Source organism: Hordeum vulgare, chromosome 2H (genome assembly GCF_904849725.1).
Source record: "Hordeum vulgare subsp. vulgare chromosome 2H, MorexV3_pseudomolecules_assembly, whole genome shotgun sequence".
In the NCBI taxonomy this organism is placed as follows: Eukaryota; Viridiplantae; Streptophyta; class Magnoliopsida; order Poales; family Poaceae; genus Hordeum; species Hordeum vulgare.
The window spans coordinates 386,848,892-386,920,980 of record NC_058519.1 but is presented as its reverse complement, the minus strand read 5'-3'; the positions used below and the strand labels follow the sequence as shown (position 1 = coordinate 386,920,980).

Below are 72,089 nucleotides of genomic sequence, written 5' to 3'. Positions count from 1 at the left end.
TCTGTAAATTGTGATGAATATTTGTCTCTCATAATTGGTGTGGTTAGAAAACAATTATTGTGGAAGAAAGAAAACAAAAAACACTATTCCCCGAGAAAAACACATCTCGTGTGATGAATAAAAATATAGATTCAGGTGATAATACAGATAGATTGAAGATGAAAGAGGGGATGCCTTCGAGGGCATACCCAAGCCTAGATGCTTGGATCTTACTTGAATATTACCTTGGGGTGCCTTGGGCATCCCCAAGATTGGGTTCTTGCCGCTCCGTATTCTTTCCTCCATCGTGATCTCACCCAAAACTTGAAAGCTCCAACCACACAAAACTTAACAAAAACTCACGAGATCCATTAGTATAATAAAATAAATCATTAGCTTGGGTACTTGCAAATAAAGATTCATAATTATTCTTACATAATACCTATTGTATTCTATAATATCCATGACTTATACCCCCTGATACAATTCAAATAAACTCCAAAATAAGCACTCTATGCAATAAAAATAAAAATCTATCTGAGACTTACCTAATTTAGTTTCTTTGCACTCATTAATCACTTGTATTAGATGATCCACCTTTTCTTGGTAATTTTTATTTTCCCTCCAGTGTATCATACTTCTTATTTTGAGTGACAACATTGCTATTAAATTTATTGCTAAGATTGCACAACCCCTTAAAGTTTGCATCCATACTAGTTTTAGTTTCCTTTAGAAGTTTAGTTTGTACATGAATTACTAGAATGGAGGGTTCAATAATTTCCATCCTTGGTTTCCCTAGAAATTTTTCAATTTTTCAAATGAGTCAAAGACATTATTAATAATAAAATCTCCTAAAAACAAAGTCTATAATATGCCTATGACGAGAGGACAACCCAACATAAAAGCTTTTGAGCAAAACTCTGATATGAAATTTTGGGGTAGCTCTTTCGTGCATCTCTAGAATTCTATGCGAAGGTCGTGTGAAGGTTTCATCTTGTTATTGTTCAACATTTAGGACTTCAAAGCCCTCTATAAAAAATGGAGGAATATGAAGAGTAGTTTCAATGACAGTGATTCAAGAAAGGGTAGTAACACGGATATTTTTGGTATTTATGTTTTTGTAAATAATACAAATAAAAGCAAATGGCAAGGAAAGTAAAAAACAAGGAAATTTATAAATGTGTGCGAAGGCACCAAGATTGTATGGTGAAGTCTCCCAGGCAAGGGCGTTAGAAATCCTTCTGCTCCTTGTGGTAGATGTTGGGTTATCCCCAAAGAGGAAGGGTGGAGCAGTACAGTGGCGGATAGTATTTCCTTGAGTTAAGAACCAAGGTTATCAAACCAAAAGGAGATGGCACATAAACAACATCAAGAATACCTACACACACACAACACACATGCAAAGCAAATGCTTACACCCAACTAAGGCAAGAGGGTTGTCAATCCACTTGTTCTCGCCAATTGCAAGTATTAAATCTCGTAGTGATAGGTATATAAATAAAATAGAATAAAAGGTAAACAAAAACAACTAGCAATTTTAGGTTTTTTGTATTAATGGATAATGGACGAGGGGGCATAACGTTCACTAGAGGCATCTCACCAATAAGCATATCATCCGTAGGTACAAAAATTAATGTTGGGTAATTGATAGAAAAGCATATAGTTATGATGATTCTTCATGGCATAATTCATATATTGACATTATATCCATGACAAGTAGACTATCATCCAATTCCATCTACTACTACTACTACTACTACTACTCTCATACGTCCATTTTGCATCATGATTCTTTATTATATTTGTGTTATTCTTTTCCATTATTCCCTATTAACATACAATTATTATTCCCTTTGTCTCTGAATATGCAAGGTACATCACAAGGAGGGAAATATCCGAAAACTAGAATTCTCGACCGGGAAACCGAGAAAAAGGTAGAAAAATCAACAAACTCCAAATGATCTGAAACTTCATAGAGATGTTTTGGGAATATTTAAGAATTATTGGGCCAAAAATATACCACACGAGGGCCACGTGTTAGCCGCAAGCCAACAGGGCGAGCCCACCCCCTGGGCATGACGTGATGGCTTGTGGCCCCCCTACGGGCCCTCTGATGCCCTCTTCTCCTATATGTTGTGTCTTGACCTAGAAAAAATCATAATCAACCTCTCGGGATGAAGCGCCTCCGCCTCAAAGTGGAAACCTGGGCAGAGACCCTCTTGCTCTCCGGCAGAAAGATTCTACCGAGGGAATTCCCCTCCGGGAGGGGGAAATTGAAGCCATCGTCATCACCAACGCTTCCTACTTCATGGGAGGACCAATCTTCATCAACATCTTCACCAGCACCATCTCATCTCCAACCCTAGTTCATCTCTTGTATTCAATATTTGTCTCAGAACCTCAGATTGGTACATGTGGCTTACTAGTTGTGTTGATTACATCTTGTAGTTGATGCTTGTTGGATTACTTGGTGGAACATATTATGTTTAGATGCTTAATCATTATAAGTATACCTCTGATCTTGAGCATGTTGATGAGGTGTGAGTAGTTACTATTGTTCCCGAGGACATGAGAGAAGTCTTGTTATAAGTAATCATGTAAAGTTGGTATTCGTTCGATATTTCATGATATGTATGTTGTTACTTCTCTAAGTGGCGTCATGTGAATGTCGATTACATGACACTTCACCATTATATGGGGGAAGTCATCATGGAGTAACAAGTGATGATGGGTTGCGAGAGTGACACAAACTTAAACCCTAGTTTATGCATTGCTTCACGAGGGGCTGATTTGCATCCACACGTTTAATGCAATGGTTTGATTTATCTTAATTCTTATTTCGTAGTTGCGGATGCTTGTGAGAGAGGGTAATCATAAGTTGGTTGTTTTTTCAAGTAAGAACAGCACCTTAGCATCGGTCCACCCACATATCAAATTATCAAATAGTGAACGTGAATAAACTCAACATGATGAATATGACTAGATGGAAATTCCCATGTGTCCTCAGGAGTGCTTGCTTAATATAAGAGTACTATCAGGCATGTCCTTTGCTACCAAAAGGATTGGGCTACCTTGTTGCACATTTTCTACTATTTTTACTTGTCACTTGTTACAAATTATCTTTCTACAAAACTATCTATCACTTTTACTTACAACACTTGCGGATAATACCTTGCTGAAACCCGCTTGTCATTTCCTTCTGCTCTTCGTTGGGTTCGGCACTTGTGGTTCATCAAGTCTCTTTTCTAATGTCGTTGCTGGGGAGTGAAGCTCCTTTGGTAAGTGAAAATTGGTAAGGAAACATTTTCGGTACATGCTAAAATTTATTGTTGCTTCTCACTATGAACGGTCACCCTTTGAGTGGCTTGTTCGTGGCATCTTCGCCATGAACGGAAGTTGAGAAAATTGTACCTCAACCTAATGAACCTACTGAAAATATTTATTATGAAATTCCTTCAGGTATAGTAGAGAAACTATTGGCTAATCTTTATAATGGTGCAACTCATCCTGATTACCATTTGATATATGTCGATGAGATTTGTGAATTGTTTAAGATTCCAGGTCTACCCGGAGACAAAGTGAAGAAAAAAATTCCTTTATCTTTGGAGGCAAAAGCACTAATGCGTTACAAGCTATTGGATGATATTGGATCATGGGACTGGAATCGCTTGAAGCTGGAATTTCACCACAAGTTTTACCCTATGCATCTAATTCATTGTGATCGGAACTTCATTTATAATTGTTGGCCTCGTGAAGGAGAAAGTATCTATCAAGCTTGGGGAGGCTTAAATCCATGCTGCACACTTGCCCCAACCACGAGATCTTGAGAGAAATGATTATACAAAAAAATTATGCTCAACTTTCTCGTGATGATCAAGCATTACTCGATTCTTGTGCTACTGGTCCTATATGAAGGAGATTATTGAGTTTGATGGGATATTACGGAAAGTATTAAACGCAACTCTCAAGATTGGGAACTCGGCGAAGGTAAAGAGTCAGGTATAAAACTTAATTTTGATTGTGTTAAATCTTTTATGGAAACTGCTTCTTTCCAGGAGTTTAGCAATAAATATGGTCTTGACACTAAGATAGTAGCTACATTGTGTGAATCTTTTGCTACCCATGTTGATCTTCCCAAGGAGAAGTGGTTTAAATATCATCCTCCCATTGAAAAATTATCCGAGGAACCTGTTAAAATTAAGAAGGAAGAAATAATTGTTAGCCATGTTGATCCAATTGTTCCTACTGCCTACATTGAGAAACCTCCTTTTCTCGTTAGGATTAGAGGACATTCTAAGGCTACAATTGTGGCTAATAAAATTCATTTTAGGACACCAAAACCTTCTGAACAAATAAATGTCGAGCCCAATGTTGCTATAGTTAAGGATCTCCTAGTTGATAATATTAATGGGATAGTTATTTACCTCTATGATGAAGCTACTACAATTGCAAAACCTAATAGAAACAAGCGAGATGAGCTCGAAAAAAATAAACCAATTGTAGGTATGCCTCTCATTTCAGTTAAAATTAGAGATCATTGCTATCATGTATTTGTATGATATTGGTGCTAGTGTTAGTGCTATACCTTTTACATTATATCAAGAAACTATGCATGGCATAGCACCCTGTGAGATTGAAGATATTGATGTCACTATTAAACTTGCAAACTGTGATACTATTTCACCACTTGGGATTGTTAGAGATGTTGAAGTCTTGTGTGGAAAAGTCAAGTACCCCACTGATTTCTTAGTACTTGGTTCAGAACAAGATAACTTTTGTCCGATTATATTTGGTAGACCTTTCTTGAATATTGTTAATGCTGAAATTAATTGTGCAACTGAGAAGGTCAAAGTAAGCTTTGGTGATATGTCTCATGAATTTAATTTCTCCAAGTTTAGTAGACAACCACATGAAAAATAATTGCCTAATAAATATGAAACAATTGGTCTTGCTTCTACTGTCATACCTCCTACTGATCCGCTAGAACAATATTTTCTAGACCATGAAAATGATATGCATATGAATCAAAGGAATGAAATAGGTAACATGTTATTTGAGAAACAACCTATCCTTAAACACAACCTATGATTTGTATTTTAGGGTATCCTCCTCCACCCAAGGGAGATACCGTGTTTGAGCTTAAGACATTACCTGATACTTTGAAATATGCTTATATTGATGAAAAGAAGACATATCCTGTTATTATCAGTGCTAATCTTTCAGGACATGAAGAAAGGAGATTACTTAAAACTCCAAAGAAGCACATGGATGCTATTGGATATACTATTGATGATCTTAAGGGAATAAGCCTCACTCTCTGTCAGTACAAGATTAATATGGAACTAGATGCTAAACATGTCGTTGATCATCAACGATGTCTCAATCCTAAGATGAAAGAGGTGGTAAGAACTGAGATATTAAAACTTCTGGAAGCAAGTATAATTTATCCTATTGCTGACAGTAGATGGGTAAGTCATGTTCATTGTGTTCCTAAGAAACGTGGTATAACTGTTGTTCCTAATGATAAAAATGAACTTATTCCACAAAGAATAGTAACTGGTTATAGGATGGTAATTGATTTCAGGAAATTGAATAATGCTATTAGAAAAGATCATTGCCCCTTGCCTTTTATTGATCAAATGTAAGAAATATTATCTAAGCATGTACACTTTTGTTTTCTTGATTGATATACTAGGTTCTCTCAAATACCTCTATCAAAAGAGAACCAAGAAAAAACTACCTTTACTTGCCCTTTTGGAACTTATGCTTATAGGTGTATGCCTTTTGGTCTATGAAATGCACCCGCTACCTTTCAAAGATGTACTACTGTTATATTCTCTGACTTTTGTGAAAATACTATTGAGATTTTCATGGATGATTTTTTTCGTTTATGGGACTTATTTTGATGATTGCTTGAGCAACCTTGATCGAGTTTTGCAGAGATGTGAAGAAACTAATCTTGTCTTGAGTTGGGAGAAGTGCCACTTTATGGTGAATGAATGTATAGTACTTGGGCATAAAATTTCTGAATGAGATATTGAGGTGGATAAAGCCAAGGTTGGTGAGATAAAATGCCATGCCCAAAATATATTAAAGGTATAAGAAATTTGCTTGGTCATGTTGGTTTCTATAGGTGTTTCATTAAAGATTTCTCTAAGATTTCTAGTCCGTTAACTAATCTCCTTCAAAAAGATATTCCTTTTTTTATGATGATTGTGTAGAAGCCCTTGAAATACTTAAGAAAGCCTTAATTTCTGTACCTATTGTTCAACCACCTGATTGGAACTTACCATTTGAAATCATGTGTGATGCTAGTGATTATGCTATTGGTGTTGTTCTAGGGCAAAGAGTAGACAAGAAATTAAATGTTATTCATTATGCTAGTAATACCCTAGATATTTCCCAAAGAAATTATGCTACTACTGAAAAAGAATTTTTAGCAGTTGTGTTTGCATGTGATAAGTTTAGACCTTACATCGTTGATTCTGAAGTAACTAGTCACACCGATCATGCTGCTATTAAATACCTTATGAATAAGAAAGATGCTAAACCTAGACTTTTTAGGTGGGTGCTTTTACTCCAAGAATTTGACTTGCATATCATTGATAGGAAGGGAGCTGAAAGCCCCATAGCAGATAACTTGTCTAGGATGGAAAATGTTCTTGATGACCCACTACATATTGATGATAATTTTCCTGATGAGCAACTTGTTGTTATAAATACTTCACGTAGTACTCCTTGGTATGTGTATTACACTAATTACATTGTTGATAAATATATTCCGCCTAGCTTCACCTATCAACAAAAGAAAAAAAATCGTTTATGATTTGCAACATTACTTTTGGGATGACCCATATAAGGAGTAGATGGTGTTAGTAGATGTTGTATACTTGAGCATGAAGAGGAACAAATCCTAAGGAAGTGTCACTCCGAGGCCTACGTATGACACCATGCTGGTGACAGAACTGCACACAAGATATGACAATCCCGTTTCTATCGGCCTACTCTTTTTAAAGATGGTCGTAAATATGTCCTTTCAGGTGATGAATGTCAAAGAGTTGGTAACATTGGTAAACGTCGGAAAATGCCTATTTATTATTCACTTGCTATCAAACCATTTGATGCCCTAGGCTTTGATTTTATGGGACCTTTTCCTTCCTCTAATGGGTATACTCACATTTTAGTTGTTGTTGATTACGTTACAAAGTGGGTAGAGGTTATTCCAACTAGTAGTCACCTCTATTAAAATGCTTAAAGACATCATTTTCCTGAGGTTTGGAGTCCCTAGATATTTAATGACTGATGGTGGTTCACATTTTATTCATGGCGCTTTCCGTAAACTTCTAGCTAAATATGATGTTAACCATAGAATTGTATCACTTTATCATCATCAGTCTAGTGGCCAAGTTGAATTGATCAAATGAGAAATAAAATTTAATCTTGCAAAAGGTTGTCAACGGGTCTAGAAAGAATTGGTCTAAGAAACTAGATGATGCTTTATTGTCTTATAGAACTGCTTATAAAAATCCAATGGGGATGTCCCCATATAAAATGGTCTATAGGAAAGCTTGTCATTTACCTCTTGAGTTAGAACATAAAGCTTATTGGGCAATTAAATATCTGAATTACAACTTTTAAATTTGCCGGTGAAAAGAGGTTATTTGATATAAGCTCATTAGATGAATGGAGGACACAAACCTATGAAAATACCAAGTTATTTAAAGAAAAGGTTAAAAGACGGCATGATAAGAGAATCCAATAAAAATAATTCAATGTAGGAGATCTAGTGCTTTTGTATAGTTCTCATTTCAGATTCTTTGCACGTAAACTCCTCTCCAAATGGGAAGGCCCATATGTTGTCATGGAGGTCTATCGCTCCAGTTCTATAAAGATCAATAACTTCGAAGGCAAAAAACCAAGAGTGTTAAATGGGCAAAGGATTAAGCATTACATCTCAGGTACGCCCATTAATGTTGAAACTAATATTATTCAAATGATAACACCGGAGGAGCACATAAGAGAGACCTTCTGAAACGCTCGAGAAACGTGAAAAAGGAGTAGGCACGTGAAACGGTGAGAAAATCGACTCCAAAAATTCCAAAAAAATATGTTTTCTTGGTTTTGTTATCTTAGAAAAAATCCAAAAATAAAAAGGAGTCAGGGGGACCCACGAGGGAGGCACAAGCCAACAAGGCATGCCCACCTCCATGGGCGTGCCCTGATGGCTTGTGGGGCCCTCGTGTGCCTCTGGGACTCCTTTTTTTCCCGAGCATGTATTCTGACTTGGAAAAAACATTATATATACTACCAACTATTTTGACCACCGTATCACGAGTTTCTCTCGTGTTCTTGTTTAGGGATGCCTCTCTAACAGATCTAGATCACCATGACAACATCAATCTCGTCCAAGGACAAGTTCTTTGAGAAGGTAATCAACCATTACCTCCCGGAGGTGATGAAACACCCTCAGGCCATTAGATGCATGAGGGGGGTGCTTCACATCCATGACGTACAATGACCAAAGAAGGAGGGAAGCGAGAAGGCCATGCTCGCCGCGGTGGAGCAAGAGATCTTCAAGTGTTAATGGATGGCTGAATGTGGTTTGAGTGCTAATCACTCTATGATCATGGAATTCATCTGGGAGAACAAGCTGGACACTCGAAACATGGTATAGGCCCTCTTCAAGCTTCAAGAGCGAATTGAACATCTACAAGCTCAAATCTTTTGACCTGCAAAACCAAAATTGTGAGTATGAATCGAGGTTTAAGAGGATGACCATCGTTGTCGATTTCAGGATTCTGGTGACAAGATTCTCTTTCTATGATGGTGAGCCAATGCCTTGGAAGGCGGAAGACCAACCTGTCGCATCATCTCCACCATCACCCAGGAAGGAGGCCTGAGTACATGGGTATGGGCACCACCCTTAGCTTGTTCCAAGCTTGAGGGGGGGTGCCCGAGTATCATATCACTATCACTTCCATCATTACCATCTATCTGAGTTCGATCCTTAGCTATTTCGTGAACTAGAGAAATAAAACTTCATATTTGCTTTGCTTAGAATTTTTTATTTGAGTTCTACCTATCCTTGTAGTTGAGTCTCAGAGTTATATAATAAAGATTAATTGAGCTTGTGTGCACCCATTATCATATCATGGCAATAAAAGAAGAAAGATCGTATGCTTATCTCATGAGGAGTAATGACTTCACATAGAAAAAGATATAAGTGATAAAAGTTGTTGAGAATAAACAAACATAGTATTAGTCATTGTTACAATCTAAGCAAGATTATGATAGAGGAGAGGAGATTCTCATATAAATACACTATCTCGACATCTTTTATGATAGTGAGCCCTCACTAAATATTATATAATGATCAAGTGTTGATGCAAGACATGGAAGATAACGTAATGATCATGGTAATTTATATTCACATAGAAGTTATATGATCATGAATCCTTTAAGATGTGGTGCTTGCTTTAGATCCTTTTCTAGCCAAAAACTCGCACTAAGTAGAGATACTACTTGTGCATCCATAACCCTGAAACCTAGTTTCTTGCCATGAGAGTCCACCATACCTACCTATGGATTGAATAAGATCCTTCAAGTAAGTTTTCATCGATGCATCAAGAAATAAAAATTGCTCTTAAATAAGTTGTCATCGATGCATCATGTATTTTTTACGATCTTGTGAGGGCAAAGAAATAAAAGCGACAGAGTGCATAATAAGGTTTTCTATCATAAGGGGCACTATAAAGTGACGTTCCTTTGCATTAAGAGTTTGCACATCCAAAAACTTAAAAGCGCATGACAACCTATGCTTTCCCCTACAATGGACCTATATTTTATCTTCACGAGTTCACTCTTGTGTGTGCGTCACTAAAGTTTATTCCTCTTCCTACCTATTAACTCTATAGTGGAAAGCATCATGTGTTGAGGAAAGATCCATACTTATATATCCAAGTAGCTATAGATGATCATGAATTATTATTGTTGACATTATACGTGAGGTAATTGAGTTGGGTGGCACACCATTTAAGCCTCTATCTTCCTATGTGTCCCATGGAAACAAGAGCTCCAAAAATATGTGAAAGAATCGATATGGTTGACTAGAGGGGGTGAATAGGCAACTACCAATTTTTAGCTTGTCTTAACAAATTGACGTTAGCAGCAAAAGTTTCTCTATATGAACGACTAGGTGAGCAACCTATATGATGCTAACTACAACAATAATAAGTGCAAGTAAAGAATACACCGCAACTACAACAAGTACAAAGTAAAAGTAAGAGATAACCGCAAGTGGAACCAGTGGAGACGAGGATGTGTTACCGAAGTTCCTTCCCTTTGACACGAAGTATGTTTCCGTTAGAGCAGTGTGGAGGCACAATGCTCCCCAAGAATCCACTAGGGCCACCGTATTCTCCTCACGCCCTCACACAATGCGAGGTGTCGTGATTCCAGTATTGGTGCCCTTGAAGGCGGCGATCGGACCTTTACAAACAAGGTTGGGGCTATCTCCACACAAATCTTGGAGGCTCCCAACTAGACCGCAAAGCTTCACCACAATGGCATGTGGATCCGAGGTGACCTCAACCATCTAGGGTGCTCAAACACCCAAGAGTAACAAGATCCACAAGGGATTAGTGGGGGGAATCAAATATCTCTTGGTGGAAGTGTACATCAAGACCCTCTCAAGCAATCCCTAGAAAATCAACAAGTTTGAATGGCTAGAGAGAGAGGTCAGGCGAAAGTAAGCTTATGGAGAAACAATGGAGGTTGGAGAGGTTGAACGTGAGCTCCTCGAAGAAGAAGATACCTTTATATAGTGCTGGCCTCAGATCCAATCGTTACCCACCAACCACAACAATAGACAAGCGGTACTACCGCTCCTAAGAGCGATACTACCGCTCTGCACCTCACCAACCACAGTAGTAAAAAATACTACCGTGCCTACTACCGCGGGGGGAAAGTATGCGAAAAAGTCCGTTAGAGCGGTAGTAAAAAATTACTACCGCACTCAGGGCGGTAGTACCGCTCTTGGAGCAGTAGTAAAAAATTACTACCGCACTGAGGGCGATAGTACCGCTCTCGGAGCGGTAGTAAAAAATTACTACCGCTGTGCCAGCGGTACTACCGCTGGTCCTTTTGCATAGACAGTAAATATGAGTATGGAGCTCCATTGTGGCCAAAGAAAAGGTGGTGCACTAAGTGCACGTGATGATTCCACCCACACCTTTCTCATGCGGACCCCCTCTTAATAGTACGACTTTCCTATGACCCAAAACCACCAAAGAGAAACATAGAAAGTGACCGTCTTCGAGAGATTCCGAGGGGCATCGAATCGTCTTATGCCTAGATATGAATTATCTGAAATTCTCAATGCACACGATTAGTCTGCACATGCATTGTCATCAATCACTAAAACCACTTAAGGAGAAATATGCCCTAACAATCTCCCCCTTTTTGGTGGATTGATGAAAATACAAGATTTGCACATAAAGAATATAGAGGAGGCATATGCAAACCCCAAAATCTACAAACTAGGGACAAGCTCCCCCTGGGTGTGTGCATACCAACACACAACCAAGGAAAGAGCACTCGCCCTAGATTTTATAGACTAAGCAATCCTTGCTACATAAAAGATTAGATAGTTATAAATGGAAGCAAGGCATAGCATATGAGCATGAAGATAAGTCATGAGATAATAAGACTCACAAGCTATGAATAAAAATATAATAATGAGATAAAGGATAGGGAAGACATAGCATATGTCTCACACCATATGATAAAGTCTAACGTCTCATAGTCTCACCCATAAAGCAAAGACAAATAGCGAAAGCAACTAAAGTTCAACAAACCAAATAACCACGAAAGCGAGAAAAATGAGCAAATCCTACACTCTCTCCCCCATTGGCATTGGGACACCAAAAAGGCAGAGAGGACACCTACGACATAGGTGGTAGCTCAAACTAGAGAGGATACAACCATCAGTCTTTGGTCTCCTCCTGACCATACTCCTCATCTAAGTTATCGTCGGTCTCCTCCTCACACGCAGCCACTACAGCTGGTCCTTCTGCATCCACTCAGCCTCCGGGTGATCTCTCGCTCAGATCCAGTAGAGATGTGCATATCAAGCTTCCTCATGATCATCTTGTCACGCTGGTGACTCTCTTTCTGAGCGACATGGGTCTTGTCCTGTCCCTTGGCCTGCATGCACAACAAGGTCTTCATCCTATCGGTGAGCTTTTTTGCCCATGACGGCTAGACCGAGGAAGGCATATGGGACTCTGGAGCAACCTCATCCTCATCAGCAGCCACATCCTCATCTGAATCTCTAGCGGCATCAGGTGTAGTGGAGGTGTTTGCCCATTTGTCCTTCTGACGCAGTTCGATGGGCCCATGGCGAATGAAATTAGGGGTAGCAAACTCAAAATATGGAAATTTCTTGGCCCATGTCATCTTGATGAGATAGAACAGGTAAGGACCATAGATTGGGACCTTACGATGGAAGACCACGGAGTACAGCTCGCTCCATAGAACATAAGAGACATCTAGTGGTTCAGAGGGGCGAGACAGCCCCTTCTCACACATGAGCAGCATATCTACCAGGTATGAGTGGACCTGGTCCTTGTTGCCAACTCTAGGAAACAGGGTGTTGCGAAAAATGCGGTGCATCACATCCACAAAATAGTTCAGAACATAGGAGACGTCACCAGATGGGGTTTGCTTCACAATGTAGTATGGCATCAGCTTCTCCTTGGCAATAGCAGTAGGGTTGGCATGAGGGCGCAAGCCAACTGGGTGGTGAAGCCCCTCATCCCGGATATGCAGAAGATCCATGAAATCCTTCCACTTAGCAGTCAGCACTCCCCCATTCGTCAGCCAGGTCATGGTGCGGTCATCATCAGTGTGACAGTGAACAGTAGCGAAAAAGTGTGCCACTACCTCATAATCAAAGTATTGCTGAAAGGTGATGAACTCCTCAATCTGAAGTTGGTCCACAATGGATAGAGCCTCCCCAAAGTAAGAAAGGTCTTTCTTCAGATGATTGAGATCAATCCACTGCACAGGAACATACATATTCTTCTTCATTTTGATGACATCTTCAAAGATAAGAAACTGGTCTTTATTCTAGAACGTATCACCTCCAGGGAACTGTTCCCTATTGCTGTTGTAGGGATTGAGCTTGCGACGCAGCTGAAACTCAGGAAGTGGCGTGGTGTTCCAGTCAACTGTGTTCCTGGGCTTCTGAGCAGTCTTCTTGAAATTGCGCTTGGGTGCTTTAGAACCTTCGGGAACATCCGAGGAGGGACGCTTGGATCTGGCACCCCGAGGAGGGTTAGAGCGCCTGGAACCACCACCTATGATATGAAAAACGCAAACACAACACAAAGGACACAAAACGTCAAGGCAAAGATCAAGAATCAACAGAAAAAAATCAAAATGGAGAAGGTTTAATGTGTGTGCGCAAAGAAAGGCGGTAGTACCGCTGCTAGAACGGAAGTAAAATTTTACTACCGCTCTGGCAGCTGTAGTACCGGTGCTCGAGTGGTAGTACCGCTTTGACAGCGGTAGTACCGCTGCTCGAGCAATAGTACCGCACGGGGGGGAGAGTGCCAGATCTGGCAGAGGCATAACACCAAAAATCCCCAATCCTTTGAAAGGAAATCTAGATCTGGGACTACTGAGCACCCCTACACACAAGACACCCCCCTCCATGAAGGATATACTACCCTAAATCCTCAATCCCTCTAGGAAGAGGATAGGGTGCCACGAGGAAACGAAACGTAGACATGCCCCTAACCCTAGTTTTAATCAAAAACCAAGCAAATATAACAGGGAAGAGGGGCAGTACCGAGGTCCATGGAACATGGGAGAGAATCCCACCGATCGGAATCGGAGAAGGATGGCCGAAGATGGAGATCTGGCGATCCCCTTGGGAAGCACCTTGATAAAGAGAGAGAAAACGAAGAAGAACTCAGGGTGAATGGGCACAGGGGGAAAAACTGCCTCCCCCGCCCTTTAAATACCCCCGAGGTCATTGTGGCGTGGTAGTACCGCTGTCATCGCGGTAGTACCGCTTGGCCAGCGGTAGTAAAAATGTACTACCGTGCTGGGGGCGGTAGTACCGCTCTCCCAGCGATAGTAAAATTTTAGTGCCGTGTTGGGGGCGGTAGTACCGTGCACTTTTCGACAAAACAGCCTGCAAAATAGCTCTACTCACCTCGATAAAATAAAGAACTTGAACAAAGCCAGTGAATCAAGAAAATAACAAGAAGACCTCAACAAAAATAAGAAGCAACCCCGAATCGCATGATGGAGAGGGCGGTGGCCGAAGCCACCTATGTTTGAGACACATGGTATGACACCGCGAAGATTTATCCTTGGGTTCATGACTGTAGCTCGTCTTTGAAGCACAAGTGCCATCAACAATGGCTAATGTGAAAGATTTGATCAATTTGTGCATAATAGGGGGAGGAGAGGTTCATTGAGAGAACAACACTCCCCCTATGTCCATGCCTTCATCTAGAGCCAAATATAATGCTGAGTGAGGTGTGGTGTGCCTATTTTCAATCTACATTACTTGAATCACTAATATTTAGCTCATGCCTTAACTCGCGAAACCTTGCTTCATCTAGAGGTTTGGTGAAAATATCTGCAAGTTGCTCTTGAGTGTTGATGAAGAGGACCTCAATATCTCCTTGCTTGATATGATCTCGAATGAAATGATGACCTGTGTCAATATGCTTGGTCCTGCTATGTTGCACCGGATTAAGAGATATCTTGATAGCACTCTCATTGTCACCCAAAAGAGGCATTTTGTCACAAGTGACACCGTAATCCTTTAAAGTTTGCCTCATCCATAAAATTTGAGCACAACAACTTGCAGCAGCTACATACTCAGCTTCAGTGGAAGAAAGTGACACACAGTTTTGCTTCTTCGAACACCAACTTACCAAGGAACGACAAAGGAGTTGGCATCCTCCAGAGGTTGACTTCCTTCCAACACAGTCTCCAGCCCAATCTGAGTCAGAGTAACCTACTAAACTAAAGCTTGCTCCTTTTGGGTGCCATAAGCCAAAGTTTGGAATATGAGTCAAATATCGAAAGATTCGTTTGACTGCCGCATAGTGGCTTTTATTTGGTGCAGATTGAAACCGTGAATAGATTCCCAGACTCAACATGATATCGGGTCTAGATGCACAAAGGTAAAGCAACGATCCAATCATGGAGCGATATACCTTTTGATCCACGACTTTTCCATTGGGATCACTGTCAAGCTTGCATTTGGTTGGCATGGGAAATTTGACTGGCTTGACGTCCTCGAGCTCGAACCTCTTGAGCATGTCTTGAGTGTACTTTGCTTGTTTGATGAATGTTCCTTCTCTTCCTTGTTTCATTTCAAACCCGAGAAAGAACCTCAACTCTCCCATCATTGACATCTCAAACTTCTCGGTCATTAGTGCATCAAATTCTTCATTGAAAGATTTGTTAGGAGAACCAAATATAATATCATCAACATATAGTTGGCATATGAACAACTCCCCTTTGACCTTATTGGTAAAAAGAGTGGGATCAATTTTCCCAATCTCAAACCCACGGTCTTGCAACAACTTAGTAAGGTACTCATACCACGCACGTGGGGCTTGTTTAAGACCGTAGAGTGCCTTCCTGAGTTTGTATACATAAGTGGGAACTTGGGATTCTCAAATCCCGGGTGTTGTTTGACATATACCAACTCATTTAAAGGACCATTTAGAAAAATCACTATTCACATCCTTTTGTTGTAATTTAAAATCATGATGAGAAGCAAAAGCAAGTAACATGCAAATACATTCAAGACGAGCGACAGGAGCAAAGGTTTCACCGTAGTCGATACCCTCGACTTGGGAGTAGCCTTGCGCCACCAGTCTTGCTATGTTTCGAACGACCACACCATTTGGATCCTGCTTGTTCTTGAAGATCCATTTGGTTCCAATGACATTATGTTCCTCCATTGGTCTTGGCACTAATTCCCAAACTTGATTGCGCTCGAAGTTGTTAAGTTCATCATCCATAGCTTCAAGCCAATCCTCATCATCAAGCGCATCATCTACCTTTAGGGGTTCAACACACGAAACAAACGCGTGATGCATACAAAAGTTTGATAATTCTTGACGAGTGGTTACCCCTTTATTGAAGCTACCAAGCACATTCTTGAAGATGTGTTGTCGAACACGGAGTTTGTTGGCTATCTTAGCAGCACGACGCTTCATAATGTCCCTACTTGATAATGTAGGGGATTCTTCTTGAACGCTTTGAGCACCGTCTTGAGATTGCTCACTAGGTTGCCCTTGATCTTGTGATTGCGCTTGATCTTGTGCTGGCTCGGAATCTAGAGCATGATCTTGGACATCATTTGGTGTGGCACCATCTCCATGAGGTTGATCTTGTCCTTGATCAGGTTCATCGGGTTGAGGGTCTTCACTTTGTTCTTCGGAAGCATGTGGGTCTAGTGAGGGTGATGGCTCCACTTGAGTAGAGCATTGTCCTTCTCCTTCGGCCACAAGGGGTTCCTCAATGGGGAGCATTTGATCAATCCCCATTCTTCTTATGGCTTGAGAAGGAATTTCATCACCTACATGACAAAGACCACTTTGCTCCACTTGGGAGCCATTATTCTCATCAAACTCCATGTTACACGTCTCCTCAATGAGTCCAGTGGACTTGTTGAGAACACGGTAAGCATGGGAGTTTGTAGCATAACCAACAAATATGCCCTCTTGAGCTCTAGCTTCAAATTTAGACAAACGAACATTTTTCTTGAGTATGAAACACTTACAACCGAATACCCGGAAGTACTTGAGGTTGGGCTTGTTCCCTGTAAGGATCTCATACGAAGTCTTGTTCGGGCCTTTACGGAGGTAGAGCCGATTGATGCATGACACGCGGTGGTAATGGCTTCAGCCTAAAAGTTGTACGGAGATTTGAATTCTGCCATCATAGTTCTTGCCGCGTCCATCAAAGTCCGGTTCTTCCTTTCTACAACACCGTTCTGTTGAGGGGTATAAGGTGTTGAGTATTGATGCTTGATCCCCTCATCACTAAGGAACTCATTTAAGGTGTAGTTCTTGAACTCGGTGCCGTTGTCACTTCTAATCATCAAAATCTTTGCTTCATGTTGACGTTGAGCTTCATTAGCAAAGTTGATGATAGTTTGATGAGTCTCACTCTTCTTCTTAAAGAAATATACCCAAGTGTATCTTGAGTAGTCATCCACGATCACCAAGCAGTACTTTCTACCCCCAAGACTATCAAAAGAGGGATATCCAAAGAGATCCATATGAAGGAGCTCCAAAGGCCTTTTAGAGTATATGACAGTTGTGGGACGGTGAGCTGTTTCATGAAGCTTTCCTTCAATACAAGCACCGCAAGCACGGTCTCTGGCAAAACTCACATTTTTTAGTCCACGGACATGGTCCCCTTTGAGGAGACTTTGCAAAGATCTCATATTGACATGGGCTAGTCGGCGATGCCATAGCCAACCCACATCAACTTTAGCGATTAGACAAGTCATGGTCTTATTAGGTCGGCCGAAAAGTTTACTACATAGAGACCGTTCTCGACATATCCAACAAAGGCTACTTTAAGAGTCTTGCTCCACAAAAGGGCCACGGTATCAAGATTAAAGAATGTGGCAAAGCCCATAATTGCAAGTTGTCGAACGGAAAGCAAATTGTATGCAAGGGACTCAACAAGCATGACCTTCTCTATAGATAAATCTCGAGAGATGACCACCTTACCAAATCCCATTACCTTAGATGTTGAGGCATCAGCAAATTGGACATGGGTGGGCATAGATGGAATTGGATGCACATCCACCACCAAGTCGTTGCTCCCGGTCATATGATTTGTTGCTCCACTATCGAGCAACCATGACACCCCACCGGAAGCAAACTCCTGCACGAGATCAATGCTTGGATTTAGGTACCCATTTTTGAATGGGTCCTTTGATGTTAGGAACAAGGGTCTTAGGAACCCCAATATCCAACTCAATGTACTCATAATAAGAACCAACAAATTTGGCATAAACATGCCCATCACTAGCACGGCATAAAACATAAGAGGAGTTAAAATCGTCGGCGGTGTTGGTGGGAGTGGTTTTGCCCTTCTTTACATTGTCACCCGCTTCCTTGTTCTTCATCTTCTTATGAGTACTTTCACCCTATTTGACAAAGATGTCCTTAAGAGAGGAAGATGGCTTGGTCTTGTTTTTCCTTCTCTTTTTAGACTTGGTTTCAAACCCAAGTCCTTTCTTACCTGCGACTTCCTTTTGATTGGTCAAAAGATCATTTAGATTTTTCTCTCCTTGGATGCACATAACGGGGCCCTTCTCAAGCTGTTCTTTCGACTTGGCATTATCGTCCACAAGATGCACATGCTCACAACAAGGGTTAGTAGCACAAGCATTATCAATTAAAACAAAGGGATGACAAGTAGAAATATCCTTGGTTAGTTTTACTTGGAGTTGATCATCAGACTCCTTAAGGGAGAAGTGAGCACTTTTCAAGACCTTGTGGGCCTTGTCGAGTACATCAAAATCTTCCTTGAGTCTATCATGGCCAACCCCAAGTGCAACCTTCTCAGATTTAAGCACACGAGTAAGAACAATCGCATGATCAAGTTCTTTTCGTAATTTAGCATGATCAACATTGTGTGACTCCTTAAGAGCCAAATGAAGACCACACTCTTCTTCTAGAGCAATGGATAGTTCTGCTATCTCATCGACGTAATCACGACTATGTTCTTGCATCTTGGAGATAGTATCCTCATGAGTCTCAATGAGATCATTGGCTTCACCAAGTTGTTCCAAAAGAGCAACAAAGTGTCTTTTGGTTTCACCCTTGATCTTACACACGAATTTATCAAATTCATTTTCATCAAGTTCCACTACTTCACTATTATCAACATAGTCTAATAATGAAGGAGAGGTAGTGAGAGTGGTCTTGGTACTAGGATTTAGCTTATTTATACCTTTGGCCATGAGGCACTTGGCGATACGGTTCTCATTGGTGGCGCCGAAGAGAGATACCTTGGGAGAGGAAGTGGCAATGGCGACGGTGGCCATTGCCATCCCCTCGTGACTTGTATCATCTTCATCATCATCGGAGGTGTACTCTTCGTGGGCCACCAAGCCCCTTGGATGAGTCTTCTTGGTGAAGGTGTTCTTGTTGGGGAAGGACTTGGGCCTATCCTTGCGAATGAGCTTTCCACCGTTGTCCTCCCTCTTCTCATAGGGACAATCTGCAACAAAGTGACTCACATTGCCGCAGTTGTAGCATGTCCGTACTCGTTGTTTGTTCTTGGACCCACTTGAGTTGTCCTTGGAGAAGTTGGGTCTTGAGTTTCTTTTGTTTCCTCGAACTACCTTGAATCAAGAGCCATGTGCTCATGATAAGCGTATTTTGTGTCTTCGGGGCAGCCATCTTCTTCCTCTTCTTCTTCATCGACAATGGCCTTGGTCTTTAAGGCAATGTTGGGAGATGTTGTTTTTGACCGAACACGAGCAAGTGCATTTTCGGCGGTCTTGTTCATGATATCCATAGCAATGAACTCATCCAACACTTCGCCTGAGGACAAGGAGTGAAAATCTGGTCTTTGCCAAATGACGGAAGACATTGCTTTGTTGAAAGGCATGATCGCCTTGAGAAACTTGCGCTTGATCCATGTGTCAGCCGTATATTTGCTCCCATGGTCTTGGAGAGCAACAGCGAAGGCAGTCACCCTCCAATGGAGATCACACGGATCCTCATCTTCTAGCATTACAAACTCATCGCCTGATCGAGGACCACTTCAAAGTTTGACCATTGAATGCTTGAGCTTCCCTTGTACAGCACCATGATGGGCTCCCAACACTCCTTTGCATGAGTGAAGGGCCGCAGGTGTGGGAGATCTTCTGGTGGTACATCGGATTGAAGGATGAACAATGCGGAATGATTGTATTGGTTGTTCGCCTCTCCTCTTGGAGTAAGGTTCCTTGGATCATGAGGATAGTAACCTTGCTCGATGATTCTCCAAACACTTGTTGAGCTGTGGTTCAAATGAGACTTGATAGAAAAAACCCAATTAGAAAAATCACCTTTAACATGTTTTGGAGGAGGTCCTAGGTTATTAATATGCGGGGTAGGAACCGGTCCTCCATAGACCGGAGGAGGGGGAACTCAGGCAAAAGTCCTCGTCCCATTCTTATCATGAAGGGAGGAGGTTTGAGCACCTTTAGCCTCTTCCTTATCGGAATTGGCCTCCAACACCGATGTGGTGGTTTTAACCACAAGCAACGGGTCGGGAGAGTTTCTCATCCCCTCAAGTAATTCTTTAAGCATGGATTTGACTTCGGTAGTCATGGACGTCTTGAGTGAATCCATGGCCTCATTTAAGTCGTCTCGTGTGACCGAAACCACCTCCACGGTCTCCGACCCTTCGGGCCGATCCCCACCATCGTCAACCATACTCTTTGGGTGGTGAAACCCTTAATAAAGAGACGTAGCTCTGATACCAATTGAAAGGTTCGATATGGTTGACTAGAGGGGGGTGAATAGGCAAGTACCAATTTTTAGCTTGTCTTAACAAATTGACGTTAGCAACAAAAGGTTCTCTATATGAACGACTAGCTGAGCAACCTATATGATGCTAACTACAACGATAATAAGTGCATGCAAAGAATACACCACAACTACAACAAGTACAAAGTAAAGGTAAGAGATAACCGCAAGTGGAACCAGTGGAGACGAGGATGTGTTACCGAAGTTCCTTCCCTTTGACAAGAAGTACGTCTCCGTTGGAGCAGTGTGGAGGCACAATGCTCCCCAAGAAGCCACTAGGGCCACCGTATTCTCCTCACGCCCTCACACAATGTGAGGTGCCATGATTCCACTATTGGTGGCCTTGAAGGCGGCGACCGAACCTTTACAAACAAGGTTGGGGCTATCTCCACACAAAGCTTGGAGGCTCCCAACTAGACCACGAAGCTTCACCACAATGGCATGTGGTTCCGAGGTGACCTCAACCGTCTAGGGTGCTCAAACACCCAAGAGTAACAAGATCCGCAAGGCATTAGTGGGGGGATAAAATATCTCTTGGTGGAAGTGTAGATCAAGACCCTCTCAAGCAATCCCTAGAAAAGCAACAAGTTTGATTGGCTAGAGAGAGAAATCGGGCGAAAGTAAGCTTATGGAGCAACAATGGAGGTTGGAGAGGTTGAAGGTGAGCTCCTCCAAGAAGAAGATGCCTTTATATAGTGGTGGGCTCACATCCAACCGTTACCCACCAACCACAGCAATAGACAAGCGGTACTACCGCTCTGCACCTCACCAACCACGGTAGTAAAAAATTACTACCGTGCCTACTACTGCGGGGGAAAAGTATGCGAAAAAGTCCGTCAGAGAGGTAGTAAAAAATTACTACTGCAGTAAGGGCGGTAGTACCGCTCTTGGAGCGGTAGTAAAAAATTATTACCGCTCTGAGAGTGATACTACCACTGTGCCAACGGTACTACCACTGGCCCTTTTGCATAGACAGTAAATATGAGTATGGAGCTCCATTGTGGCCAAAGAAATGGTGGTGCACAAAGTGTACGTGATGATTCCACCCAGACCGTTCCGATGCGGACCCTCTCTTAATAGTACGGCTTTCCTATGGCCCAAAACCACCAAAGAGAAACATAGAAAGCGACCGTCTTCGAGAGATTCCGAGGGACATCGAATCGTCTTGTGCCTAGATATGAATTATCTGAAATGCTCAATGCACAATATTAGTTCGCACATGCATTGTCATAAATCACTAAAACCACTTAAGGAGAAATAGGCCCTAACAATATGTCAGCAATCATAGAAGATTAAATGACATTTGAGTATGTGAACTTGCCAATAAGAAAGCTCTTACATAGACTCTCCTCTAAAATATGATGAGTTATGATTGTCCATGTGACTAAGAACATAGTTTGATTATTGTCAATAAAGTTTATGCTTCATACTTCAATAATTTTGAATGGATTATTACTTGTTTTATGAGGAGATATATGATAAAATACTTGTTGATATGATATTATTTCTAATGTTCTCATGTCTGTGTTTTGTTTTTAGCGACTTCTCCCTCTCGAATCATGTGGACATTATTTTCGAGCTCGGCTTTCGCTTGTGGACAAGCGAGGTCTAAGCTTGGGGGAGTTGATATGTCCATTTTGCATCATGATTATTTATTGATATTTGTGTTATTCTTGTCCATTATTCCTATTATCATACAATTCGTATGCCCTTTATCTCTGTATATGTGATACTCTCCAACGTATCGATAATTTATGAAGTATTTATGCCATGTTTTCCTATGTTTACAATACTTTTATATGGTTTTGATGCACTTTATATGGTTTATTTAGAACTAACCCGGTCTGACGCTATTTTTAGCAGAACTATCGTGGTGTTTCTTTTTGTGCAGAAATAAAAGTTCTCCAATTACAACGAAACTTTTTGACAATTTTTTTGGAACAAAAGAGGCATTAGAAGCTTTGTGGGAGGACCAGAAGGTGAAGAAGGTGGCCACTACCCACCAGGGTGCGCCAGAGGCCTTGCCCGTGGGCTGGTGGGTAGTGGGCACCTCGTGGCCCATCTTGGCGTGATTCCGACGCCAAAAATTCCTACAAATACAGGAACCCCCAGAAATAACCCTAGATGAGAAGTTTCGCCGCTGCAACTCTCTATATCAATGAAAAACCAATCTGGAGACGTTCCAGTACCCTGCCGGAGAGGCGAAATCATGTTCGATGGCCATCTTCATCATCCCTATGGCCATCATGCGGAGGAAGGAGTAGTCCACCCTCAGGGCTGAGGGTTTGTACCAGTAGCCATGTTTTTAATATCTCTCTCTCTCTCTCGTGTTCTTGAGATAGCACAATCTTGATGTATCGCGGGCTTTGTTAATATAGTTGGATCATATGGTGTTTCTCCCTCTCTATCTTGTTGCGATGAATTGAGTTTTCCCTTTGAGATTTTGTTTTATAGGATTGAATACTTTTATGGATTTGAGAGCACTTGATTTATGTCTTGCTATGAATACCTGTGGTGACAATGGGGTATCATATTGATTCACTTGATATATGTTTTGTCACTCAACTCACGGATTTCCGAGGTGGCATTGGGGTAATCTATGCATAGGGGTTGATGCACGTTCTCGTATTTGTTTCTCTGGTAGAAATCTCGGGGCACTCTTTGAGGTTCTTTGTGTTCGATAACGTATTATGAATCTAAATTTGTTATGGTGTTATTTTAGTACGAACTCTTGGATAGATCGATTGGAAAGGATAGCTTGTTATTTTAGTAAGAACTCTTGGAAAGATTGATCGGAAAGAATAAGTTTAAGGTGGTTTCGTACCCTACAAACAATTTCTTCTTATGTTCTCCACTAGATAGGAACTTTGGAGTGATTCTTTATCGCACGTTGAGGGATTGTTATGTGATCCAATTATATTGGCATTGTTGAGAGATTGCACTAGCGAAAGTACCAAACCTAGGACTCATTTTCAAGCATTGCAATACCTTTTGTGCTCACTTTAGTTACTTGGTACCTTCTATTTTATTTTTTAGATTATAAAAATATATTTATATCATCCATATTACACTTGTATCACCATCTCTTCGCCGAACTAGTGCACCTATAAAATTTACCATCGTACTGGGTGTGTTGTGGACACAAGAGACTATTTGTTATCTGGTTGTAGGGTTGTTTGAGAGAGACCATCTTCATCCTACGCCTCCCATGAATTGATAAACCTTAGGTCATCCACTTGAGGGAAATTTGCTACTGTCCTACAAAACTCTGCGCTTGGAGGCCCAACTCTACAAGAACAAGTTGTGTAGTAGACATCAATATGCAAGGTACATCACAAGGAGGGAAATATCTGGAAACTCGATTTTTGGACCGGGAACCGAGAAAAAGGCAGAAAAATCAACAGACTCCAAATGACCAAAAACTTCATGGGGATTTTTTTATGGAATATTTAAGAATTCTTTGGCCAAAAATATACCAGAGGGGGGCCACGTGTTGGCCATAAGCCAACAAGGCACGCCTTGATGGCTTGTGGGCCCCCTACATGCTCTCTCATGCCCCTCTTCTCCTATATGGTGTGTTTTGACCTAGAAAAAAAACATAAGCTACCTTTCGGGATGAAGCGTTGTCGTCTCAAGGCAGAAAGTAGGCACAAGCCCTTTTTCTCTTCGACAAAGAGATTCTGTCGGGGGAATTCCCCTCCGGGATGGGGAAATCGAAGCCATCGTCATCACCAAGCAAATCTTCATCAACATCTTCACTAGCACCATCTCATCTCCAACCCTAGTTCATCTCTTGTATTCAATCATTGTCTCAAACCTCAGATTCGTACGTGTGGGTTACTAGTTGTGTTGATTACATCTTGTAGTTGATGCTTTTTGGACTACTTGGCGGAAGATATTATGTTCAAATCCTTAATCATTATTAGTATACCTCTAATCTTGAACATGTTAATGAGGTGTGAGTAGTTACTATTGTTCGTGAGGACATGAGAGAAGTCTTGTTATAAGTAATCATGTAAAGTTGGTATTCCTTCGATATTTTGATGATATGTATGTTGTTACTTATCTTAGTGGTGTCATGTGAACGTCGACTACATGACATTTCACCATGCTATGGGCCTAAGAGAAGTCATTGTGGAGTAACAAGTAGATGATGGATTGCGAGAGTGATAGAAGCTTAAACCCCAGTTTATGTGTTGCTTCACGAGGGGCTTATTTGGATCCACGGGTTTAATGCTATGGTTAGATTTATCTTAATTCTCCTTTTGGTAGTTGCGTATTCTTGCGATAGAGGGTAATCATAAGTTGGTTGTTTGTTCAAGTAAGAACATCACCTTAGCACCGATCCACCCACATATCAAATTATCAAAGTAGCGAACACGAAACAACTCAACATGATGAATATGACTAGACAGAAATTCCCATGTGTCCTTGGGAGCGCTTGCTTAATATAAGAGTACTTTCAGGCCTGTCCTTTGCTACAAAAAGTATTGGGATACCTTGCTGCACCTTTTCTACTATTGCTACTTGTCACTTGTTATGAATTATCATGCTACAAAACTATCTATCACTGTTACTTACAGCACTCTCCTCGTTGGGTTCGACACTCTTACTTATTGAAAGGACTACGATTGTTCCCCTATACTTGTGGGTCATCATACTCCACCCCAAGACTGATATCCAGCATGCATCTCAAAGTATCAAATTCATGAAAAACAGAGTAACGGTTTAAGGAAGCCGACATAATGTTGACATAGTAACAAAACCAAATGCTCTAATCCCGTCGTTTTATCCTTGGTAGCAACAATACAGTACAACGATTTGCAACCCCTCTTGTCATAGAATAAGGACACCGCAAGACTGAACCCACTACTATGCACCACTCACTCTGATGATCATTAACTTGGCCAAAGAAAACCCATAGATCAAAAAGCATACATAGCTACAAAATTTACACATAACAGATCTAAAAAGACTCAATTACTTTCAATGAATAATATGATCATAAACCCACAATTCATCGGATCCCAACAAACACATCGCGAGAATTACATCGAAAGGTCTTGGAAGAGATCATTGTATTGAAGATCATAGAGAGAGAGAGAGAGACATCTAGCTACTGCTATGGACCTGTAGGTCATGAAGGAACCGCTCACACATCATCATGGAGGCATCAAGGTTGATGAAGATCACCTCCCTAATGACTTCCACCTCCGGTGGAGTACCCAAAAAGGCATCCACATGGGATCGCGGAAGAATAGAGTCTTGTAGGTGCGATAACATTGTTTAGGGTCTCACTTCGAGGGTTTTCGGACATATGAGAATTACAACATTTGTTTTACGTCAAACAGAGGCGGAGGGGCCCCGCAAGGCACCAGACCACACCCTACCCCCAGGACGCGCCCCCTACCTCGTGGATCCCTCGTGCAACATGTGGTCTTCTCCCAAAGCTTCTAGGGTCTTTTTTTGTCCAGAAAAATTGCCAATTTTATTTGCCACCTTTGATTTCCAGGAAAACCAAAAATATGCCAAAAACAGAAACTAACACTAGGCACTGGTTTAATAGGTTAGTCCATAAAAAATGACATATAAAACATATAAGAATGATAATATAATAACATGAAACAATCAAACATTATAGATACATTGAAGAAGTATTATGATCTACATAACTTATGGTTATTATGCTCATTGGATACGAGTTTAGTGGCCATGGGTGGTGATTTAGCTCCATGGATAACTATCTAATGGGTGAAGCCCACATGTTAGTGGCCCAAACAACTCACAATCCCAAACCATGGCCCTAGTCTCCAAAGTCTAAAGACCAAACCCTATGACCTAATCTAAGAGCATCTCTAGCAGATCCTGTAAACTGGTCAAACCCGTAAAAAACGAGGTGTTTACAGCTTCGGTCGAAAAAACGGCGCGGAGTAGACCCCGTAAAACTTGTTCGACCTGTAATTTTTTTAAGGGGCATGGTAAATCTATCCGCGAAAACCTTATATGTGCAGTTTTGGAGGCAATATACAGTTCAACCCGTAAACTGGTCAAACCTCGTCAGAGCAAACACGCTGCCACGGAACTGGCGAAATCTACTTGAAGCTCACCGGAATCCATCGCCACATGTTAGAAGAAGTCACCGCACACCGGAATTTGTCGCTGCCGGTCCAAATTGTGGCCAGCTCGACCTTCACTGCTGAGACGAGGCCGTCCATGGGCAGGATGGAGCAGGCCATCGGCGGCCTGAATCAGGGTGGGGGAACTTGCGCAGCCACGACAGGGAACGTACGCGCGGCGGCAGGCAATGTTGGGCTTCATCGGGGACGGGCAGTGCTGAGCCCAATCGGGGGTGGGCGGCACAAGGCTCCTCCACTGCATGCATGGCCGGGAACGGGCGGCGCCAGGACGAGGCGGGGGCGAGGCGGGAAGTGTCGGGGCGAGCCGGGCGCCAGGGCGAGGCACGCCGTGGCCGAAGACAGCTCGCCGGGACGGAAGGAAAAAAGAAAAAAATGAGCTACAACGGAATACAGTTTCATTTACGGGGTCTGTTCTGTCCGGGGCAATTTCGCAACATAAAACGGTTTACAGTGCCCCTTATACGCGTTTTTAAGGGTCGGTTTTTATGGGGTTTGCTAGAGATGCTCTAACCCTCTAAAACCTAGTGACCCTTCCCACTGTGACCGACTATTTCCTCATTGTGGCACCCTTTGCAAATGCGAGTGAGGCTTTTGTACCATTTGGCCAGGACTTTTATGCGTTGTTGTTGGAAATGTACAACACTATTATTTTGTATTTCTTGCATGGATATCATGGATAATTAGATATCTATTAGATACCAACATAAGTAGAAATTGTGCCCCCATGGATATCTTCACGGGTGGATAATGGGAGGATAACTTCATATAGGTTTGTAGACGTAGAAGCTCCGCGTGAACAAATCCGCTTGTTTGTCATCTTGACGGACATGAGATTATGAAGTGATGCACTATCATAAGATTGCACCAACATACTCGTCGATACAAGTTTATCCATCGTCGAGCGAAAAGTTGATCTAAGATGAGGAGGTGGTTATTGTTGAATAGACACAAGAAGATGCGAGAGGAGGCCATACATTGACACTCCAACCGACAAGGTAGTAAAATCGAGGAAACCATAAACAATAAGGTGAGCATGCAAAATAGATATATGATGATGATGAGACACCATATCAAAAAAACATCATGCCGAGACATGTTCTTTCATAGATTCGAAAGTAGTGCGACGGTTAAGGAAGAGCCTCTTTTCCTCCTATTGTTTTTTTGCCGGGAAAAGAAAATCAAGCCATCTCAAAAAAAAATGTATCACTAACCCTTAACAATGTAATCATCCGGAAAAAACTGTAAACCAATATGTGGAAGGCCTAACCCATCAGAATTTAAGACCTAGACTTGATATTGGTGCTTGCATTTTTTTTTAATTTATTTCAAGCCTTTCGGCGATGTACGTTCAGTGAAAGGAGATGTTTCTGTCGACTACAAATGCGTTTCTGACGACTTCTCGCAAAATGTACTAAAATATTTGAGAGAAAAAATAATTCAAAGAATGGAAGATTATGAATAACATACTTGTAAGGAAGGAAATAAATGATAAGATCATCTCCCATGAAAAAAGGAAGATTCTTTTTTGACAGATTAAAGCAGAATTGAAAGTGGCTGGGATGGCACCATTACCAATGACCCAAGCGGAGGGAGAAGACTGGCTGTCAGCCCGTGAGGACAGAGGAATTGTGCCCCCATTGAAGAAGCCGAAGATGCATCCTCTGATCTATCCGTTGTCCATCCACTGATCTCTAACCCCCCACACTAAACCCACGAATCCTCTTCTAAAGGACGCCACCGGCATCCCCGTCGCCGTCGCAGTCGCAGTCGCAGTCGCCATGTCCTCCGACGAGCTCCTTCTCGTCCAGGAGCTCCCTATGGACATGCACTCGGACGGCGGCGCTCCTCAGCGCCGCCTGGCCCACGTCCTCCTCCCTCTCGACCGTGCCCCTGGCCCGCCCCCTTTCCGCCCACCTCCCCCTCCCTCCGCCGCCACCGCCGCCGAGTTTCGCGTCGCCTTCAGGGGCTGGCTCGGCGCCCCGCGCCACTGGGAGCTCTGGGTCGCCAAGCTACGCCCGATCCACGAGCGCCTCTGGCGGGAACTTGGGATCTTCGACGCCGTCCTCGCCTCCACCTACAGGATCAAGAGGGACGCTCCCGCCGTGCTCCACCTCGCTTCCTTCTGGTCCCCTTCCACCAGCACCTTCGCCTTCCCCTGGGGCGAGGCCACCATCACGCTCGAAGACGTCGCTGTGCTCGGGGGCTTCCCCGCCGACGGCTCCCCCGTGCCCGCGCCGCTGCCGCCCCAGTTGCGCCCGGACGAGGCGGCGCTCAACGGGGTGCGCCTCGACTTCAACCGGAGCGCCTGCAAGAAGGCGCACCACGCCGCCTGGATGAAGCACTTCCTCACGGACACGGACATGGACGCCGTCATCGAGCACGCCGCCTTCCTCGCGCTCTGGCTCACACGCTTCGTGCTCCCGGGCCACCCGGAGTCCACCATGCGCCAGTCCCTCTTCCCGCTTGCTGTCCGCATGGCGCGCGGTGACCGCGTCGCCCTTGGGCCAGCCGTGCTCGCCTCCCTGTACCGGGACCTGCGTGAGATGAAGACTTACTTGGTGGCTGCCGGCGCAACAGGCGGCAATGCGGAGTTGCTGTCTCCCTTGTCAGTTCATGCGCCACTCTACATCCTTCAGTTGTGGATGTGGGAGCGGTTCCCTGTACTCTGGGATGGAAAGCCCAACCTAATCAAGGATGGCGAGCCAAGGGCAGCTAGCTGGCATGATGTGAGCAAGAAGATGAATCCAATGATGATCCGCGAGGTCCTCAATTCGGGGAAGAATTTTTTATGGCGGCCCTATACGAGCTCGGAGCAAGCATGCAAGGACCATAGCGGGTGGGTTCGTGGCAGTGATATAAATGAGGACGAGGAATTGATTTCACTTGCGCATTGCCTGCATGCTTGTGAGCTAGTGGGGATGGATTGCATTGAGCAGTACCTCCCACACCGTGTTGCAATGCAGTTTGGACTGGACCAAGATGTGCCTGGGGACGTTCGCCGAGCAAATGAGGATTGGGGGGTTGCATGGGAGACCTACGATTTGGAGGGGAAGAGCGTAGCTATCTTTACCCCTTGCTCTGAACCAGGAGTCACTGCTCGGTATGCAGAGTGGTGGAGACAGCCATTGCCACCTGACCTTGATGTTGGGGCAGGAAGCATTTCTGTGGAAGGGAAGCTTTCCAAGCGTAAGGTGAAGAAGACACGGGCAGCCATGGAAGCCGAGGTAGAGAAGGAACGGAAAATGAAGAAGGCTCGAATCTCCCCTAATAATGATAAAAAGCGAAAACTTGAGGAGCTGTATGATGCGAAGCTGTCGGATTGGCTTGCAGCTGGAAGGAACGGGAGCAGTGGAACTAGTGGTGGCAGTTGCAAAAGGGGATCCTCGCCAAAATCTGATGCTGGATCAGATAAATCCCTGTCAGCTAGTGCTGGAACTAGAGATGATATTGTACTTGTGCCAAGGAAGCAGTTGCCAACTCCTACTGTAAATCTGAGGAAGGATACGGATATGAATCTCGGTCGGGGAGATGATGGGAACTTCATGACTAAGTCTCTGGTTGGGACAAAGTACAAGGGTGTGTATTTGAAGGGCTCTATGGCAGGTGATGTAGATCATTTAGTAAATGAGCCATACTTTGACGAGACAGTGGTGTCAACTGAAATCTCTACATTCAATGAAGATGCCAAGGATGAATGGAGTGACCAGATTTTGAAAAATACCAGTGAGCTGGTCAGTGGAGAACCTCCTGCTGTCCCTAATATGCCTGAGGAGATTAAACCTTCAATATCTATTGAGAGAGAAGAATGCAGTGATCTCTTGACTGATGTTGATTTCAGTGAGGATGGCACAGAGGAAGGTATCACAGTTGATAAGCCCACAAATTTCTCCACTGCACCTGAAGGAGGCGATGCTGTGATGATGGAGGAAAAAATAGTCAATCTTCTTGAAGACAAGCATCTTGATGCTGCAGCTAGACCTGAAGAAGGCACCATTATTACTCAGGAGTTGGAGAAGAAAGCCAAACTTGTAGTTGACGAGTCTTGTGGTATGTCAAATAGACCTGAAGAAGTTGTTGCTCTTGTCACGAAAGACATAGAAGAAAAGGGTAATGCAGCGGTAGCTATTGAAGGTAGCGCAGTTTCAGAAGGAGTTGGAAGGGTTGGGGAGGGAACAAGTCATTCTGTTGGAGTCTTGTCAGGGAGCAAACAAGGAGCCTATGCAGGTGTTACGAATAATCCTCAGGAGACAGCAGCTTTGCCTGAGGAAATACTTCCAGTTCAGCAGGCAAATGATGTTGGTGAATGTGTTGGAATGTCATGCATAATGGAGGATACTTGTGCTGCTGCTGGAGTGGCAACAAATGATGAAACTGCTTTAGATTTTGTCATGGATGAGGAGAGGGAGATTTCCTGTAAAGAAGAAATTGGAGGAGAAAGCAATCAGATGGCTATGAAAGATAGCGAGCAGAAGCCTCAGGAAGCTCCTCCAGTTGACATTGTAGAATGTGGAGAAGACATTACTCTTATGAAAAAAGACAATAAGGGTGAGCACGGAAATGTTCCTCAGACAGTGGAGGCAGTGACCACTGGCATTAATATGACTGCAGTTCTTTTGGATGTTCCGGAAGAAGGGAGTGCAGACGTGGATAAAGCTCTGAATCTAACACAGAAAGACGCTGAAGATGTGCACAAGAAAGTTGCAGAAGTAGAGGATGCAGAACAGGTACAAATTAATACTATGGCAAATGATGGGGCACATGAGGGGCACAACGAAGTTGCTGAAGTAGAGGATGTAGAACAGGTACAAATTAATACTATGTCAAATGGAGGGGCAAGTGAGGGGCACAACGAAGTTGCTGAATTAGAGGATGCAGAACAGGTACAAATTAATACTATGGCAAATGGAGGGGCAAATGAGGGGCACAACGAAATTGCTGAAGTAGAGGATGTAGACATTGCAGAGGCAGAGATGCGTGCAGAGTTTGATACTGAGAAACCTGGGGAAGCTACAGAAGCAGGGCATGCAGATATGGATGACGGTAAGAGATTAACAGGGAGAGAAACTGTTGAGGATCCTGGAGATGTTCTTGAAGGTGCACATGCAGAAGCGGAAAAGGCTAGGGAGCTCATAGAGAACAACTACGATGATAAGCTAGCAGAGTTTCCTGGTATAGCACATGCAGAAATGGAAGAGGTAAATAATTTGATGAAGGAAGATGCAGATGAGAAGTTTGAGGAAGTTTTTCATATACAAAGTACAAAAATGAAAGGAACTTATAAGCCAATGGAGGAAGATACCGATGCTAATCTTCGGGAAGTTTTTGACGTAGAGCATGCAGAAACCAAACATACAAAGGTTTTGGTTAAGGGAGTTGCAGACAAGAAGTTTGAAGAAAATTCTGAATTGAGAAGTATAGGGATTGATGGCCCTCATGGGCCAATGGAAGAAAGTAATGATGGTAAGGTCAAGGCAGTACCCAAAGTGAACGTGGAAGTAGAACAAGCCAATAGGACTGTGAGGGGCAATGATAGGCCCGACAGCATCCTGCAAATAGGCTTTCCAGCAAGGGACGAAGCCAACTGCTTGGCCAAGAAAGATATTGAAGAAGATAATGCAGAAGGAAAGTGCACGAGCATAAACAATGAGGCACCAATTGAGAAAGATGCAAAGCAGGCCAAGAAAGATATTGAAGAAGATAATGTGGAAGTTCCACAAGGAAAGCACATGAACATAAATGATGAGGCACCAATTGAGAAAGATACAAAGCAAAAGCCCAATGCAGGTGGCAAGGATTTACCAGAGAAAGAAGTCGATGGGTCCAAAGAGATTTACCAATTGAAACGAGAAGAAGGGGAGGAATGCAAGGTGTTAAGGGCGAAAGATACCGAGGAGAATACTAAGGATGCTCTTGGGGTTAAACAGGCAGAAGAACGGCAAGGGGAAGCACTGACAGCAGAATATATGTACAACTACATTGAAGAAAATACTCTAGTTGAGCAGGTGGATGGACAAAGCAAAACACTCACAAGGATAGGTGTTGAGGAAAATCCCAAAGATATCACTCAAGAACAGAAAAAAGAATTTGACAATGATACAGTGGAATCTTTAAAGAATTCAATCAATAGTTTGTTATGTAGCCCAGCCATCATACAGTCAAAAGAAGGGCAGAAGGAAGTTCCTATTGCAGGCATGACGGAGAAGCATTGCCTTCAGGATGTTGGGTTGATAAATGAGAGGGAATCATTGTCTGATGGAGCTGCTATGGAGATTCAAGGAGTAGATGGCCACAAAACTTTGGACATGCATGAGGTGAGTATGCTTGTAAATCTTTTACTGTATTAACTGGTAGGGTAGTTAATATGATTGTTCTCTTTTGCAGGAAGTGTCTATTAAACAGATACATGAGTGTGGAATAATATTCGAAAATAAGGAGACGCAAATATTGGAAGACAACCATATGGTAGGAAATGAATCTAATGATTTGGTTCTTATGGAGGTTGATGAAACTTGGTCTGCAGTCGAAATTCACAACCAGGAGGCTTTGGACTTGGACAAGGTGAGCGCACTTGCAGAATCTCCATCTGAAATATCTTTTCCGAGTCCTGATAGTTGATCTTTTGTAGCAACAAACAATGGAGGAAAGACAAGATATAGGACCTACAATAGAGAACAAGAAAATGGCAATGTTAGGAAATGTCATTACGCTTGGGTGCTGTGAGTTTCAAGCTGATTCACCTGAGACCGAAATTAATGAGGTCCTGTCTACCAGAGGAATACATAATCAGGAGCATTTGGACATTAAGGAAGTGAGTCTACTGACAATATAATTTTGTCTTTGATTGGTGGAATCTGATCATACTCTTTTACAGGAACAAGTATCGGAAAAAGAATTGGGGTGTATAATCACAGAAGGAAATGCAAGATCCTTGGTGGTGGTCGATACACTTGGTGGTGGTGAAGCAGATACCACTGTGGCTATCGTGGATGTTAGCAAGGCCAATTGTGTTGAAGGAATACAAAATATGGAAGCGTGCGGCAAAGATGAGGCAAGTACAACTTTAGAATAGCCATCTGAGTTAACTATGATTCAATCTGACAAGGCTATTTTACAGTTGCAGGCAAGGCAGGACAAACAGCACAATGGTGTTGGAGATGGGAGGATCTTGGAAGGCATGAGCGCCAATGATAGTGGTGACGTGGGAACACGGAACCAGTGGGATTTATGCATGGAGAAAGTAATGAAGCTTTGATCCCTAACCCCGCCCCTTGCGTGTGGGTCTCTCTATATACATATACTAGTAGAATCTGATGGATATTGTCCACAGGAACCGGCGGTGCTGGACAAGCAGGACGAGGGAACAACAGATGAGAGCACAGGGAGAATGTTGGTTGACACAGCTGCACCTGAATGTGGTGAAGCTAAAACTGATGTGACCATGAAAATGAATAATGATGTTCTTTGTACACAAGCTGTTAATATGGCGGAGGATAAAACTTCTTCGCAAAACCAGCAGAAATGTGTACCATTGGGAGACCACAATAAATCAGATCCACAGGAACCAGCGGTGCTGGAGGACGAGAGAACAACAGATGAGAACACGGGGAGAATGTTGGTTAACACAGATGCACCTGAATGTGGTGAACCGAAATCTGATGGGACCATGAAAATGAATAATGATGCTCTTTGTACACAAGCTGTTAATATGGCAGAGGATAAAGTTTCTTCCCAAAACCAGCAGAAATGTGTGTCATTGGGAAACCACAATAAATCAGATGTTGAAGGCTCTGGATGGAATCAAACTGCAAGAAAAGAGTCCAAGGGGACTCTTCAGTCAGAGTGTGAACATGAGATAGAAGTGAAACAAGAAATTTTAGAGAATAAAACAGAGTTGCCCATTGGTAGAGAGAATGATGAAGCGTCGGAACAAGAGCAGACCTACGCAGAGAATAATTCAACTGCTCCTTCAGGTATGGATCACCGGGGTGAGAATAATAACAAATGGGCTGAAGAATCGATAAAAAACTATGGGAAGCATGTTTCTGATCCAGTAAACACAGGTTGCCAGACCAGTAAATTTGGCCGACCAAGTATTGAAGAGGTCAGGAGAATACATAGTGGCAGTATCTCTGTCTATCTGAAAGACATCAAAGTATCTCAGGAAAAAAATCGTTCTGATCCATCAAAGAGTACATATATAAACAATGCTGGGTATTGTTCTGGACATGGAGCTCTGGAACCAGTTTCAGTCAGCAAGGATATCAAAGTTCCATTGCATGATACTGGGAGGATCTGTGGAAGAGATCGTGCACTGGAGTTGGTGACAGGTCCACCAGAAGAGACGCCTCGATGGAGACAAGAGCAATATGCACTTAATATTTTGGAAGATGTGCAAAATGCTCGCATTGCTGAGAAAACTAGAATGGAGATGGAGATCAGAATACTGAAGGCACAGATTGCTAGCATGCAGAGACAAGTGATGAACATGGATCATGTTGGTGAGGTTATTTCCAGATCAAAAAGGCATTGACCTTTAATTAGCTCCATGCTAAATGATAGGTTTGCATAAAATTTCATGTAGAATTGTACTTACTTTGTGAGATCAAACACCAATGCATGCTAGTTTGTTCAGTTTGTGTTGACTCTCATGAAGGTTGGTATGCACCTTTTCTCTTGGGTGAAGTTTATTTAAATTCTTTGCTTTCCTGAATGAAGGTGAGAGTTGCAATCTAAAGAAAATAAGCCTCCGGAAGTAAATGTGTAGTGAGTGAATTTTAGCCTGCCTAAATTGATCCAGTTGAGAAGACGAATTGGCTGGTAGTTTTTGGTGCAAAGTTAGTTTCTAATAAAATTCTGAGTGTGTAATCACGCATTACTTGTAAGTAACTTCTAGCTCTGTTATAGCTTGCAACGATGAAAACCAAGGCATGCTCATCACCAAGCATTCTTTCAGCTGTTACTTTAAGAAGATCTCATACTTTCCGTGAAACAGTAAAAATATTACAACCTTGCATTTAAATACGGCAACAGCCAGCCAGTTTTATTTATAGGGTCTTAAAAAAGGAAGGTAAGAAAAAAAAGCTCGTCAACCACTTGTATCCATAGAGATACAGAGTTCATTGCTCAGAAATACACTATAGGTAGCAGTTAACCTGCAGGAACTGAACTAGACAAGAACAGGAGCCGGAGGAGGAGCAGCAACCGTCCGGGCTGCCACGGATGATGCCGCTGGCTTCCCCCTGCCCATTGTGAACCCGCGTGTCCCGTCGGGCATCCTCGGGCCCTGGGGAGGCTGCCTGGGGCTGAATGGGCACTTCTGGGAAACCTGCCTGGGGCTCAATGGGCATTTCTGGGACGCCTGGCGAGGACTCGATGGGTCAAAGTGGCCGACTGCGCCTGCAGGAGCAGACTGCGGGCTGTGCGGTGCCACGACATGGAGCTTCCCTCGCCCTCTTGCCCACCCTTTCTTGGCCCCACTCTGGTGATCCTCTGGCTGTGAAATTGGCAGTTTGCATGAGACAAGAAACCTTGAACAACTGCCTGTCCAACTGAATGGAAATCGGCACTGGAACTGTAGCCAGTGATGTGCTTACATGAGCTTCAGGTGAATGGATAGCTTCTGAAGTTGGGGAGTCGGATGACACCTGTGAGTGTGGCGATTCGTCATCGGAGCCAGCATAGTGGTCGAAATCAGGCCGCTTGAGCCTCATTACTGACTTGGGCTGTGACAAAATCATGGAGTTGCAGTAAAACAGATATGAGTAGCTGATGCTGCATTGCCGGCAGATCAATACTGATATGTAAGAAAGAAGGTTCGTTCTTACAGAGCGCCTGAGTACTGTGCGCACACGGAGGCCTTTCCTCCAGTTCCGCTCATCGTTTAGCTTCTCTACCTGTCAGGAATTATTTTGAAGGCGCCATCAGTCTAACTACATGAAGAGCCAATGACCTGAAAAAATGACCAGTGCTGTGGTGGTAAATACTCACTGCTTTCTCAGCTTGCTGTGAGGTCTCATATTCGACTAGAGCATGCATCTTCCACAACAGCACAAGGTAAAATAGTTACAACATAATTTTGCTGGAAGAAAAATGTTTACTGTTCTGACCCTGATCTAGGCAAACATCAAACTTGTCAATCTTCACAATGAGCCTTAGATGGTATGATTATGACACATATAGATATCCTCTGGTGGTGCAGTAAGAGCTGAGTTGAAGAAGTGAGATACATACCTTGTTACTCACTAGTGTGTCTGACTTGGAAGCCCTGGCTGAGCTAGGCTCTTGGGGGTGGCATATCTTGATGTTCTTCACACTGGTTGGCATGCCAGTTACGTCGTTAATGGACGATTTATGTATCATCAGTTCCTACATACTATGTAATATGTTTATTTGTTTGTAAACTGTGGCGAATTAGTTGCCTTATCTGACCTTCCAACAACACTGAAGACCTTCTCGAGGCTGTTTCTCGATGAGTCCTCTGGCAAATTCTCCGCTATGATCATCCGGGACTGGGCAGACAAAAGAAGGTGGTTCAGTTGTGGGTTGGCAGACTAGAGATGAGATGGAGTCTTTGCAAGTCAGTGACCTGAAGTTCTTCTTTGTGCTTCTCGGTGAAGGGCTGCCTGCGCCGAACTTTCTTCCCATCATCGCTGACAATCTGCAGCCGAAATTTCACTATCCTGTGAGAAGGATGCTTCATCTGCTAGCTGCAACAAGCAATGGCTATAGGTTGCAAGGAGCAGCTTAATTACAAGCTTTGTGGAGGTGCGGAGAGCCTTGACCAGCATCTGGTTGGTTGCTCCCAGAGACTTGATCTTCTTCCATGATGAAATGACTGACAAGGGAACTGTATGTACACAAGGAAATAGCATGTCTAGCTTAGTCTGAATGTTATACGGAGTAGTGCTCTTTCGCTGTGCTGCAGCAGAATGAAATGCTGTCTCTTGTGAATGAATATTGTTTTTTTTTTTTTTTTGCTTACCGTAACCTTCGGAGTCTTTGTTCATGATCTTGAGCAAGAACTCGTTGGCGACCAGGTTAATGTCGCTGAACTGGTACTCGACCTGCTTGACGATCTTCTGCGCGACGTCGGCGGAGCCTCCGCCGCCGCCCTTGGCCTGGGCGCTATTGCTGGCGGCGGCGGCGGCGGCGAACTTAGCGTGGGCGAAGTCGGGCATGAAGAAGACGGGCTCGTGGTCATGGAGGAAGCTCCAGTCGGGCGCCGGCTGCATCTGCAGGAAGGGCGAGTAGTAGCCGCCCGCCGGGGCGGACATGGGCGTGGCGGTGGGCGACATGGGCACGAACTCCGGCGCGTGCACGTTGAACTTGAAGGACGCCGGCGCCGACATGGGCGTGGGCGGCGCCGCGGTGGCGCTGGCGTCGGGGTCAGGGCTGCTCTCCTGCGCGGCGGCCATGGCTGGTGGTGGTGACCCAGGAATGACGGATGAATCGTGGCCGGCGCGGCGAGCCTATATAAAGGCAGGTGGGGAGGGAGGAATGGTTGGTCTGTGCGTTTCATGGCCGCTTCTCCCGCGCACGCATGCACTGCACGCCCGCATGTCTCGTCTCCTCCCGCCTTTGACCCTTGACCCCAATGAGGGACTCCGCTTACATCTAGGGCCCCTAAATCTCCCTGCTAATCTCGACCTGCGCCTCCACTAATCTGCCACCTCAATCGCCACTAACCCCTTCTCGAGCATCACCAAACAAGCAAGCTACTAATCTTGCATTACTGCAGTAAATGAATCTGCAACACTGCACCAGCACACCAAGAAATATTTATTTATTTATTTATTTTAAACACGGCAAATCTGACGCTTTTCATGGAGCATGGTAACTTACTTCAGCAAACATGGCAAATCTAGTCATGCTCGGGTTTTTGCAAGGATTTGCCATGTCTGCCGACAGAATTTGCCATGCTCCCAACAACATACCATAAAAAAACGTCAGATTCGCCAGGGTTAAAAATCTGACATTAGATTTGTATGAATGAAATCCCCCCAAAAAGAAGAGCCAAAAACAACAGAACATTACACCTTGCACTGGAACGGAAATGGTTCATATGAGGCAAGTGCTAACCGTATTTCCATCACGCAGAAACAACGGCGTCTTCTTGTCCATGTGCTAGACATTTTATAGAGCTAACAGAAGACAATTTGCAAGGAAGAAATAATGGCAACACTCGGGGATTTCATGTCCTGGAGACTCTAGCAGAGCTCAAGTGTAAGATTTAACTGGAGAACAAAACATCTCCTCAAGCCATGATCTTGGCCGACCTCATGTAAAGGCTCTCGACAACCTTCCCTACATTCGAAATTGTTTCCAGCGTAGCAGGGAAGATCGCCTCCGTCTTGGCGTCTTCGAATATGATGAGGCAGCCCGCGCCCTGATCCAGAGTCCCTGCGAATTTCTTGTCCAGGATCATCTGTGACAGCTTCTTCTCCACATGCTCGATTGGCAACTCGATCATCTCTGCTACGTGTGCAATCTCCACCCTTGAGTAGGCTTCAATCAGCCTGCACAGGTTCTGCTCCAGGAGGGTATCATACAGAGACGAGAGGTGCCTGTGGACAATAGGATCCTCCTCCAGCTGGGCCTTGTAGTCACCAAGAGCAGTTTCAAAGTACTTCAGAGATCGCTTCGAGTAGGCATCGGCCACAGCTTTCATAGCATCCACATCAGGACCAACATACTTCAGGCCTGCCTTGGACGAGATTACTCCTGCAACATCATCAGCTTGGTTAACCATTATCTTGCACAGAAGCATGTACTTCAGGCAGAAGATGGCCTTAGGGTCCTCCAGTGCATTAAATCCTTCAAACGCTTCAAAGAAGTAACTGTAGGCGGTCTTGTAGTCCTTCTCCTCGGCATGAAGGATTCCACTCTGCAAATCAATAGTGCCCTGCTGCGCCGGCGGGACATAAATGGCATTCGCTGCAGTTCTTGCAGCAGTCAGAGAAGCCTTGGCCTTTGGCAGGTTCCTGAGAGAGAAATGGAGTTTGCTCTCCAGAAGGTCAATGTCAACAAGAAGCAACTTGTCATCCAGCCTCCTCACTTCCTTGATTAGACCAGAAAGAAGGGTAAGAGCTTCAGTGTACTCCTGACTTTCCAAAAGAAGGGCAGCTAGTCTTGCTTCCACACGCTGCCTGAGGAAGGTACGCTTCTCTGCACGTGTCCATTCCACCATCTCCTTGCAGAGTGAGATCTGAAGATCAGAAGTTCCAGGTATCTTGGAAACAGCATCAATGATGCCACGCACAATCTTTGCGGTCTTTGCCTTGGGAATCAGTGCAAAAAATGGCCTGAGTTGGGTCAACAGATTCCTAAGCTCCTCAGCCCTGTTCTCTATGGTGAGATAGTTTGTCAGATTCGTAATGGCAACTTCTTTTGTTCTCACTGCATCTGAAGAAGAAGACGGGTCTTCAAGCACACGGTAGAGGATTAAAATGGACTCTGAAGCATCCTTAGCTTCCTGAGCCATTGCAATTGACTCAGGGGTAGCAGGAAGATACGATGATTGCATCACAGACATGATCAGTACACCCTGTCACAACAGGACATTAATTATTCAAAAATATAAACCAGGTCAACAAGGTGGTGTAAACAATAACCAATAGAGTAAACCACACATAATACTCAAGCATCTGGAGGGCATAAATATGAAGAGAAGCTCAGCCAGCATAAACCAAATAAACAGCTTTAATGGCTCAATTAGTACATAACTAGTTGCAGCACCTTGCAATTTACTGAGGCCCAAAGTCAAGAATGAAAGACATATACTTATACATAACCTAAGATCAGACACTAAATTCACCATCTTTGGCAAACAACAAAACATCTAGTTAACATACCAAACATTATATTGAATCATCTGAAGAGGAACATATTAAGTGAAGCTCAGCCAGTACAATGGCTCAATAAACTAGTTTCAAGACAGTTATTCAACTAGGCCTAACATCAGGACACGAGAAGCAGATATGTTCGTACCGATCCTAATATCAGCCACTAAAAATGCAACCAACAGAACAGTTTACAAGTCACATTTTGGAACAGCTACATCACACTGCAGACTCGATTATTAGAACATATGAGCACCGTGCACCGACACCATGGTCACAGGCATGGCCTAACCTTTACCACCGTCACGGCTGACATGCATACTGATTAGACTTGTGAGATGCATACAATAAGTAAAGGGAAGAAAATTGGGCGAAAACGCGCCATACCCCAAGGCTTCAGCCTATATATCAGTAGCTAAGTATATAGCACCAGACAAGGGCATAATCATTAGATTCTAGCAGCTGACAAAAAGATGTGGCTAATGGGGTTGGACAAATCTTGACTAAATTGATGATTCCCCTTTTCTCAATTTGGTGAGGTTCCACGGGTATTTTGCGAATAGAGTTGGCTTTTCAGCTAACGAACAAATCCATATGAAGATGCAAAAACCTAGAACTGAAAATCCCCCTTTAAGAATCGCTCCCTTCGAGCCCTCAGAGCCAGATCTCATCCTCAAACCAAATCAGGCAGTGCGAGCTAACAGAAGCACCGGACCACGACCGCAATCGAAGTAACTGGATCCTACTGACATTTACAAAATAAAGACACGAACTCGCCATGGCGGGACTACCCAATCAGCAGTAAGACTCAACCCTAACTGGCATGGCGGGATCTAGGAGATGGGGGGAGGAAGGAGAGAGAAGAAGGGGCGGGGAGGGGTCGAAGTACCGGGCGAGCGATAGCCGATTTCCTGCAGAGATGACACGGTGCGGAGGAAGCAGCCTCTCAATGGCGGCCGGCCCAAGGGTAGAAGGAATTGGACTTGGAGAAGAAGCTGATCTGTTTTTTTCTTTTCTTCTTGAGGTTGCTGGTCTGGCGTCGAGGTCGGCGGAGTGTTGCTACGTCTCTCTGCCAAACGGGTCCCGGTTGCCAGACTCTCAATTTTTCTTCTTTTCACAACGAAAAACTCTTAAAACAACTTAAATGATAGGAGAACACTTTAAATCAGGCCGCTGATCTCTGCGCTGTTTAAACTGTCTCAAACGCTCGACACATGTCCAGCCTCATGCACCCCCTTATCCTCTCGTCCTCCCCTGTCCAATACTCTTTCGTCTGCTCTTCGTATCGTCTTCCTCGCCCAACCCTCACCCGCGCACTGCTCACCCTCCCCATCCCCATGACTGCAAATCCATTGGGGATCTCCGCCATTGCTGCAAGCAGAGAACTGCACAACACCGTCGTGGCTGCAGCTAAGCTTCACGAGGACGGCGCCGCGGGCTGCAATGAAGCCCGTCGTGGCTGCAATGAAGCCCGTCGTGGCTGCAATGGAGCGCGGTTGCAGCTCCGTCGGGGCTGTAATGAAGCTCGGTCGGAGTTGCCATGGCTTCGTCGGAGCCGTCGATGTTGCGTTGGAGCTCCGTCGGGGCTTCAATGGAGCTCGACTAGAGTTGCGATGGAGCTTCATCGGACCCGTCGGCGCTGCGTTGGAGCTTCGTCGGGGCTGCAATGGAGCTTGGTCGAAGCGTCGGTGTTGCGTTGAAGCTCAATCAAAGTTGCAATGGAGCTTCGCCGGTGCTGCACTGGAGCTTTACCTGCGACGGCGGTGCTCCGTTGCAGCTTCGTCTCGCCGCTGGTGTTGCCATGAAGCTTTTTGCTGACTTTTAATGTTGTCATGGACAACACCTGGAGCTACGGATGCAGCACCAGATCCGATGTCCCCTAACGCCAAATCTAACAATCATTCGCCTGATCCGTAGCGGCGGCCTAAATGATAACGTACACACGTGTGGTACGAGGTAATCACCCATCTTGTCACATCAAATATATGATATTTATGTAATTTTGTAACTTAAAAATATTTTATCTTTTAAATAAAAAATCTACTTCAAAATCCATTTTTATCATTAAATACATCTCAACGAGATCTTCAAAACTAGATCCCATATTGATATGTTTGGACAACATTTTTAGGGTTAAAATTTGCCATGATGTTTACACTAAAATTGTCATAGTGTTTACAATAAAGTTGCTACGACATGTTTCATCTAGGTTTTTCTTCTAATTTAAAACAATCAGTATATTTTAACTACTTTTCACGCTATTTTTTATTAATTGACCATGGAATATTTTAGTAATTAACCACGACAAATTTAATTCATGGATCATGGTAATTTTTAGTAATTCATCATGACAAATTAAGTTCATAGATCATGACAATTTTAGTATTTTGATCATGGCAATTATAGTATTTTGAACATGTTGTATGAACCATGGCAAATTTTAGTGCATGTATCATGGAAAATTTAAGTAATTCACTATGGAAATTCTAGTTTATGGTTCATGGCAAATTTGAGCCATTGACTAAGCATTTTTAAAGTAATTAATGACATATTTATTTTTTACTTATGAACCATGTCAAAATTATTTCATGGATCATGGCAAATTTTAGTAATTCATCATGGCAAGTTTAGTTTTTTAATTCCTTTTTATAACATGTTAAAAATTATTTTAAACAAAGAAGAAAAAGTAGTTAAAATATATCATGGCAACTTTAATATAATCATGATGGCAATTTATGTGCAATAGACATGACAACTTTTAGCCCCAAAAAAAGTCGTCGAAACATATCGATGTGAGATCTAGTTTCAAAGATCTCGTTGCGACGGATTTAATGTTGAAAACGTTTTTAGTCGGAATTTTCATTTAAGAGATAAACCATTTTAAAGTTTTAAAAATCCAAAAGATTCGTAGTCACATCATTTGTTTTTGCCCCTGTTTTCATGCATTTTTTATGAGAAATTAAAATGCTCACGTGTCACAGTGGGTGGCTAGAAGTGTGTTTGGCCCGACCTCTTTTAGCCCACACGTTTGGACGGAATTAATTCGTGCCACACGTGTGACGCTTATCAGGGTCCTAAAACAAACCAAATGGTATTTTCTCTCATCAAGTTGTCTTTACTACACGTCACGTGTCCTTTGGGGGCCCGCACGCCCCTCTCCTCCTCACCTTATCTCTTTATAAAGCCATCTCTTCGAGACCTTTCTTCCTCTCCTTTTCGTGTTCTTCATTCACGTACGAGCACCATCACCACCGTCGCCTGCTGCAACCAGAACCCCAACGCCCCTTCCCCCTCCCACCTCCCACACAACCTGGTATGGAATCTGAAGTATGCCTAGAGGAGGGGGGGTGATTAGACTACTTGACCAAACAAAAACTTAGTTTTTTCTAATTTTATTTGTGGGCAAGTTTTAGCAATTGTAGCAAGTCAAGCACAACCTACACATGCAAGTCTAAGAGTATAGCAGCGGAAAGTAAAGACATGCACATGTAAATAGAGGGTAGGGATAGGAAGATTAAACGCGAAGATTGACACAGAGATTTTTGGCGTGGTTCCGATAGGTGGTGCTACCGTACGTCCACGTTGATGCAGACTTCAACCCACGAAGGGTAACGGTCGCGAGAGTCCACGGAGAGCTCAACCCACGAAGGATCCACGAAGAAGCAACCTTGTCTATTCCATCATGGCTTACGTCCACGAAGGACCAGCCTCACTCAGGGTAGATCTTCACGAAGTAGGCGATCTCCTTGCCCTTACAAAGTTCTTGGTTCAACTACACACGAAGTCGGAGGCTCCCAAGTGACACCTAACCAATCTAGGAGACACCACTCTCCAAAAGGTAATAGATGTGGTAGTATGATGAACTCCTTGCTCTTGTGCTTCAAAAGATAGTCTCCTCAACACTCAATCACTATCTCACATATTTGGCTTGGGTAGAAGAGATTGATTGGGTGGGAAGCAACTTGGGGAGGCTATAAATTAAGATTCATATGGTAGGAATGGAATATCTTGATCTCAACACATGAGTAAGTGTCTTTCTCTTAGAAAAATGGATGGGGCAAGTGTTGGTTCATTCTGAGTGCTTCCTCTCCGAATGAGAGGCAGGTGGAGGTGTATATATAGGCATCTCCAAAAATCCAACCGTTACAACATTATTGCCCAACTCGGTGAAACCGAAGTAAAAACTCGGTTGCACCGACTAGTGCAAAATGTGGCAACTTTAGGCTTTTCGGTGAGATCGATATATGAATCTCGGAGGGTCTGCTTTTGGCTAGCCTAGGCAGTTACCAGACTCGGTGGCACCGATCTGAGAAACTCTAAAATTCTAATTTTAGCAAATGGCTAACCAGGGAGTTGGTCACTGTTTTTCGGTCAGACCGAAACCAAACTTGATGGTACCGAGATGCTAGGGTTTGGCATAGGTTCTGTCTAGGATAAAACTCAGTAGGGCCGATTCAAAAATATTGGTGGAACAGAATTTGACTTTGTGGTTTGGACATAATATTTGTGGGAGAATTTCATAAGTATTTTTGGTGGCTAATCTCTAAGCACTTGAGCAACCAGATCATCATAGTCACCTCATCCCCTTTTAATAGTACTGGGTTTTCTATGGACTCAAATGTGGTTTCTCACGAAATATAAAATGTAGAGTCTTCAAGATTTTTGCTAATAGATGTTTCTTGCATCTAGGGGTTATCCACACAATCCTTAGTCAATTCATCATTGAACTTTTCCTGAAGTATACTAGATAGAATCATTAGTCCAATGACATATATGTTGTTATTAATTACCGAAACCACCTAGGGAGAAGTTGTGCTTTTATTCTCCTCCTTTTTGGTAATTAATGAAAACATATAGATCAAAGCTTGGACATAAAATGTAATCAATGAATATCATCGTCTCTTTGAGAAGTAAATGATAAGCAAGAGTTCCCCCTAAATTTGTGCATTATTTTAAATTTGCGTTTGAATGCAAATGCACAATCGATTAGGATCATGGGTCACTCTTCCATGTCACATACATCTTGGTGGAGCGCATAAATGATGTGAATGAATTACAATGCACATAACGCCAATAAATGAATGAATGATCATCACATAGATATCTCAAGGATAGGAAATAGTAGCATCAACAATCAAAGCGTATGATCAAACACAACAAGGTTTAAGACATCCAACAGATAAACGAAATGTTTGAGAAACTAAAGGGAGCAACAAAAAGCAACTCTCTCCCTCTCTCAGCCCTAATGATCTATACACTTCTCCCCCTTTGGCAACAAGTTACCAAAAAGTTCAAAGGTATAGAGCTAAGCGTCGCTCTGGCCACGTTCTCCTCCGGTAGGTGTTGAAGGAATCAACAGGAGAGCATTGGCGGAGGCTTCAGCTGATGCTCTCTGAGGTGGTGGTGTAGACAATGGAGGTGTAGGAGCTGATGGAGTTGATATTGGGGCTGATGAAGAAGGTCTTGACTCTAGAAGTGACACGACAACATATCTGGCTTGAGTTCTGAACTGAGTGGAAGGCTGAAGAGAAGGACCATCATCATGATCACTAATGGAGTTGGGAGTGGGCACTGCATCAACCTCCTGCTTCAAGTAGTTGACTGTTGTAGTGAGCTGATTCATCTTAATATCCAGGTCATGAAACTTGGTTTCCACGATCCTCTCAAGACTCTTCTGAGTCAGCGGAATATAGTTGATGTTCTTCTCCATCCCTTGGATGGTGCTGATAAGAAATGCCATTTAATCACCCTTGGATCTCATCATTGGATCATTAGTGGCTTTGGCTGCCTCAACCTCTAACTCAGCATGTGCAGTAGCAGAAATGGGATGACTTGGGTCCATCAACACAACATTATCTTCAAACTCTGGCTTGAGTGTCAAGTGTTAACGATCAAGCAGATATACGTTCTTCCCAATCTTGGAGTTGATTAGCATCTGAATATAGGGAGCGTATCCACAAGACCTCTTCTAGTCAGTAGAATTCCTTCTGATTGTCCCAACAATCAAGTACATCACCCTGATCTTGGTGTGAGTGTCTACATGGTGCAGCATGTTGATGGAGTACCCCCTCATCATCTTGTCATCACCTAATTTGGGCATCAAGGTGTACCTCATAATAATGTTGGTGGTGGGTAGTCCTGCTTGTAGAAAGTGGAGTGAGCCTAGCTTGTGGGTCTTCACGTACTCCTTGGACACTGGGTTATACATGTTAGCCATGGAGTTTTGGTTCATTTTGGCCTTAGTATAAACATCCACATATCTATCTGAAAGGATCGATATGGTTGACTAGAAGGGGGTGAATAGGCAACTACCAATTTTTAGCTCTTCTTACCAAGTTAGAGAAAGCAACACAAAGGTTCTCTAAATTAACTACTAGGTGAGCAACTTATATGATGCTAACTACCATGACAACTAGTGCAAGAAAGAAATACATAACAACAATAATATACACAAAGTAAAGGTAAGAGATAACTGCAAGTGGAACCGATGAAGACGAGGATGTGTTACCGAAGTTCCTTCCCTTTGACAGGAAGTACGTCTCTGTTGGAGCGGTGTGGAGGCGCAATGCTCCCCAATAAGCCACTAGGGCCACCGTATTCTCCTCACGCCCTCACACAATGCAAGGTGCCGTGATTCCACTATTGGTGCCCTTGAAGGCGGCGACCGGACCTTTACAAACAAGGTTGGGGCTATCTCCACACAATGCTCGGAGGCTCCCAACAAGACCACGGAGCTTCACCACAATGGATATGGCTTCGAGGTGACCTCAACCGTCTAGGATGCTCAAACACCCAAGAGTAACAAGATCTACAAGGGATTAGTGGGAGGAATCAAATATCTCTTGGTGGAAGTGTAGATCTTGGCCTTCTCAACCAATACCTAGGAAATCAACAAGTTTGATTGGCTAGGGAGAGAGATCGGGTACAAATGAGCTTAGGAGCAACAATGCAGTCTTGGAGGGTCAAAAGGTAGGGTTCTTGGAGTGGAAGAACCCTTTATATAGTGAGGGAGCAGATCCAACCGTTACCCCCACTTACACCACCTGCAACACGGTACTACCGCTTGGAGGAAGCGGTACTACCGTTGCCCCTAGCGGTACTACCGCTTGGGGGAAGCGGTAGTACCGCTGCCCCTAGCGGTACTACTGCTTGGTGGGGAACGGTACTACCGCCAGCCCCAGCGGTACTACCGCTAGGCCTGGAGCGGTACTACCGCTTGGTAGTAAAAATACTACTACCGGGCCTACCACCGCTGGAAAAGTACTTGCAAAAAGTCCGATGGAGTACAACTGCTTAGAGAGAGAGAGGTACTACCGTCCCGAAGCGGTACTACCACCCATCCGGAGCAGTACTACCGCTGGACCTTTTGTTGGGGAACGCTGCATGGGAAACAAAAAATTTCCTACGCACACGAAGACCTATCATGGTGATGTTCATCTACGAGAGGGAGATTTGATCCACATACCCTTGTAGATCGCTCAGCGGGAAGCGTTAAGAAACACGGTTGATGTAGTGGTACAACTTCGTGATTCAAATCACCGTCGTCCCACGACCCGTTCCGATCTAGCGCCAAACGGACGACACCTCCGCGTTCAGCACACGTACAGCTCGATGACGATCTCGGCCTTCTTGATCCAGCAAGAGAGACGGAGAAGTAGATGAGTTCTCCGACAGCGTGACGGCGTGCCGGTGTTGGTGATGATCTATTCCTGCAGGGCTCCGCCCGAGCTCCGCAGAAATCTAATCTAGAGGAAGAACTAGGAGGTGTAGGTTTGAGTTGCACGTGGCAAAAGTTGTGTCTCAAACAGCCCTAAACCTCTAGTATATATAGGGGAGCCAAGGGGTGGGGCAAAGCCCTAGGGCACCGGCCAAAGGTGGCCTCATTGGGTCGGCCGAAGTGGGAGGGAGGAGTCCTTCTCCAATCCCACTTGGATTTGGACTCCTTCCTTATTTTCCCACCTCTTTTGGATTTTCCACTTTTTCCTCATGGGCTTTCCTTGGATGACTTTGTCAGCCCATTATACCTTATTGCGCATCCAATAAACCCATGTGGACCCCTTGGGGCGTGGTGGGCCCACCCAGTGGGCCCCCGGAACCCATTCGTCACTCCCGATACACTGCCGGCAATGCCCGAAAACCTTCCGGAATCCAAACACCAACTTCCTATATATCAATATTCGTTTCCGGACCATTCCGGAAACTCTCGTGACGTCCGTGATCTCCTCCGGGACTCCGAACAACCTTCGGTCACCAACACATATAACTCAACTATACTAAAACACCATCGAACCTTAAGTGTGCAGACCCTACGGGTTCTAGAACTATGTAGACATGACCCGAGAGACCCCTCGGTCAATATCCAATAGCGGGACCTGGATGCTCATATTGGATCCTACATATTCTATGAAGATCTTATCGGTTGAACCTCCGTGCCAAAGATTCATATAATCCCGTATAACATTCCCTTTGTCCTTCGGTATGTTACTTGCCCGAGATTTGACCGTCGGTATGCCTATACCTATTTCAATCTCATTACCGACAAGTCTCTTTACTCGTTCTGTAATAGAAGATCTTGTGACTCACACTTGAGTCACATTGCTTGCAAGGCTTGTGTGTGATGTTGTATTACCGAGTGGGCCCCGAGATACCTCTCTGTCACACGGAGTGACAAATCCCAGTCTTGATCCATGCTAACTAAACGGACACCTTCGGAGATACCTGTAATGAACCTTTATACTCACCCAGTTACGTTGTGACATTTAATACACACAAGGTATTCCTCTGGTGCCAGTGAGTTACATGATCTCATTGGCATAGGAATGAATACTTGACACGTAGAAAACAATAGCAATAAAATGACACGACCACATGCTATGTTCATAGTTTGGGTCTTGTCCATCACATGATTCTCCTAATGATGTGATCCCGTTATCAAATGACAACACTTGTCTATGGTCAGGAAACCTTGACCATCTTTGATCAACGAGCTAGTCAACTAGAGGCTTACTAGGGACAGTGTTTTGTCTATGTATCCACACATGTATTTGTGTTTCCAATCAATACAATTATAGCATGGATAATAAACGATTATCATGAACAAAGAAATATAATAATAACTAATTTATCATTGCCTCTAGGGCATATTTCCAACAGTCTCCCACTTGCACTAGAGTCAATAATCTAGTTCACATCACCATGTGATTTTAACGAATCCAACACCCATACAGTTCTGGGGTTTGATCACGTCTTGCTCGTGAGAGAGGTTTTAGTCAACGGTTTTGAATCTGTCAGATCCGTGTGTGCTTTACAAATCTTTATGTCATCTTATAGATATGCTGGTACTACGTGCTATTCAGAAATACTCCAAATATCTACTATACGAATCCGTTTTACTACTCGGAGTTATTTGGATTAGTGTCAAAGCTTGCATCGACGTAACCCTTTACGACGAACTCTTTAATCACCTCCATAATCGAGAAAAAATCCTTAGTCCACTAGTTACTAAGGATAACTTTGACCGCTGTTTTAGTGATTCAATCCTGGATCACCTTTTGTACCCCTTGACAGACTCATGGCAAGGCACACATCACGTGCGGTACACAGCTTGGCATACTTTAGAGCCTACGACTAAGGCATAGGGGACGACCTTCGTACTTTCTCTTTCTTCTGCCGTGGTCGGGCTTTGAGTCTTACTCAAATTCACATTTTACAACACAGCCAAGAACTCCTTCTTTGCTGATCTATTTTGAACTCCTTCAAAAACTTGTCAAGGCATGCATTTCATTGAAAGTTCTATTAAGCGTTTTGATCTATCTCTATAGATCTTGATCCTCAATGTTCAAGTAGCTCTATCCAGGTTTTCCTTTGAAAAACTCCTTCCAAACAACCCTTTATGCTTCACAGAAATTCTACATTACTTCCGATCTACAATATGTCAACCACATATACTTATCAGAAATTCTATAGTGCTCCCGCTCACTTCTTTGGAAATACAAGTTTCTCATAAACCTTGTACAAACCCAAAAGCTTTGATCATCTCATCAAAGCGTATATTCCAACTCCGAGATGCTTGCACCAGTTCATAGAAGGATCGCTGGAGCTTGCATACTTGTTAGCATCCTTAGGATTGACAAAACCTTCTGGTTGTATCACATACAACCTTTCCTCAAGGAAACCGTCGAGGAAACAATGTTTTGACATCCTATGTGCAATATTTCACAAACAATGCAACAATTGCTAACATGATTCCAACACATTTTAAGCATCGCTACGAGTGAGAAAGTCTCATCATAGTCAACTCTTTGAACTTGTCGGAAACATCTTTGCGATAAGTCAAGCTTTTCTTAATGGTGACTTTTCACCATCATTGTCTGTCTTCCCTTTAAAGATCCATCTTTACTTAACAGTCCTATGACCATCAAGTAGTTCTTCCAAAGTCTACACTTTGTTTTCATACATGGATCCTCTCTCGGATTTCATGGCCTCCAACCATTTGTCGGAATCCGGGCCCACCATTGCTTCTCCATAGCTTGTAGGTTCATTGTTGTTCAACAACATGACCTCCAAGACAAGGTTACCGTACCACTCTGTAGTAGTACGCGACCTTGTCTACCTACGAGGTTTGTAGTAACTTGATCCGAAGCTCAATGATCACCATCATCAGTTTCCATTTCAATTGCTGTAGGCACCACAGGAACAACTTCCTGCGCGCCGCTACACACTGGTTGAAGTGACGGTTCACTAACCTCATCAAGTTCCACCACCCTCGCACTCAATTCTTTCGAGAGAAACCTTTCCTCGAGAAAGGACCCGTTTCTAGAAACAAACACTTTGCTTCCAGATCTGAGATAGGAGATGTACCCAACTGTTTTGGATATCCTATGAAGATGCATTCATCCGCTTTGGGTTCGAGCTTATCAGACTCAAACTTTTTCACATAAGCATCGCAGCCCCAAACTTTTAAGAAACAACACCTTAGGTTTCTCCAAACCATAGTCTATACTGTGTCATCTCAACGGAAATATGTGGTGCCCTATTTAAAGTGAATGCGGTTGTCTCTAATGCATAACCCATAAACGATAGTGGTAATTCGATAAGAGACATCATAGTATGCACCATATCAAATAGGATGCAGCTATGACGTTCGGACAGACCATCACACTATGGTGTTCTAGGTGGCATGAACTGCGAAACAATTTCCACATTGTCTTAACTGTGTATCAAAACTCGCAACTTAGATATTCATCTCTATGATCATATCGTAGACAGTTTATCCTCTTGTCACGATGATCTTTACTCTGAAATAGTTTGAACTTTTCAATATTTCAAACTTGTGATTCATCAAGTAAATACTCCTGTATCTACTCAAATCATGAGTGAAGTAAGAACATAACAATATCCACTGCGTGCATCAGCACTCATTGGACTGCACACATAAAAAATGTATTGCATCCAATACTTTCTTATTCCATGTGGTATGATTTTGCATGTCTCAAGTGATTCAAAATCAAGTGAGTCCAGACGATCCATCTGCATGGAGTTTCTCCGTGCATTTAGACCAACAGGTATGGTTTGCATGTCTCAAACGTTTCAAAAATGAGTGAGCACAAAGATCCATCAGCACGGAGCTTCTTCATGCATTTTACACCAACATGACTCAAGCGGCAGTGCCACAAGTAAGTGGTACTATCATTATTACTTTGTATCTTTTGGCACCAATATTATGAACATGTGTAACACTACGATCGAGATTCAATAAACCATTGAAGGTAATTATTCAAGCAAATAGAATAACCATTATTCTCTTTAAATGAATAATCGTATTGCAATAAACACGATCCAATCATGTTCATGCTCAACGCAAACACCAAATAACAATTATTTAGGTTTAACACCAATCCTGATGGTAGAGGGAGCGTGCGATGTTTGATCACATCAACCTTGGAAACACTTCCAACACCTATCGTCACCTTGCCTTTAGCTAGTCTCTGTTTATTACGTAGCTTTTATTTCGAGTTACTAATCACTTAGCAATCGAACCGGTATCTAATACCCTCTTGCTACTAGGAGTACTAGTAAAGTACACATCAATATCATGTATATCAAATATACTTCTGTTGACTTCGCCAGCCTTCTCATCTACCAAGTATCTAGGGTAGCTCCGCCTCAGTGACCGTTCCCCTCATAACAAAAGAACTTAATCTCGGGTTTGGGTTCAATCTTTGGGTTTCTTCATTAGAGTAGAAAATGGTTTGCCGTTTCATGAAGTATCCCTTCTAGCCCTTGGCTTTCTTGAAACTAGTGGTTTTACTAACCATCAACAATTGATGCTCCTTCTTGATTTCTATTTTCGCAGTGTCAAACATTGCGAATCGCTCAAGGATCATCATATCTATCCTTGATATGTTATAGTTCATCACGAAGCTCTAGCAGCTTGGTGGCAATGACTTTGGGGAACCATCACTATCTCATCTGGAAGATTAACTCCCACTTGATTCAAGCGATTGTTGTACTCAGACAATCTGAGCACATGCTCAACGATTGAGCTTTTCTACTTTACTTTGTAGAGAAAGAATCTTGTCGGAGGTCTCATACCTCTCAACAAGGGCACGAGCATGAAATCTCAATTGCATCTCTTAGAACATCTCTTATGTTCCATGACGTTTCAAAAACGTCTTCGGCGCCTTGCTTCTAAGCCATTAAGTATAAAGCACTGAACTATCACATAGTCATCAAAAACGTGTATGTCAGATGTTCGCAACATCCAAAGACGACGCTCGAGGTGCAGCACACCGACTGGTGCATTAAGGACATAAGCCTTCTACGCAGCAATGAGGACAATCCTCAGTTTCGTGGACTCAGTCCGCAAAGTTGCTACTATCATATTTCAACTAAAATTTCTCTAGGAACATATAAAAAACAATAGAGCTATAGTGCAAGCTACATCATAATTCGCAAAGACCTTTTGACTATGTTCATGATAATTAGAATTTAACTAATCAAATTACTTAATAAACTCCCACTCAAAAAGTACACACCTCTAGTCATTTGAGTGGTACATGATCCAAATCCACTAACTCAAGTCCGATCATCACGTGAGTTGAGCATAGCTTCAGTGGTATGCATCTCTATGCTAATCATATCAACTATATGATTCATGCTCGACCTTTCGGTCTCTTGTGTTCCGAGGCCATGTATGCACATGCTAGGCTCATCAAGTTTAACCCGAGTGTTCCGCGTGTGCAACTGTTTTGCACCCGTTGTATGTGAACGTTGAGTCTATCACACCCGATCATCACGTGGTGTCTCGAAACGACGAACTGTCGCAACGGTGCACAGTCGGGGAGAACACAATTTCATCTTGAATTTTTAGTGAGGGATCACCTTATAATGCTACCGTCGTTCTAAGCAAGATAAGGTGCCTAAAATGATTAACATCACATGCAATTCATAAGTGACATGATATGGCCATCATCTTGTGCTTCTTGATCTCCATTACCAAAGCACCGACATGATCTTCTTGTCACCGGTGCCACACCATGATCTCCATCATCGTGCCGCCATCGAGATTGTCGTGCTATCTATGCTATTACTACTAAAGCTACGACCTAGCAATGTAGTAAGCGCGTCTACAAACACAAACGTTAGTTTAAAGACAACCCTATGGCTCCTGCCGGTTGCCGTAGCATCGACGTGCAAGTCGATATTAACTATTACAACACGATCATCTCATACATCCAATATATCACATATTCTTTGGCCATATCACATCACAAGAATACCCTGCAAAAACAAGTTAGACGTCCTCTAATTTATTGTTGCATGTTTTACGTGGCTGCTATGGGTATCTAGTATGATCGCATCTTACTTACGCAAACACCACAACGGCGATGTGAAAATTGCTATTTAACCTCTCTCCAAGGACCGCCTCGGTCAAATCCAATTCAAGTAAAGTTGAAGAAACAGGCACCTGCCAGTCATCTTTATGCAACGAGTTGCATGTTAGTCGATGAAACCAGTCTCTCGTAAGCGTACGAGTAATGTCGGTCCGGCCGCTTCAATCCAACAATACTGCCGAATCGAGAAAAGACCAAGGAGGGCAGCAAATCGAACATCAACACCCACAAAACCTTTTATGTTCTACTCGAGATAACATCTACGCATGAACCTAGCTCATGATGCCACTGTTGGGGAACGTTGCATGGGAAACAAAAAATTTCCTACGGACACGAAGACCTATCATGGTGATGTTCATCTACAAGAGGGAGATTTGATCCACATACCCTTGTAGATCGCTCAGCGGGAAGCGTTAAGAAATGCGGTTGATGTAGTGGTACAACTTCGTGATTTAAATCACCGTCGTCCCACGATCCGTTCTGATCTAGCGCCGAACGGACGACATCTCCGTGTTCAGCACATGTACAACTCGATGACATTCTCGTCCTTCTTGATTCATCAAGAGAGACGGAGAAGTAGATGAGTTCTCCAGCAGCGTGACGGAGCGCCGGTGTTGGTGATGATCTATTCCTGCACGGCTTCGCCCAAGCTCCGCAGAAATCTAATCTAGAGGAAGAACTACGAGGTGTAGTTTGAGTTGCACGTGGAAAAGTTGTGTCTCAAACAACCCTAAACCTCTAGTATATATAGGGGGAGCCAAGGGGTGGGGCAAAGCCCTAGGGCTCCGGCCAAAGGTGGCCTCCTTGGGTCGGCCGAAGTGGGAGGGAGGAGTCCTTCTCCAATCCCACTTGGATTAGGACTCCTTCCTTATTTTCCCACCTCTTTTGGATTTTCCACTTTTTCCTCGTGGGCTTTCCTTGGATGAATTTGTCAACCCATTATACCTTATTGCGCATCCAATAAACTCATGTGGACCCCTTGGGGCGTGGTGGGCCCACCCAGTGCCCCTCGGAACCCATTCGTCACTCTCGATACACTGCCGGCAATGCCCGAAAACCTTCCGCAATCCAAACACAACCTTCCTATATATCAATCTTCGTTTCCGGACCATTCCGGATACCCTCGTGATGTCCGTGATCTCATTCGGGACTCCGAAGAACCTTTAGTCACCAACACATATAACTCAACTATATTAAAACACCATCGAACCTTAAGTGTGCAGACCCTGCGGGTTCGAGAACTATGTAGACATGACCCGAGACACTCCTCGGTCAATATCCAATAGCGGGACCTAGATGACCATATTGGATCCTACATATTCTACGAAGATCTTATCGGTTGAACCTCTGTGCCAAGGATTCATATAATCCCGTATAACATTCCCTTTGTCCTTCGGTATATTACTTGCCCGAGATTTGATCATCGGTATCCCTATACCTATTTCAATCTCGTTACCGGCAAGTCTCTTTACTCGTTCTGTAATACAAGATCTATGACTCACAGTTGAGTCACATTGCTTGCAAGGCTTGTGTGTGATGTTGTATTACCGAGTGGGCCCCGAGATACCTCTTCGTCACACGGAGTGACAAATCCCTGTCTTGATCCATGCTAACTCAACGGACACCTTCGGACATACCCGTAATGCACCTTTATAGTCGCCCAGTTATGTTGTGACGTTTGATACACACAAGGTATTCCTCCGGTGTCAGTGAGTTACATGATCTCATGGTCATAGGAATGAATACTTGACACGCAGAAAACAACAACAATAAAATGGCACGGTCACATGCTACGTTCATAGTTTGGGTCTTGTCCATCACATGATTCTCCTAATGATGTGATCCCGTTATCAAGTGACAACACTTGTCTATGGTCAGGAAACCTTGACCATCTTTGATCAATGAGCTAGTCAACTAGAGGCTTACTAGGGATAGTGTTTTGTTTATGTATCCACACATGTATTTGTGTTTCCAATCAATACAATTATAGCATGGATAATAAACGATTATCATGAACAAAGAAATATAATAATAACTAATTTATCATTGCCTCTAGGGCATATTTCCAACACCTTTTTGCAGAGACAGGGAGAGAACATGCGGGAGCTCCATTGCTGCAAAGAAAAGGTGGTGGAAAGAAAAAGTGTGCGTGTGTGTGCGTTGATTCCACCCAAACCTTTCTGACGTGGACCCCCTCTTAATAGTACGGCTTTCATACGACTCAAAACCACCAAAGAGTACCGTAGAATCCACCGTGCTTCAAAACCACCGAGGGGCGACGAATCGTCTTGTGTCTTGCCATGTATTATCAGAAATGCTCAATGCACACGATTATTCCGCAGAGATACTGTCATCAATCACCAAAAGGACTTAGGACGAGATATGCCCTAACACTACCTTCCACCTTTGGGGATGCTAAGATGGTAGCCCACTCTTCTATTGTGGATTGATACCTGGTGACTTGTGTCATCCATACAATTCTACCATCTGGAGAGAAGTGAGTTGTAGAGGAGAATTGTATGATCATCTCATTGTTCCATGTTGTCATTTTTCCACCAACAAAGATATCAATGTCTATGGCCATGAAATTTCCTTGCACACGAGGGAAGTAGTGTTTGTTGTTTATGCCAGTGACAGTTGGACTCTTCTCCAACATGAATAACTCATAAAAGTCTTGCCGCTCCTTTGTGTGGAAGCGAGCATCAACTGTAGTCCTCTTCCTGATAGCATATGGATCAGCTGCTCTCCACTCCCCGAGCCCTCTTCTTGGCTGGCTTGGAGGTGGTAGATGCCACTAGATTTTTTGCTCCCCCTTTAGCAGTCTTAGGGGCTCTCACTATATCTGGGTTGGCATACTCTTTTCTCACAGTCTTCTTCTTGGAAGATGCATCATTTGGGATGAAATCTTCATCCTCTTCATCTGAGATGAGCTTATTCCTTGCCCTAGTTGCTGCCTTGGGCACGTCATGGGAGCTGGGGTGCCTGGGTCTGACTGACTCCTCTGAGGACTAGTGCAGGAATCAACTTCCACACTGTGCTCTCTATATGCATTATGGTTGTCCTCATATCCTGACATAGTGACAAGCTGACCTTGTGAATAGATAGAGAGGAGTTGAAAAGGATGAGCATCACAAAACACATACATTTTGCAAAATCTGAACTTAGAGTCTCAGTTTAAGAATTCAGCAAAGTGGGTTTCGGTTTGACCGAGTTTTAATTTTTGGAGCCATCGAGACAACCTTCCTCCTTAACAAAGACCTAGCCATCATTTTTGGAATCACCAGATCCCACCGAGAAAGTTCTCACGGTCCCTAACCCCAAATTGGCCAGACCGATTTGTTTCCACTCGGTGACATCGGTACGCACTTGGCAGAGCTCTAAACCTAGAATCATTCGTTCGGCTAGACTAATAGATTTGTTTTGTGGATGGATGATTTGCAAATACTGGCTAGAGGACAAACAAATCGTAATGCGCAAGATTTGGATGAATGAGCGCAAAAAGGGTCGAAACCATACCCTAATTTGGTGAGGGTTCCGTGACGACAACGACGATAGGAGAGATTGTAGTCGGCGGTGATGAACTTGTGCGTGAGGGTGCACGGGAGGCAATGAAGAAGTCCGTTGACACGAGCGGCGACAGCAGAGGGGTGCACAAAGCCGAAGGATTGAACAAGTTTTCAATCTCGGGTCCGTGGGTTTATAAACCCTCTTGCTATCGGTGACACCGATTCTGGAATTTTGGTGCCATCGAGTTTCTTAACTGCCACGGGGCAGGGAAAGTCGGTGAGGCCGAGATTATAAAATCGGTGGTACCAAGTTTCAAAAACGAGATCAACCCTAGTGCTTTGATGGAACCGAGTTTGTGGAGTTGGTTATACCGAATGGCACATGGGAGGTTTTGGAAGTCAGCTCTTGTCAAGGCAGAACTCCGAGTGCTCCTCACATAGAGGGTCCGAAAAGTGCTTGATCAAATTTTGTGACGAAAGAAGAATAGAATTTGAGATGAGAAAGCATAGATAGCTAGAGAGGAATACTTAGACATTCTTGTACATCCGATTGGCCAAAGAAAATGAAAAGCCAAATAAGAACAATTGGATATCCTCGAATGAGTAAAAATATGCATACCAACATGCTCACACAATAAGATGTCAAATGAAACATGGAAAACATGAGCAACCACTCTAGTATCTACCAAGCACTTTGGCAATGACGAAGTCATCTATATATGAGTATATTGACTTAGAGCCAAGCAAGAATACTTAATCATAGGTCATACTCATTGTTTAATAACACACGGGGTTACCACTTTTAGATAAAGCTTTCAATGTGTGCACATCTTAAGAGATGCATTGACTCAAGTCTTACAGTAAACTAACCTTGGGTTTTGTTGTAGAAGACTTCATGTAGGTGTAGTAGTGGTGGATGCTCATTGTTCATGAAGGTCATGTTGAGTTGGGAGCTATCCTTGTTGTTTCATACTCTTCTCACCTACATGGGTTAGTCCCACACAAGGAATAGATACAAGGATATCTATGGATATGGAATGAAGTTCATATGAGATGATGTACATTGGTACATTAACTACCTTGTCCCTTGCTTACCTTTGAGGGAACGTGTGACTCCTTGAACTAATGCATAGGGTTGGAGTTGATTGCAAATAGTTCTTGTCAAAATGAATGAGAGTGAACTTTGTTGGCGGAGTCACCCCTCAAGAACTTCTCTAGTTCTTTTTCTTGGGGACCCACATCAACTTGATGCGTGATACGTCCATTTTGCATCATGAATATTTATTTATATTTGTATTATTGTTGTCCATTATTCCCTGTTATTATGTATTTTTTATGTCTTATCTCTGTGAATATGCAAGGTACATTATTAATAGGAAAGTATCTGGTAACTGGAATTCTGGACCGAGAAACCGAGAAAAGGGAGAAAAATCAAGTTTCTCCAGATGACTTGAAATTTTATGGAGAATTTTTCTGAAATATATAAGAATTATTGGGCCAAAAATACACCGCAGTGAGGCAGCCGTGTGGGCACAATCCATCAGGCCATGACCCCCTAGGTCGCGGCCTGATAGCTTGTGGGGCCCCTCTTCTACTATATGGTATGTTTTACCCTAGAAAAAAATGAATACATAACTGCCACGACGAAGCGCCGCCATGTCAAGGTGGAAACCTGGCAGAGGCCCCTTTGCTCTCCGGCAGAGCGATTCTGCCGGAGGAATTCCTCTCCGGGATGGGGAAATCGAAGCCATCGTCATCACCAACGCTTCCTCCTTCGTGGGAGGCCCAACCTTCATCAACATCTTCACCAGCACCATCTCATCTCCAACCCTAGTTCATTTTGTGTATTCAATCTTTGTCCCGAAACCTAAGATTGGTACATGCGGGTTGCTAGTTGTGTTAATTACATCTTGTAGTTGTGGTAGTTGGATTACTTGGTGGAGGACATAATGTTCAGATCCTTAATCATATTTGTTACACCTATGATATTGAACATGTTGATGAGGTGTGAGTAGTTAATATTGTTCGTGAGGACATGGGAGAAGTCTGGTTATAAGTAATCATATAAAGTTGGCATTCGTTCGATATTTTGATGATATGTATGTTGTTACTTCCTTTAGTGGTGTCATGTGAACATCGACTACATGCCACTTCACCATGTTATGGGCCTAAATTAAGTCACTGTGGTGTAACAAGTATATGATGGGTTGCAAGAGTGATAGAAGCTTAAACCCCATTTTATGCGTTGCTTCATAAGGGGCTGATTTGGATCCTTGTGTTTCATGCTATGGTTAGGTTTATCTTAATTCTTCTTTTGTAGTTGCGGATGCTTGCGGGAGGGGCTAATCATAAGTAGGTTTTTAGTTAAAGTAAGAACAACAACTTAGCACCGGTCCACCCACATATAAAATTATCAAAGTAGCAAAGGTGAATTAATTTAATATGATGAACATGACTAGGCAGAAATTCCCATGTGTCCTCGGGAGCTCTTGCTTTATGTAAGAGTACTTTCACGCCCGTCCTTTGCTATAAAAAGGATTGGGCTGCCTTGCTGCACCTTTGTTAATATTTCTACTTGTCACTTGTTTACGAATTACCTTGCTACAAAACTATCTATCACTGTTATTTACAACACTTACAAAGAATACCTTGTTGAAAACTACTTATCATTTCCTTCGGCTCTTTGTTGGGTTCGACACTCTTACTTAGTGAAAGGACTACGATTGATCCCTTATACTTGTGGGTCATCAATACCCTTTTTGGACACCGTTGTCGGTGAGTGAAGCGCCTTTGATAAGTGGAAATTGGTAAGGAAACATTTTCGGTACGTGTTGAAATGTATTGTTGATTGTCACTATAAACAGTCACCCTTTGAGTGGCTTGTTAGGGGCATCTTTGCCTTGAACGAAAGTTGAGGAAATCATCCCTCAACCTACTGAACCTACTGAAAATATTTATTATGAGATTCCTTCGTGTATGGTAGAGAAATTGTTGGCTAATCCTTATAACGATTCAAATCATCATGATTATCATTTAATATATGTCAATGAGATTTGTGGATTGTTTAAGCTTTCAGGTCTACCCGGAGACCAAGTCAAGAAGAAAGTTTTCCCTTCATCTTTGGAGGGAAAAGCATTATTGTGGTACAAGCTATTGGATGATATTTGATCATGGGATTGGAATCGCTTGAAATTGGAATTTCATCAAAAGTTTTATCCTATGCATTTGATTCGTCATGATCAGAATCTTATTTATAATTGTTGGCCTCGTGAAGGAGAAATCATTGCTCAAGCTTGGGGAGGCTTCAATCTATGGTGCACACTTGCCCCAATCATGAGCTCTCACGGGAATTAATCATACAAATTTTTTATGTTCGGCTTTCTCATGATGATCAAACATTGCTCGACGCTTGTGCGGTTGGCTCCTACATGAAGGAGACTATTGAATTCAGATGGAATCTTCTAGAAAATATTAAACGCAATTATGAAGATTGGGAGCTTGAGTTTGGAAATATGAGTGATTTACCATGTGATTTTACTAGCAGAAAAAGTACATAAATCATGCTATCATAGCAATTATAGGACAATTCATGCGACCATATAGAGAGTATGCAACTAGCTTATGAAGTGGTGAATAGGAACGGAACATATCTAGAATAGAAACTAGAAAAAGAAATTGCGATAGGAACTCAAACAAGAAGAACATGAACACGTACTGAGTTGCAGCAGGAGCAACAGTGGGATTAGCATTGACCTCATCAGCGACCATGTTGTCGAAGAGGTTTTTGACGTCGGGGAATAAGTCGTCGTCCGAGAAGTGGTCGTCGATGTCCATGGTGTCCATGATGAAGAAGCCAATAGTCGTGCAGAGCGCTCCCGAAAAACCTTTTCACCCTTCTCCCGCACACGACTCAAAGAGGCGGTGTTCATGAGGCCTACTATCCCGACCTGCGGTGCATGCTGCAATCCGGGATGGGGAAGAACCTAGCAGCAGCTGAGAGATTGGAACTCAATGACGCGAGGAAGATGATATTCTCGTTTATCTTTCTCGAGAGGAGCAACCTCTATTTTATAGGCACAGGAGAAGGAGGCGAACAAGCAGCGACGGGAGGTGAAGCAAAGGACGGAGACGAAACGAACAGGCAACAGTCGTGCATGGCAAAAAAAAAAGTCATCGAGTCAGCTCATTCCCGCAACCTGTGGCGCGGCGCGTTGTGACGAGGCAAGCGGCAGAGGAGGAGGAGCGCGCGTGTATGTCTCTCTTGTTCTCATGCTCATACATGTGGGGAATCATCCTCCCTTATAAGGAGGTCCAACTCCTACCAAACTAGCAATGTGGGACTAAACTTTAGTTCCACCTCTTCCCTTGCACGAATGGGCTAAGTGAGCCTCTAGGATTTATTAGGAATTGTGAAATAGTGATTGGGCTGGCCCATATATATTAAGTTCCAACTATCCTCCACGAAATCCCACATGCACACAAAATTTGCCTTTGGTTTCAAAACAGTGTTTATATACCGGTACTGCAGTGGAGACTGTTAAGTTGAACTTCCACCTAGAACTCTATGGTACACTAGTAAGCAACTTGAACAGTGGACTATGCCTTGAGCTGCAAGTTTTCTGCGAATCTAGCTTCACACAGAGCCTTGATCGATACTAGGCTAACATGGGAGTTCCCCGCGGATGGAGCTTATGCGTCATACTCCGAGGCCTTTCATGAGCTTATTAGAGAGAACCCTACTCTCATAGATTGCGACATTAACAATCAGACTCATATCGATGTGTTCTTCAAAAGATGTTCTGCACGACAACATCTCGCTTTAATAAGCCACTTAGAACACATTAAGATATATATCAACCTGCCATGCAAATTAGGAAAGTATTGCATCTTCATGGAATGGTATTACCAATGGTAAGGATACTTTCCTCTTAGTTGACCAACAACTTGTCTTCCACATCTAATTCACGGGATCTCTGATTACATAGAACAGTTTACCACTATGAACAACTCATATTGGGGGTCTCATCCCATCTCCTTCGTTGCGATCTATCACATTACGTGATAGACCCTTAGTGAAAGGATTTGCCATATTTTTAGATGTTTGGACATATTCCAATGCAATAACTCCGGAGTTTCTCATTTTCCTGACAGATTTTAACCTTCTCTGAACATGTCTTGATGATTTCATGTTATCCTTTGAACTATTCACTTTGGCGATCACAGTTTGATTGTCGCAGTTCATAAGAACACATGGTATAGGTTTCTCAACAACCGGTAAGTCATTCAAGAGCCGACAAAGCCAATTTGCTTCCACAATAGTTGTATCTAGTGCTATGAGTTCTGCTTCCATGTTGACCCCGTTAAGATGGTTTGCTTGCAAGACTTCCAAGAAACAACGCCACCACCATGGGTGAATACATATCCGCTCGTGGCCTTTATCTCATCAGCATCAGAGATCCAGTTTGAGTCACCATATCCTTCAAGTACCTTTGGGTACCTAGTGTAGTGAATTCCATAACTCATAGTGCCCTTCAAATAGCGCATAACTCATTCTAGAGCTTTTCAATGATCATCTCCTGGTTTTGAGACAAACTGGCTCAGCTTGCTAACAACAAAAGAGATGTGAGGTCTCATAGCGCTCACTAAATATATAAGCAAGCCAATTATCTGAGAGTATTTCAATTGATCTCTAGCAATTCTTAGATTCTTTCGAAGCAACACGCTAGCATCATAAAGTGGTGGAGAGGACTTGCAATTGATACGTCCAAAACGTATCTATAATTTTTGATGGCTTCATGCTACTTTTATGCTTTTGATAATTGTTTTTACATTAAGTTTATGATTTATTTGGACTAACCTACTAATAGTTGCAAAAGTGCACAATGTTCTTGTTTTACACTTTGATATGTAGAAACTATCAAAAATAGAAGAGGAAACCTTGTTGGAGTGAGACTCTGACTTTCCTTAAATCTGTCCCCCATATAGATTTTAGAGATCGTCTGTTTCCGCCACGCACATGATGTAAAATGGAAACATAATAGATGTGAAATTTGTGGGGAATTTCATGCTGATAATTATAGACATACAATTTGGCCCATTTGGAGTTCGAAGCTCTAGAAAAGCCCATTTTACTCGAGGACAAATATCTGATTACAGGATTACAGGAATCAGTGACGTGATTGAGTCCAACTCTTACCATATTAGATGGATTCGGCCAAGCCATGACTTGGGGACCTCATTAGGGATGAGAGGGGTTCCTAGGAAGGTTCTAGAGGTGCCCAAGAGCCTTTGGATCAAAGGGGCATCCATCGGAGGGCCAAGGATGATCGTCCCGACTCATATAAGGAGAGGAAAAACCTGATTTCTGGAGGGCCACCAAGAGCTACGAGATTTCCACCTCCTACACAGCCGCCTTGGGGGTGGAGAACCACCTCCATACCATCATAATCTCCAAGGAATAATGGGGGCCAAGGGCGACCGCCCCCAAGGGCCGTGGCCGCCGTCGTGGCCGCCGTCGGCCGCCGTCTCCTCTCCGGGCTACACCTCTCCATCAACCTCTTACTAACCATGGCCATGTGTGAGTAGTATCCCTCGGGACTGAGGTCTTCTACGTGTAGCTATGTGGTCATCTCTCTCTCCCATGATGTGATCTTGATTGTGATCATAGGCTATGCTAATCTAGGGGGATTCCATGATGTTTTGCCTTCTTCTATGTATTGGATTGATGTACTTACTTGATCTTATCTAGTATAATCCCCGAGACTATGGTGACAGCGGTCTATTGGACATAGATTAGAAGAATATTTTCATGAGTGATTTCCTCTTTTGTGAATTGATTTAAGATTGAGAGTCTCTTGGTGCTTGTCTTTGACTATACTTGAGATACGTTGTGGCGATTGTGGTACTCTCTTTGGATGGCCGCGGTGACGTTGGGAAATCCATAGAGAGAACTGTTGGAAATATGCCCTAGAGGAAATAATAAATTAGTTATTATTATATTTCTTTGTTCGTGATAATCGTTTATTATCCATGCTATAATTGTATTGATTGGAGACACAAATACATGTGTGGATACATAGACAAAACACTGTCCCTAGTAAGCCTCTAGTTGACTAGCTCGTTGATCAAAGATGGTCAAGGTTTCCTAACCATAGACAAGTGTTGTCATTTGATAACAGGATCACATCATTAGGAGAATCATGTGAAATACAAGACCCAAACTATGAACGTAGCATATTGATCGTGTCATTTTATTGCTATTGTTTTCTGCGTGTCAAGTATTTGTTCCTATGACCATGAGATCATATAACTCACTGGCACTGGAGGAATACCTTGTGTGCATCAAACGTCGCAACGTAAATGGGTGACTGTAAAGGTGCTCTACAGGTATCTCCGAAGGTGTCCGTTGAGTTAGTATGGATCAAGACTGGGATTTGTCACTCCGTGTGACGAAGAGGTATCTCGGGGCCCACTCGGTAATACAACATCACACACAAGCCTTGCAAGCAATGTGACTAAGGGTAAGTCACGGGATCTTGTATTACGGAAACGAGTAAAGAGACTTGCTGGTAACGAGATTGAAATAGGTATGCGGATACCGACGATCGATTCTCGGGCAAATAACATACCGAAGGACAAAGGGAATGACATACGGGATTGCCTGAATCCTTGACACTGAGGTTCAACCGATAAGTTATTCGAAGAATATGTAGGATCCAATATGGGCATCCAGGTCCCTCTATTGGATATTGACCGAGGAGTACCTCGGGGCATGTCTGCATAGTTCTCGAACCCGCAGGGTCTGCACACTTAAGGTTCGACGATGTTTTAGTATAGTTGAGTTATATGTGTGGTTACCGAATGTTGTTCGGAGTCTTGGATAAGATCACGGACGTCACGAGGATTTCCGAAATGGTCCAGAGATGAAGATTGATATATAGGATGACCTCATTTGGTTACCGGAAAGTTTTCGGGCATTACCAGGAATGTACCGGGAGTGACGAATGGGTTATGGATGTTCACCGGGAGGGGGCCAACCCACCCGGGGAAGCCCATAGGCCCTAGGGGTGGTGCACCAGCCCTTAGTGGGCTGGTGGGACAGCCCAAAAGGGCCCTATGCGCCAAGGATAGAAAATCAAAGAGAAAGAAAAAAAGGGGAGGTGGGAAGGAAGGGAAGGGCTCCACCTTCCAATCCTAGTTGGACTAGGATTGGAGGTGGACTCCTACACCTCCTAGCCGGCACACCATAGGGGGCCTTGGCCCTCAAGGGAAGCCTCCCCTCCCCTCCTCCTATATATAGTGGAGTTTTAGGGCTGATTTGAGACAAATTTTGCCACAGCAGCCCGACCACAAACACCACGGTTTTTCCTCTACATCGTATTTCTGCGGAGCTCGGGCGGAGCCCTGCAGGAGTAGATCCTTCACCACCACCGGAGCGCCGTCACGTTGCCGGAGAACTCATCTACTTCTCTGTATTGCTTGCTGGATCAATAAGGCCGAGATCATCGTCGAGCTGTACGTGTGCTGAACGCGGAGGTGTCGTCCGTTCGGCACTAGATCGGAGCGGATCGTGGGACGGATCGCGGGACGGTTCGTGGGACGGTTCGCGGGGCGGATCGAGGGACGTGAGGATGTTCCACTACATCAACCACGTTTCTTAACGCTTCCTGCTGTGCGATCTACAAGGGTACATAGATCCAAATCTCCTCTCGTAGATGGACATCACCATGATAGATCTTCGTGCGCGTAGGAATTTTTTTGTTTCCCATGCGATGTTCCCCAACAAGAACTACAAACTCTGAGGTGTGCTTTTGTAGCCCTACCTAATTCTTGTCCTCTCTTGATCACAAAGGAATGACCTCCGAGTACGTCTCCATTGCATGTTTTAGTGGAAATATCATGTGATTAAACTATGTTAATGTTGTTGGGGTTGCCACTAGTGAAAGTATGAAGCCTAGGCCCTATTTCTCACCATTGTTACACCGTTTATGCTCACTTTTGTCACTTGCTACCTTGCTGCCATTTTTATTTAAGATTTATATTACCTTGCTTTGCCACACCTATCACCCATATTTTACCATCTCTTCGCCGAACTAGTGCACCTATACAATTTACCATTGTATTAGGCGTGTTGGGGACACAAGAGACTTCTCGTTTCTTAATTGCAGGGTTGCTTGAGAGAGACCATCTTCAACCTCTACCCCCTGAGTTCAATAAACCTTAGGTCATCCACTTGAGGGAAATTGCTGCTGTCCTACAAACCTCTATGCTTGGAGGCCCAATATAGTCTACAAGAATAGAAGCGTGCGTAGACATCAAGCTATTTCTCGCGCCGTTGCCGGGGAGGTGAGTGCTTGAAGGTATATCTTTAAATCTTGCAATTAAATCTTTTTGTTTCTTATTTTTATTCACTAGTTAGGCTTAATGGAAAACAACAAAAATATGAGAGAGCTTTATAAACTTTATCTTGAACTAGGACATGAAGTGTTTAAGGAGAAAGTTAAAAAAACCTATGGAACTTCATTATTTGCATAACAATTATGATGGTGGCAATGTTATTAGTATGATTCCCTTGAATATAAATATTTCTAATGACATGGAAACCTCTAAGCTTGGGGATGACGGGTTTGATGAACATGATATTTTTAGTCCCCCAACTTTTGAGGAGAAAATTTTCTTTGATAATGATAGTCCTACTCCCACTATTACTAATGAGAAAGATTATGCTTATGTGGAGAGTAAGAGTACCTTTTTGCATGTGGATCATGGTAACAATGCTTTATGTGATACTTATATTGTTGAGTTTATTCATGATCGCACTGAAAATTATTATGAGAAGGTAATATATGCTTATAGATGTTTCAATAATATCAAGTTTCCTCTCTTTATGTCAAAGGTTTTGAAGTCGCACTTGTTTTGCCTTCCTATGCTTATTGCTTTGTGCTTCAATGAATTATTCTATTGCAAAATTCCTATGCATAGGAAGCATGTTAGACTTAAATGTGTTTGGTATTTGCTTCTTGATGCACTCTTTTGTTCTACAACTCTTATTCCTACGAGAGCATCATTAAAATCTTAAGCCTATCTGTATGGCTATAAAGAAAGAGCTCTAAGGAGACAACCCTTGTTATCTTTACTTTGAGTTTTTACTTTCAGTTTTTAGTGGTCTTGATTCTTGTTACTACTGTAGCAACATCATTGTATCTTTATTTTCAAGCTTCTAGCATCCGATTGCAAGAAAGTTCAAAAGTTGTGACATGATGTCTAGATATAGATTTTGTCTGCTTGACGGAAAAAAATCGCCAAAAATCACCAGATCATCTTTTTGATCTGAATTGTTTTACATCATGCTCTATATAATTGTCTTTCTGGCATCTGTTCTGACTTTTTTGATTTGAGTTGCAGAAGGCCCCAAAAAAATTATTTACTACCTGCTGTTATGTTTTTCACAAATTCTACCATGTTTTGCGTTTTCATCATTTTGCAAATCTTAAGCTTGATTTTCCTTTGCAAAAACCTTTTGGCAATCATGATAAACGGTAGCTTTTCATGAAAATCTTTATTTCCAGTAGATAATGAATTATTTTATCATGGGTACTAACCACTCTAATCAGCTTATGATGAGTTTCGTATGAAGGGAGTTTTCAAGTATGCGATGGAAGATGATGAAAGAAGATCCAGGAGTGTTAAGCGCTCAAGCTTGGGGATGCCCTCATGCACCCCCAAGAAATATTGAAGGTGACTCAAGCGTCTAAGCTTGGGGATGCCCCCATGCATTCCCTTCTCCATCAACAATCATCAATTCGTCCTTCTCCATACTATATTTTTATCACTTCATATGTTAGGTGCTATGCTTGGAGCGTCCCACTCTTTACTTTTTAGTTTGTTTTAATTTTTCTTCCTGGTCATAAATAAGTTACATCCTATCATTCTTATTTGGGAGAGAGACACGCTCCGTTTTAATTGCTTACGACACTCTCGTTTTCACTCTTATTGTTCTGTGAGTGTTCACTTTTTGCTAGTATTGCGTTTAGCTCTTGTTTTCCACTCATATTTTGTTTAGAGATTGTTAGTTTTCTTCATTTATATATGATTATCTCTCTGGTCTTTAATTAATATTACCTATGAGAGTTGTTTCAAGAAAGTTGATTGGTGTTGGAGAAGAGTAAAATATTTCATGCTTATAGTGGTGCAATAGGAAGCTTGTTTAGACTGTGGCTTAGACTTAAACATGTCATGTTAGATATTATCTTAATTATATGCTTAGTAGTTATTAATTTAGCATGACTTGTCTCAAATAGCTGAGAGTGATTAATGTGCCATTGAAAGAATCATGTGTTGTTTTTATCATATCGAAGCATAATATTGTGGTATTCCCCTTCACTGCTTCATTTGGGTTGACTTGGCGCATGCTCACACCATGTTATGACTACAAACCAGTCACCTCTAGCCTCTATGATCATTTATTTTTTGACTTGTAATATTATTTATGCTTTGATTAATAATGTTTTGTCACTATGCATGATTATGGCCGTTATTGCTCTCTTAGTTGGTCGCTCCCAGTCTCTTGCTAGCGTCCACTTGTACTCAGTATGAGCTCTACTCGTGCATCCAACTCCAAAAAAAACAAAGTTTGCCAAATGTGTCCACCATACCTACCTACATGTGGTATTTAATCGCCACTCCAAGTAAATTTCTCATGTGCTACCTTTAAAACTTTCAAAATTATTCATGTTTTGTGCCTGTGTTTTAGCTCATGAAGAAGCAGTATATAATTCATGATCTTCTCATACTTGACAAGCTTTATCTTGGGTGTGCATGTCTAATCTGCGAACCCCTAATACGAGGAGGGACTGGCATGAGTGCGCCAAGCTCATAAAATACAATAGCAACAAACAAAACCTCCTTCATGCTTTGCTCATGAGAAATCAGAATAGTGATAAACAAAGGAGACTAAGGGGATGTGATCGTCCCCACTTTGGGAGCCGTTCCTCAAAACTTGTCCAGCATGAGAAGTATTGGGCTATCTCCTAGCATTCATTGACGAATTATGCACCTCCCAAAAGCTTGTTTTACAATCTTATTTATTTCAAAAATCTCTAAAAGCTCTAGCACATGAGTAATCCCTGCTTCCCTCTGCAAAGGGCCTTTCTTTTACTTTTATGTTGAGTCTTCATATTCTAACTTTATGCACCAATTAAGAGATCATAGTTGTCATTCTGAGTATAATGTGCATAGTTCCAAAATTTATTATTGATTGATTCATGATTATGTTGTTACTTGTTCTCAAATTATTTGTATTTAGTCACCACTTGAACTTCGAAGGTGTCCTGGCATTTATGTTTTGCCCCACTCTTAAGGACAAGCGCAATACCACTTTTCTATGTTTTATTTATGCTCGAAACAAATGTATAACTTTCAAGTGCATTATTATTCATGATCTTTTGTTTGTGTTACTTTTCATGTTGCAACATGGTTGCTAAGTTTCATTGTTAGAATTATATCTATCATGCCTATATTTAGAGTGCTATGATCTCAGCTTACAAATGCTTTTACAAATATGATGATCAAGATTATGTTGGTAGCATGTCACCTCAAAAATTATTTTGTTTTATCATTTACCTACTCGAGGACGAGTAGGAACTAAGCTTGGGGATGTTGATACGTCCAAAACGTATCTATAATTTTTGATGGTTTCATGCTACTTTTATGTTTTTGATAATTGTTTTTACATTAAGTTTATGATTTATTTGTACTAACCTACTAATAGTTGAAAAAGTGCACAATGTTCTTGTTTTACACTTTGATGTGTAGGAACTATCAAAAATATAAGAGGAAACCTTGTTGGAGTTGGACTGTGACTTTCCTCAAATCTGTCCCCCATATAGATTTTAGAGATCGTCTGTTTCCGCCTCGCAGATGACGTCAAATGGAAACATAATACATGCGAAAGTTGTGGGTAATTTTATGCTTATAATTCTAGACATAAAATTCGGCCCATTTGGAGTTCGTACGCTCTAGGAAAGCCCGTTTTACTGGAGGACAAATATCTAAATACAGGATTACGGGAATCGGTGACGTAATTGAGTCCAACTCTTACCATATTAGATGGATTCAACCAAGCCACGACTTGGGGACCTCATTAGGGCTGAGAGGGTTTCCTAGGTAGGTTCTAGAGGTGCCCAAGAGCCCTTGGATAAAAGGAGCGTCCATCAGAGGGCCAAGGATGATCGTCCCGACTCATATAAGGAGAGGAAAAACCTGATTTCTCGAGGGCCACCAAGAGCTATGAGATTTTCTCCTCCCAGGTAGCCACCTTGGGGTGGAGAACCACCTCCATACATCACCATATCCAACTAAGAAGGGGGGCCAAGGGCCGCCGCCCCCAAGGGCCGTGGTCGACGCCGTGGCCGCCGTCTCCTCTCCGGGCTGCACCTCTCCATCAACCTCTTGCTCACCATGGCCATGTGTGAGTAGTCTCCCTTGGGGCCGAGATCTTCTACGTGTAGCTATGTGGTCATCTATCTCTCCCATGATGTGATCTTGATTGTGATTATAGGTTGTGTTAATCTAGGGTGATCCCATGATGTTTCCCCTTATTCTATGTATTGGATTGATGTACTTACTTGATCTTATCTAGTATAATCCCCGAGACTATGGTGGCAGCGGTCTATTGGACATGGATTAGAAGACTATTTTCGTGAGTGATTTCCTCTTTTGTGAATTGATTGAAGATTGAGAGTCTCTTGGTGATTGTCTCTGACTATCCTTGAGATACATTGTGGTGATTGTGGTACTCTCTTTGGATGGCCGCGGTGACATTGGGAAATCCATAGAGAGAACTACGAACTCTGAGGTGTGCTTTTGTAGCCCTACATAATTCTCATCCTCTCTTGATCACAAAGGAATGACCTCCGAGTACGTCTCCATTGCATGTTTTAGTGGAAATATCATGTGATTAAACTATGTTAATGTTGTTGGGGTTGCCACTAGTGAAAGTATGAGGCCTATGCCCTATTTCTCACCATTTTTACACCGTTTGCTCACTTTTGTCACTTGCTACCTTGCTGCCATTTTTATTTCAGATTTATATTACCTTGCTTTGCCACACCTATCACCCATATTTTACCATCTCTTCGCCGGACTAGTGCACCTA

General features: G+C 43.0%; 3 protein-coding genes across 3 annotated transcripts; 1 reads left to right on the top strand and 2 right to left on the bottom strand.

The window, feature by feature from the left end:
• The first annotated feature begins 28,264 nt into the window (after positions 1-28,264).
• LOC123426379 lies at positions 28,265-35,326 on the top strand. The gene is made up of 6 exons (XM_045110199.1): positions 28,265-33,006; positions 33,077-33,253; positions 33,321-33,503; positions 33,567-33,743; positions 33,810-33,932; positions 34,023-35,326. The coding sequence occupies exons 1-6, from the start codon at positions 28,474-28,476 to the stop codon at positions 35,223-35,225; spliced, it is 6,396 nt and encodes a 2,131-aa protein (XP_044966134.1). The 5' UTR covers positions 28,265-28,473; the 3' UTR covers positions 35,226-35,326.
• Positions 35,327-35,651: 325 nt separating this feature from the next.
• Positions 35,652-38,622, bottom strand: LOC123426380 (la-related protein 6C-like). The gene is made up of 9 exons (XM_045110201.1): positions 37,677-38,622; positions 37,447-37,541; positions 37,281-37,352; positions 37,124-37,203; positions 36,926-37,007; positions 36,683-36,730; positions 36,520-36,588; positions 36,289-36,417; positions 35,652-36,188 (listed from the first exon to the last, which is right to left on the bottom strand). Exons 1-9 carry the CDS (start codon positions 38,107-38,109, stop codon positions 35,862-35,864), a joined length of 1,335 nt encoding a protein of 444 aa, XP_044966136.1. The 5' UTR covers positions 38,110-38,622; the 3' UTR covers positions 35,652-35,861.
• An 88-nt stretch (positions 38,623-38,710) lies between these two features.
• Positions 38,711-41,566, bottom strand: LOC123426381 (26S proteasome non-ATPase regulatory subunit 11 homolog). Its single transcript, XM_045110202.1, has 2 exons — positions 41,423-41,566; positions 38,711-40,238 (listed from the first exon to the last, which is right to left on the bottom strand). Exon 2 carries the CDS (start codon positions 40,224-40,226, stop codon positions 38,949-38,951), a length of 1,278 nt encoding a protein of 425 aa, XP_044966137.1. The 5' UTR covers positions 40,227-40,238; positions 41,423-41,566; the 3' UTR covers positions 38,711-38,948.
• Positions 41,567-72,089: the final 30,523 nt, after the last annotated feature.

Excerpts from the sequence above, each read along its gene's own strand:
- LOC123426381 (XM_045110202.1), bottom strand. The coding sequence starts at position 40,226 with ATGTCTGTGATGCAATCATCGTATCTTCCTGCTACCCCTGAGTCAATT.
- LOC123426379 (XM_045110199.1), top strand. The coding sequence starts at position 28,474 with ATGTCCTCCGACGAGCTCCTTCTCGTCCAGGAGCTCCCTATGGACATG. Across the intron at positions 33,254-33,320 it reads AGGCTTTGGACTTGGACAAG|CAACAAACAATGGAGGAAAG; the intron begins GTGAGCGCACTT and ends GATCTTTTGTAG. Across the intron at positions 33,933-34,022 it reads GGGATTTATGCATGGAGAAA|GAACCGGCGGTGCTGGACAA; the intron begins GTAATGAAGCTT and ends TATTGTCCACAG.
- LOC123426380 (XM_045110201.1), bottom strand. The coding sequence starts at position 38,109 with ATGGCCGCCGCGCAGGAGAGCAGCCCTGACCCCGACGCCAGCGCCACC. Across the intron at positions 37,204-37,280 it reads AGCACAAAGAAGAACTTCAG|TCCCGGATGATCATAGCGGA; the intron begins GTCACTGACTTG and ends TTGTCTGCCCAG. Across the intron at positions 36,589-36,682 it reads CACAGCAAGCTGAGAAAGCA|GTAGAGAAGCTAAACGATGA; the intron begins GTGAGTATTTAC and ends AATTCCTGACAG.